The sequence below is a fragment of the Scleropages formosus genome, unplaced genomic scaffold, assembly GCF_900964775.1.
Source record: "Scleropages formosus unplaced genomic scaffold, fSclFor1.1, whole genome shotgun sequence".
In the NCBI taxonomy this organism is placed as follows: Eukaryota; Metazoa; Chordata; class Actinopteri; order Osteoglossiformes; family Osteoglossidae; genus Scleropages; species Scleropages formosus.
The window spans coordinates 47,650-115,834 of NW_021641057.1; the positions used below are offsets into that span (position 1 = coordinate 47,650).

At 45.4% G+C, this 68,185-nt stretch overlaps 2 protein-coding genes across 2 annotated transcripts; one reads left to right on the forward strand and one right to left on the reverse strand.

The window, feature by feature from the left end:
* Positions 1–16,730: 16,730 nt before the first annotated feature.
* On the forward strand, positions 16,731–31,479 carry LOC108934212 (arachidonate 15-lipoxygenase B). The gene is made up of 16 exons (XM_018751772.2): positions 16,731–17,023; positions 17,436–17,498; positions 19,292–19,446; positions 22,478–22,700; positions 22,875–22,956; positions 24,072–24,161; positions 24,993–25,108; positions 25,306–25,478; positions 25,681–25,824; positions 25,910–26,113; positions 26,615–26,701; positions 26,907–27,076; positions 28,343–28,464; positions 29,851–29,951; positions 30,208–30,378; positions 30,728–31,479. The coding sequence occupies exons 3-16, from the start codon at positions 19,297–19,299 to the stop codon at positions 30,905–30,907; spliced, it is 2,013 nt and encodes a 670-aa protein (XP_018607288.1). The 5' UTR covers positions 16,731–17,023; positions 17,436–17,498; positions 19,292–19,296; the 3' UTR covers positions 30,908–31,479.
* A 4,448-nt stretch (positions 31,480–35,927) lies between these two features.
* On the reverse strand, positions 35,928–50,035 carry st6gal1 (ST6 beta-galactosamide alpha-2,6-sialyltranferase 1). Its single transcript, XM_018751622.1, has 8 exons — positions 49,801–50,035; positions 49,457–49,564; positions 42,527–43,123; positions 42,104–42,368; positions 41,167–41,264; positions 39,512–39,613; positions 39,026–39,200; positions 35,928–36,551 (listed from the first exon to the last, which is right to left on the reverse strand). The coding sequence occupies exons 2-8, from the start codon at positions 49,466–49,468 to the stop codon at positions 36,292–36,294; spliced, it is 1,509 nt and encodes a 502-aa protein (XP_018607138.1). The 5' UTR covers positions 49,469–49,564; positions 49,801–50,035; the 3' UTR covers positions 35,928–36,291.
* Between the last annotated feature and the right edge of the window lie 18,150 nt (positions 50,036–68,185).

The window sequence follows — 68,185 nt, forward strand, 5'->3', positions numbered from 1 at the left end:
TTAAACTTTCTTCATTTAAATAGACAAGGGGAATTATCTTCAGTAGTTAAAAAAACATTGTGTCTTTGCTGATTTAGGTTAGGTTCTCTAAAAGTCCCAGACAAAGGTAAAATACAGTAAATTCAGAAACTATTCAGACCCCTTCACTTTCACATTTTTTTTTACGTTGCAGCGTTATTCTAAAATCAATAAAATTCATTTTCCGCCCCAATGTGTATTCAATACCCCATAAATAAATAAACAAACAAAAATTACTAAAATCCTATTTTCGCTTAGTCATTATTTGGTATTGAGTGTAGATTTATAGAGGAAAAAAATTAAAAAATTTTAGCAAAAGGCTGCAACATAAAAAATGTGAAAAAAGTAAGGGGGTCTGAATACATTGAATGAACTGTATATCAATCCTTTGACTTAACATTTTTATTAACTTCCAACTAAAACTAATTTGAAATGACTGAAAATGAAAAATGCATTGTCTCTATAAACTCATATTCATAATGATGATTGATTTACCCCGCAAACATTTACGTTTCTCCATCTTGTTTCTGAGTGTTGATACTCAGAAACACCAAGCATGAGTTGAAAACACAGTGTAAGGCAGCCAAATAAAGGCAGTCCCACACTCCGATACTGTTTGGTGTGTTTTACTCCCAATTAGCTAGGCACCAAAACACAGGTCCCTTAATCTCTGCAACACATATAAATTGTAGAAAATTGTTTAGTATTGACAAGAGAAAGAACAATTGTTCACACGTTTTTAGTTTAAGCAGATTGCGCTTGTCTATTAACGTGACTTAGTTGAGATCAGACCACATTTTAGGAGTAATAATTAATGCAGAAATCCAGGTAACTCCAAAGGGTTTCTTGTAACTGTATACCTGAACCCTTTGGAGTAAGACACCAGTGCTACCCTTTGTGCCACTGTGTGCCCAACTGTGACACAGTTGACTGCAATTTTAATCACTTAGAACAAGTGCAGAAAGAATATTAATAGAGTCTGAAACTATATTGACTAAGGCTACACTGCACTACAGAGCCAGGATTGTACAAATTACTTTGCACAGATGTATTACTCTGTGACCTTGTATTTTTAGGGAGAATTTATGCTGGACCTCAATCTTAATCCTACAGGATGCCCTTATTGGAGAACCCCATCTGTGTTATGGCCAAAAATGAGGGGGCAATACAAGAGGAAAACATCAAGTTTTGGTTGGAGACATCCAGTTTGTCATGCAGATACTGCTGCTGGTATTTGCCCCATACAGCTGGGGCGGAAATAAGTAGGGAGAAATACAGCAGAAAACTCTAAATCTGGCTTTTTAAACACTTTTACAAAACTATTCTCACACTGCTTTACAGAGGTTTCTCACTTGAAAAAATATATTAGCTAATACATGAAAACCTAAGTTTTTTTTTTTTTTTTTAATTGACACTAATTGGAAGCATTTTAAAAAAAATTCCTCCAAGGTGGCATACAAACAGAAATACACCATATGGCTACACTAGCTTTCCATAATCTTAAACCTAGTCCGACACAGTGGATTGAATTTGACCACTAAAAACAAAATGGGTGCAAAACTGGAAAAGAAGAAACAGATAATAGATACAGTATGAAACTCTGAAACAAAAGAAATGTATTTTAGAAGCAGTTGGCTCATGCATGCACTTATGACAATGTGTTTACCCAAGTTCCCACATCCCAGATTATTGTGGTTTTCCTGCTTCAGAGGGGAAGATATAAATGAATAGTGGAAGTGCCATTGAATTCAGATTGACTCACTACAACAACCTGTACTGTTTTTGCAGTAAGGGAAGGTATACACACACACACACACACACACACACACACTTTCTGAACCGCTTGTCCCATACAGGGTCACGGGGAACCGGAGCCTACCCAGCAACACAGGGCGTAAGGCCAGAGGGGGAGGGGACACACCCAGGACGGGATGCCAGTCCGCCGCAAGGCACCCCAAGTGGGACTCAAACCCCAAACCCACCAGAGAGCAGGACCCGGTCCAACCCACTGCGCCACCACGCCCCCTATAAGGGAAGGTACATTTACATTTATTCATTTAGCAGACGCTTTTCTCCAAAGCGACATACATCTCACAGAAAATAAAATTTGTTCATTACATTATGAGAGAGACATAGTTGCAAACGAGTGATTCTTAAGTAAACCTAGTTTGTTTCTTTCCACTGTATGCACCGATGTTCATCGCAAGAGTAGGTACAGAAGTGTTTCCATTGCTTTCTTCCACACATCTTTGGACCATGTGAGGAAACCAACAAGAACACAGAGAATCTGCAAATTCCATATAGACCAAGATAGATTCAAACTTACATCTGAATTCATAGCCCAGTCACTCTGAAGCACCAGCATTATCTGGTGTACAACATACACACTTTGAAATTGCTTGTCCCCAGTAGGGCTGTGGTGAGCCAGAGCCTAACCCAGCAACACAGGGCGCAAGGCTGGAGGGGGAGAGGACACACCCAGGATGAGACACCAGTCCGTCACAAGGCACCCCAAGCAGGCTTGAATCCCAGACCTGCCAGAGAGCAAGACCCGGCCAAACCCGCTGCACCCCCTCGTGCCACATATAGATGAGTAAAATGTGAAAAAAATTATGCATGTTTTTTAAAAAGGAGAATAATTTTACATTTACCGTTATCATTTAGCCAATGTTTTTCTCCAAAGCAATGTGCAACTCACTAAATCAAAGTATATTTCACAACAGACAAAAAGTTATAGATGCAGACAGTTGATTTTGTAGCACAGTTTGTCCACTGCTATCATTTCTGTTGGTTCACATTCCGCAAGTAGTTGCCTATAGAATACAAATGTAAATTAATAAATGTAGAACTGACAGATGATGTGATACAAGTTTATGAAGCAGATAGGAGATCAGGAGAGCAGTGAATCTGAGAGATCTGTTTTGTGACCATCCTTGAATGTTGAAAGGGATTGAATACTTCTGAGGGAGAGAGGGAGCTGGAAGACCACACAGGATGGTACTGAGTAGTGTTGCTTTTGGCCTTGAAGGATCCAGATTTGAATGCCACCTACTGCTATAACACGCTTGACCCGCGTATTTACCCTGTAATGCTCCAGTAAACATTGCTGAGCTGTATACAATAAATAGGTAAACCTTTGTAAGTAGCTTAACACTGCAAGTCACTCTGAAGAAAACATCAGACAAACAATCAAAAGTAAGTAAACGGGAGCTCTGCTAGCGTAGACGGGATATCACTTTGGCCTGGATCAGGACCTGTGTAGAGTACTTACTTACTTACTTATGCCTATTACCCCTCTTGGGGAATAGGCCGTCAACAAGGGCTCTCCAGGCACCTTTGTGATGTCTGAGATGTCTTGAGTCCTTGTTCGCGTTTCTGTAGCGGTGGTGGGATGGGGTCGCTAGCCCCATGCCCAACCCTCCTCCTTTATCCGGGCTTGGAACCGGCAGGGGACCCCTAAGGAATCCCTAGGCGAGGTTTGTGTAGAGTATTGTGAGACAAAAGTGGATCCTGCAGATTTCATACAGAAGGTATATGCAGGATTGAGTTACATGATAGGTGAAGCAGAGACATGAGTCGATTGTTACTCTCAGGTTCTTGACCAATGAGGTGTGTGAAATGAGCAACTTATCCAGGTTGGTACAGGTTTTCCCATACAGCTGGATGGACCTGCTGTGAGATTAAGTCATAGATGGTGATCAGTCATCTAAGCAGAGATGTCAGAGACAAGCTGCAATACAAAGATACATCTGAACCTGCTGAATAAAAAGTGAATAATCAATGGGGAAGGCAGCTTTAGCTAAGTGGAGAGCTACCAATACTGCATAGAGGGTAATATTGGTTGAATAATCTTGGATCCAGAGTGAAAAGTGTTAAGGAAATCATTATGTATAAGGAGTACAGGTTGTACTTTGAATGTTCAAAAGGTGTGAGAGAAAAGGGAGAAGAAAAGCTGGCCTGCAGTTTTGGACTGAATTGGGTCCACAGGTGATAAATTGGAGAATTTTGCAGTGGACAGGAAGGAGGTTGGAATGGTAGAGGAGAAGGAGGGCAATTTTAAGTTACAGCAGAACATGACAGAGGGTGCAGAGAAGGAAGGTTGGGAAAGAGAGGTGATGGAAGACTGAAAGAAGATAAGGAAAAAAATGATGTGAAAGGGCTATAGCAGACAAACCACTAAGCAGTGCAGTTGGAGCAGTAGTAGAGACAGCATAGAATTCAAATGAGGAAAAACAAGGATAGGTGAGGACAAGGAGAACAAAATATTCCAACTGGACAGAGATAAGCAGCATTGTTCTCCTTGCCCAAAGGCTGAGGGTTGTGGGAGAAGGAATGTTTGGTGGCGAGACCTACAGCTGTGGTTGTATTTTCAGACATGATGCATATTTTGGTGAGGACCAGAAGGATTAGAAAGAGATAGGATACACAGGCCAGGATGAATTCAGTCTTCCTTACAGCAGACTAGCACTTAAAGAGGCTCTTAGAGAAACTGAAGCAGGATGGAGGAGCTGAAAGAAAAGAATATCCCATGTGACTGTTATCACAGTAATGTCTGAGTCTGCCATGATGGTGATGTTACTTATTCCAGTTACCATAAACTACTTCAGTGTCAAACACTTTTGGTACATGTTACGACATAAAGTGAAATTTATTCAGATAGCAGTGTTTTAAAATATATTTTGCCTTGGGTCATTTGCACAAAATCTCTTTTTCTAGGGTTTTCATGGAATCATATAAATACAAATACGCAGACATGATTGAAACTCTTCTGGGTTTTTTGCAGGTAAGAGGAAGGAATCTTATGCTCTCTGTAAGGCCCTCAGTAATGCTACACTTTAGCATCTGGAACTGTAAAAAAGTGTTTGCCCAATTTACAATTTTCTCTTTTGGTGACTGACATTAAACTTCAGATCTGATGTGATAGTACATGAATGGAGCCTGAGAGAGACAAAAATTACACAGTAATGTTTTTATTTCATTTTCTAGGTGTGGAAGATACTAAAACGTGCAATCATGAGTGTGAAAAAGTAATTACCCCCTAACTATAATAAACCTAATTAAGAATTACTGTCAGCTGTTTGAATACAATCAGGCCTGATTTGGACCAGCCCTGTCCAATATAATTCTCAAATAACTACACTCTTACCAGCAAAAGTGATATTGGCAAAACAGAAATTCATAAAGGCATGTTGTGACACACTCAAAGCAAAGCTCTAAAAATACAGAACATTTTTACAAAGGGGGCAAATACTTTTCACAGCATTGTACATGACTATAAACACAGTCTCACTGGTCATTCTTTTATCAATTTTGCACCTTCTGCACTTCCCATCTGTTGCCTTACACGTCTACTTTATTTTTCTTTCTCTCCCAGATACGCAAAACCATACAATTCTGTACATACTCACCCTGTCATACTACTGTTCAAGACTGAAGAATAGCACATTGCACACAACTTTACATTCGTTCATTGGCAGTACAATTCAAAGTAAACAAAAGTGCATTGCATCAACAGATACGGAGCCTGAGATGCAGACACAGGATTCAAAAAGTACAGACAATTAGTCCAACACTACAGTTTCTGCTGGTATACATTACATGAATAGTTGTATAAATAATTGATATGGAGCAAGTTTTTAAGAGGTAAGTTACTGAAGGCTACACAATGCATACCAACTAGTCATGGACAACTGACACTGCCCCAGGTGACCGCTTTATCACTCACTCTACCTATGTGAAGATGCTTAGAAATATTAATGAGCTCTACTGCTTAGTAGTGATTTTCATGCTTGCTGATACTTATCTTATCTGTATGTATATTTGACTGACAGACCTGGAGATCAGAGACCTACTTAGCAATTAACAGACCTCAAGTTAAGGATCTTGGCAAGAATTCTTTAAGCGAGAACAAGGTGAGGCAGTGTTCTTGGCCCTGTGCAAGAAAAGTGTCTGTTCTTTACATCAGGGGCTAAATCAGGGTGAAGGCTTATAAAAATTTACTCTGTTTAAATCACATAAATTTAAGAATTCTGTGGAGTTTATCAATTTTCTGTCTTCAGTCATACCCTGAGATACACCCATTTGAGTTATAAGAATTGTACTTTACAAAGAGTTTCATTTAAAACCCTGTAGCAGGCAGCAGCCTGTCAAAGCCCACTCCCATTCCTTGCTGGGACAGCATCTGGGAAACAAACCAGGGAACTGTCACTGCTAAGCAGCATAGCTAAGAGTTGAGTTGGCTTTTAATTAGTATCATAGATTTCAGACCCTTGGGTTATGGTTTTTAATTGTTTTAAATTATAGTATCCATCATGGTGTGTGTCTGTGTGATATACACACAGTTTTTTTTAATCAAAAATGACCTGCTATTGTACAAATAATTAAAATAATGAAGTCTTTATTTTAATTATTTACTTACTATTCAGGATAGAATGAAACATCTGTGGAAACCCTTGGCCTGTTTTAGACTATAAGGATGGGGATAATTTGCAACCCATGTGACTTGTTTCAAACATCTAGATGTATAAATAGGATGCAAGTGTACAGTTAAGGTATAAATGTCTGAATAATAAGTGTAAGGGAACAAAAGCAGACATATTTAAGAATGACACAGTAGTCTTGCACAAAAGAAGTGATTATGCATTACTAAATTGCACCATTAAAAACCAGCTGCATGACTGTTAACATTGTGTGTGGATTGGCAAGCTATGAAGTATCCTATTTAGGAAGATAAATAGTGAATATGGAAAAATCATAAAAAATTCTTGTTAACAACAGGCAAGGCACTTCTGCAGTACTCATGAATATGTCTGATTGTCAGCAAAACAAAAGGTAAAATGTGCTAATAAACATGTAAAGCAGACTTGAAAAGATGTCATAACTAGTTTCCCTCTATAAGCTTTAGAAACAATTTTAAAGTAAAAACATCTTTGAGTGGTCACGTGATGCTTTTTCATTTGAAATTACTGAGCTGAATTCAAGACTGCTCCCCTCAAGATGGCAGAGCGGTGTTCACATATACATCACAGATACACCCATTGGTCTAGTGACAAATGGTATTGGCTACATCAATCCGACATTAGGCACCTAGAAATATTTGGGTGGACTCCTGACTCACCCTGTAGTATAATTTGAATTATTTCAAAACAGACAAGTGTCTGAAAGACTGTATTGACATTATTAAGAAAATGCAGAACAAACAGGTGACACATTGTCCACATTGAATGGATATAGCTTTTGGAACATCGACTACAGACAGTCACTGGCTTACGAACGTCCGACTTACGTACAAGCCGTAGTTACATGGGGGAGAGACAGCACCAGTCTGCTGCTGAGTTTTTGTCCAAACCCCCTTATTCCTTCCTCTTGCACCCTGCAGAACTGTCATATAGTTAACATTTACGTTTATTTATTTAGCAGACTCTTTTGTGTCACATTTAATTAACAAAGTTTTTAAAGACATAAACCAAATCCATTTCCCAGTTGAGTTCAGTTGAGTGGGGGACCCACAGTAGTTGCAACCTTCTATAACACAGTTCTTGGTGAGTACAAACTTTTTGTGCTCAGCACCGGTGCTTATTCATTGTTCTTTAGGTGACATGATACATGATTAGACTTACATTTCTTAATTCTATCACACAGCACAAATCAGTACTTATGGCTTACAGAACATGTGGATTGTCTTTGGATCTAAGCCAAAGGCTATTTAATTTGGCCTAACTTGTCACTGTTTAAGCAGAAGTGAACATTTTCTTTGTGGATGTCACTTCTGTAGGAAACAGTCATCAACGCAAGCTAGTTCAGAACCACTTGATTACCCCGTTCTGGGCCAAAAAAATTTTCATTTGAGTAGGCACTTTTACTGCAGGATGTGATTTGTCACACAAATTATTTGTAGATGATGTATGGATGAGTGACCCATTGTAAGCAGTGTATCTAGCAGTGTAAGTCACCTTGGTGAATAAGGTGTGTGGGCTCATAACACTACATAGAGTTCATTGGAAGTCGCTTTGGAGAAAAGCATCTGCTAAGTTAATAAATGTAAATGTAAATGTAGATAAAACTTCCATCCATTCATTCATCCTTTATCTTTATCCTCTTATCCAACGCATGGTAACAGTGTTCTGCAGTCTTGGAAGTCTTGGGAGACTTCAAGGCATGAGGTAGGGATGGGATGCCAGTCCCTCAAATAGCAATCACACATGCTAATTCACTCATATATTAAGGGCAATTTGGACTCCACCTGAAACACATCTTTGGACTGCAAAAGGACACCAGAGCCTCTGCAGGAAACCCACATGAACACAGGTACAACTTCTGAACTCCACAAATGCAGACCCTGATTCAAACCCAGGTCTGAGCGCAGAAGCTGTGACTCACCAGTCCATTATTCTGTTTTTTTACCCCTAGAGATGTTCAAATGAGCAAGCAAATTCTTTACAGGATGTCACTTTTACGCAAATTGGAGTTGCAGTATTCAAAAGTCTATTTAGGATGCAATTGGCATGAGGTAGGGTACACCTTGAACTGGACACCAGATCATCACAGGATATTCACACACATGCACCACAGACAGTTCATGCCAGTTCACCTGAAACACATGGTTTCAGACTGTAGGAGGAAATCCATACATTATGGGGAAAACATGTGAACTCTGCAGACTTTCAACCATATTTGAACCTACAGCCTATGAGACTAGGTTCAGATGTTAAGAACATTAAATTGTGACTTTATACATCAAAGTCAAAGTGGCTTTACTGTCATTTCAACCATATACAGCTGGTACAGTATACAGTGAAACAAAATGATGTTCTTCCAGGACAATCGTGCCCAATAAGTATTTAAAAGCTGTATCTTGGCAAAGTATACAATGTAATGGGGTTTCATGTCATAGAAGAGTTCCAGGCTATTGCAAAGGAACTAGGGCTCAAAAGAGCGTATGAACACATTGTCTTGAACCTCTCTCTCTTTCTTTGAGAAACGTTTAACATAGAAGCTTTTACAATTTATTGGGTCAAGGACTACATTTCCTAACTTACAGTACATCAAAAGTACAGTAAAAAGGTGCTGTCCTCCTGTATTATGAGCATTCTTTCTAAAGTATCCCAGTTGTCTTGAGATACACTTACCCATTTTCCACTCTAGACCTAGACAAACTGTAAGGTGGGAAATACTGTATCTTGTGCAGATCCCAAGAAGGTGGAAACCCTCAAACATAAATCCCTTATGCACATGTTTACACAGAGTCTGACATATCTGTGCTGAAAGAATGAGGCTTTTTCAGATAAGTTCCACAGACAAAATAAGCAGCCCTTGATTTAAATTCCTATTAAGCATTCACTGATTGAAGATTTGTGTGTGTGTGTGTGTGTGTGTGATTGGAGATTTCTATACTCTATACTGAGGTCCTTCTATAGTAAATGTGCATAATAATTTCAACTAAATCTGTTCTGCCTGCTGTTTGTCTGAAGGAAAATAAGCTCTCAACATCCTAAGGAACTTGTATACTATTGATCAGCGTCTGTTTGAAAAATTGGGTTGGAGCTTAAACTGAGGACTGACTGAGCTAAGATACACTGGTTAAAAATACACCATGGTAAATAAAGTAAAAGAGTAGAGGCAGAACTCCACTATTAAGTTATAAAAGCACAGCAAAATCCATGAAAATGAAAAGAGAAATGGAAAGAATTTCAAGCCTTTCAAATGCTTATATGAACCCCTCTGTCCTCTAGAGTTGCCAGAAAAGTAGCCTGTGTCCAAGCTGTAAAACAGGTGAATTGCCCACTTATATAGATATCTGGGCTGGAAAAACAAAACTGCAGAACATGTTGCACTGCGCTAAAACTTTAGATGTAGCTCAGAATTCACCATCTTCAAATCAAAGTAGAGTCACAAATGGAAACCTTTAAAGGCAATTTAACGTTTCTTCATTTCAGCTCTCATGATATCTTCCCTTTTCAGAAAAACGCATAAACTGAGCCAGTATAGTTCTCAACGGAAGATTCGGGTCTGGTGCATCAAGACATCAGTAGGTGAAATATATCTGAGCTGGAGGAAAATCAGCAGGCACACCCACCCAAGAGAGCAATTTTATCTGCAGAAATTGGTTTGTAATTAATTTCGGTGGCATTTTTCCTTCAGAAAGCAATTGTTTTTCTCCTCATAAAAAAATGTCATTTTGATCCCATCATAAGAGGAATTAGCCTAAGGGGATGATTTCGGGAAACGAATTAGACCCCGTAAAAAAGAAATGAGTGTTCAGCGGAATGGGCCCTGGCCTGGAAGAGACGCGCTCACTTCTAGTGGGTTCAAAAAAACGCTAAGAGCTGATTTCACGGGTGATTCGACTCTACAGGTGGTTCCAACTGTCGAGTTCCTGTCCAAATGGTGTTTCCTTTGTTATCTATTACCAGCAGAAGGATTGCAAGGTAACAGAAAAAAAATAGCGCCGACAGCTTGCGAAATGTAAAAACCCAAAAGTAGAGCCATAGCGCCCTTGTAGTCGTTCACTTTTACATTACTGACAAGGCGTCAGTTCCTCAGAAGTGTGACTCACCGCTTGACAGCGCGCTGGACAAACGCCACCGAGCCCGTAGCGCAGCGCAATGAATGTCTGCTCGTTTAACATGTTATTTTTTTCGGCACATGAGTCATAGAAATTAATCCAAATTAGATGTTCTGAAATATGCGGCGTCCTTGATGGCAGTCTAATGTGATTAATGATCGTGGACTGTCTTACACCTTCCCCCCCCCCCATTCAACCAAAACGGCTGTACTGTAAATGCGATTGTCTGAAAAAGCAAATGAAAAAACGCGTCGTACAATTATTATTTTAACCGCGGCAGATTCTTAAAACGTTTACGAGTAGCGTGAACTTTGCATAAATGACTTCTATGTATGTGACGATATAATAGCCCTTTTTAATTAGGTTTTGTTAGCACGGTGGCGTGGCGAGCCTCGCTAATTACGTTTGCCTGATTTTCCGCGCCGGTATGAATGAATTTATGGGAAGAAGTGCCCTGTGAATCGGGGTCACTTGGTGGTCTGGCGTTTGTGATCCGAAGCGTTGCTTTTCGAATCTCCTCTTCTGCTGTACTATCTTTCCTCACCCTGGATGCCGGTGGGGGTGGGGTGGAGCTGCCCCCATTGTTCAAGGAAAAGCCTTACGACCCCTCCTCCGTCCCCCACGCAATTTGTTTATAACGCCACTCCATCCTATTACAGTACTAATATTTTTGACTACCCCCAAAAACCTCACAAGCTGTTGCGCCACTGAGCTCAAATACTTCAGTAAGAATACCGCGCTGTATAATGGAGAATAATTGCAAGGCTGGTTATCTAATATTGTAAATCGCGTCGAACAAAGGCGTACGACGCAAGAAGGTGATTAGTTACAACAAATCGCTCCGAACCTTCCCCTTCTGAGTAATTTTAAGCGAAATTATTAAAGTCACGGCTCCACCTAGCGACGAAAGCAGGGAAAACGTACTCTATATAATATAACCAGGATTTTGGTGAGTGAATAGTCGCGTTTCACGTCATCAACCAGTCTGTCCCACGCAGTCACTACTGACTGACAGACGCTTGTCCTAGTCGTGGCGTCGTGACAGTCCGGAGAACATCCTGGAAGCACGGAGCGCTAGGTGGTGTAGTGTACAGCCTGCAAGGGACGCCAGATGACGATCTGCGCGTGCTCAATCAATACATATTACTTCCATGAAAGACAACGGCCGAGTGCAGCGACACAGAAAACCCACAGATGGTACTGATGATAAAGGAAACTGACAGAACGGCAGAAGGAGATGTGGGCTTGACTGAATTAAATAGAAGAAACCTTTGGGACCCTTCCTTGAAGACTATCAGCGATCATGTGGTCCTCGGAGAAAAGGGAAAGTTGACGCCACCGCACTGGGGCCAGTGCCAAAAAAACTGATATTCATATTGTGCTGACATGATGTAATTATTCATATGTTACGTTTCTATCAGAGTTTATTCATAACTTGCCATTAAAGCAGAGACGAGCAGAACATATGATATTAGTTCGACACAATGAGTATGAGCTTCTCGGTCCAGTTCGTTGTCCGTACCGCGCACGCACACTGAAATTTTATATTTATTTTAGCCTGTTTATTTTCAAAGCAGTCCTGCGCTTCACGGATCTCCTGAAGCCCGTCCATGGACGCCCAAGGGATCCACGAACCCTAGATTGAGAACTGCTGCTTTTGTCTAGTTGCCACATTCAAAGTCAGTATGTGATCCGTTTCACACGATGTAGGAATGGTTGAATAGCCCATGACTGAAAACTGATTCTGCAGTTTGTAGTCGTTTATATAGCAAAAACGTGTAAAATGTACAAACTAGGTAGTTTAATCACATCCTTTTTTTTAACAGCCTGTTTAAGTAGTGGTTCTGTTAATAAAACAAAGAAAAATAAATTCTGAAATACAAAATTAAAAATAAGCACTATAATGTTCTTATTCGTGTATTTTTCATGCGTGTTTATGCAATAATAGTCCACACATTGACAAACCACCGTAAAATTAATACCCTATAGATGCCGTTTGTATGAAATATTATCGAGAAACATGCGCATATTAATTTAGACCGGCTTTACTCTTTCTGAAGGAATGGCAGAACCATCATTCACAGTGCGGACCCTGCCTTATATAAGCGACATAAGCGACTGCTTAGTGCCCCGTGGCCGCCAGGGGGCCCCCTAACAGCTGCCTTGCCGATGAGCTCGTCTCGTCGCTTTGGTGAATGTCATCCAGTCATGTCACAAAAATGAGTGTAGAGCGGAAAAGAGGAAGAAAATGAAAGAAGAAGAAAAAGAAAAGAAGCTACAAGCAAAAGATAGTATCTGCAGGGTTTTATCTGCAATGCTATTTAATTTGTTTTGGTTTAGGCTTTTTGCTGCCGCTTCACTGTTTGCACTGACTTCTCCGCCAATACATTTGAGGGACTTGAGGTAGCAGGTACATTGCTAAAGACTTTAAACTTCTCTTTAGCAACCTGTAGTTCATTATTACTAAACACCTCATTTGGTATGCCACGTCTTGAGAAAATGAACTTCATGCATGTTACCACAATCTCTGCAGTGTCAGTACAGAGCTTGCATACTTCAGGGTAGAGAGAAGTTGTCTGATACTGTGAGATAATCTGTTTCATTACATGTGAAAAAATTAACTCCTACCTTCTGATATGGTCTATTTACTGCACAGTGTGGTTTCAGTGGTTCTGCTGGGTTACCTGATTGGTATTTTTGTGGCACAGTTTGACACTTCCCTTTCAAGGTATGTTGGCACCTCCATATGCTGTCACTTTCACATTGGCTAGATGCAGTTTTGGTCTGGGTTGCAAACTCTTAAAGTCTGGTTCACAAATAATATTCACTTCTGCACCTAATTAAACTTATGGGCTTCTCATTCACTTTCAGCATTAGAGTCTATTCCTTTTTTCTGTTCCGATTTTCCTGATTCTGCATCCACATAGAATTCTTTGTCTTCATTTTTGTTTCTTGCATCTACTTTTCCTAGTGGTTGGCTTTTGGCTCTTGCAGCACTTTTGCATAATGATTACTTTTGTTGTATTTGTTTGCAAGTCTTTCCATAAGATGGACATTTTCTTTGAGGATGTTGCATTAGACATGTGGGTGGCACAGTGGCACAGCAAGTAGCTAGGTGGTGCGAGAGAACGTGGGCTCAATCCCTTACTCAATCTGTGGAGTTTGCATGTTATCCCCGTGTCTGTGTGGGTTTCCTCTGGTTTCCTCCCAAAGTCCAAAGACAGGCTGTTCAGGTTCCCCCATAGTGTGTGAGTGTCACAGAGAGTGTGTGTTTCACTGATGTATGGATGAGTGACCCATTGTAAGTAGTGTATTAGCAGTGTAAGTCACCACAGTGAATAGTGATAGTTCGGACTGCTGGAAGAATCATCAACACACCCCGCCCCCCCCCAGCTCTCCAAGAACTGTACTTGTCCAGAGTCAGTAAAAGGGCTAGCAAAATCATTCTAGACCCCTTACATCCAGGCCACTTCCTCTTCGAACCTCTGTCATCTGGGCAACGCTACAGAGCACTGAGCACTAGGATAGCCAGGCACAAGAAAAGTTTCTTTCCTCAGGCCATCTGCCTCATGAACAGCTAAATGCCCCCTAGGGAGTAAACCAGTGCAATACACAACACTATTTATATTTATAATTATATCTATTTATCACATCATATCTCTTACTCACATTCCCTTGCATTTGTATAGAACATACCTGTACATACATTTTTATATATTGTGTACTTTATATTTTTTATATATTTTTTATCCTTTATTCACATATTCTATCTTCTCATCTGTGTCTTGTCACTGTCATTCTGTCTGTGCTGTGGAAGTTTCTGTCACCAAGACAAATTCCTTGTGTGAACATACTTGGCAATAAAGCTCATTCTGATTCTGAATAAGGTGTGTGGGCTAATAACACTACATACTATCCACTGGAAGTTGCTTTGGAGAAAAGTGTCTGCTAAGTGAATAAATGTACACATGGACAACACAACTGCTTTTTGATCACGTTCTGTATCATTTTTTTATTGTTAATTACGTTATTGCATTTTTTACCATATTCTTTGCCAGGGGGGCGTGGTAGTACAGTGGGTTTGGCCTGTGCCCGCTCTCTTGAGGGTCTGGGGTTCAAGTCCTGCTGGGGAGCCTTGTAGCGGACTGGCGTCCCGTTCTGGCAGTGTCCCCGTTCCCCGTGCTACTGGGCTCGGTTCCGGTTCGCCGCGACCCCGCTCGGAACAAGCAGCTTCAGACATTGTGTGTGTTCTTTTCCTTAACGCACGTTTCCCGTTTTTAATGTCCACGCCGGTGCACGTACCAGCATCACCAGTTCTTTAGCTTGTGTTTTTACTGTCTCTGCAGTTCCACACAGCGTTATATGGATTCTCCAAGTCAAGAGCTTGCTCACGTAACTAACAGTCCTGCTCCCAGCGCATAGTCTGGAGTTGCACACAGGATTCGGTGTTTTACGGGCGACTCCATCAGCGCTCCGAATTCGCAAGTTTTGCATGATCTGTTGCGCAACTCCGTCACACTCTGGTCAATCGTTTCACCGCTTTTCTGGGAGCATGGAAAGAATGTGTCTCTCATTCGTCACATTACTCTTTGCGTCGCAGAGCGCTTCAAATTTTCTCAGTTTGTGTTATTTTACTTTATCTCCAGTGTCTTCAAACTGGAAATTGTTGTACACATCGAGCGCTACTTCGTCCGCCACGTGACATGTAGCAACATCATGGACGCTTATCGTCGTTTCTGTGCTTCCATCGATGCGAGATATACAGTTCAAATATGTGTTTAAATCTTATCTAGTTTTCAGCTACGTTGTCCGTAAGCTGGAGTTTGGTGGAGGCTGTATTCTTCTGTTTTCATGTTTCAGCTAACTTCTCATTTGCGTATACTGTGTGTAGGTAGGGTACTGGCGTTTTGTTTTGCGGGGTTACAGTCTCTTCATTCAAAATCCGATTCTTTCTTTGCATTTCTCTTCCAGTCCACCACTTCTGACACTACTATGTCGTGTTATTCTGTTCCTGGGTCAATTATCACAAGGACTGTAGAGGAATGTAAGTTTTAATAAACAATGCAAGAACATGCTAATCATACATTTCATCGATAGATGGAGAGATTTAGTGTAGACATTCTCAAGTTATTGTCAGTTTGTATGATGCTGCCATTTACACCCACGTACGTTACACAGTAGAACATTTTAAAAAGCAGATAAAACGTCTCGTGCTTTCTGCTATCCCACCGGAACTGCAGACATTGCTAATTGAACAATATGCATTGATCAGACATCAAAAATCACTTAGTATCACAGGGTGCGGTGGGACAGCGAGTAGCGAGGTGCGAGAGAACGTGGGTTCGATCCCCGCTCAGTCTGTGTGGAGTTTGTATGTTCTCCCTGTGTCTACGTGGGTTTCCCCTGGGTGCTCCGGTTTTCTCTCACAGTCCAAAGACATGCTGTTCGGGTCCCCCCATAGTGTGTCAGTGACAGAGAGAGAGAGTGTGTTCCACCCATGGATGAGTGATCCTTGTAAGTAGTATATCTAGCAATGTAGTCACCTTGGTGAATAAGGTATGTAAGATAGTAACACTACGTAGTATCCATTGTAAGTCGCTTTGGACAAAAGCGTCTTCTAAATGTAAACGTCTAACTTTGTTTTAGGTATCTTATTATCATGCTTTTATTTCTTTTTGCTCTAGTGAATTATTGTGTGCGGTAAAATAAGGGTTCCGGAGCCGCAGAAGAGCACAAACACCCTTGTCAAGCCTTGTCTCCTTCCTTAATTTACACCTTGCGACAAAATAGCTTCGGCAGGGAGCTCAACTCGAGAAACTCGGGCACGTGCAGGACCCGCCCACCCCCCGCGGAGCTCTCGAGGTTGCGACATCCACATTACGTTGGGTAGCAGAATGCTTCTTGCAAAGCGAGGTACAGTAAAAAGGGTGCAGTCATTTCGCTTGCAGACAATACAGGGTAGCTGCATAGAATTGGCGACAAGCCCCTGGCCCGCTCCATGTCATGTTGAGCTAACGAGTAACCAAGCAATTAAGTACGTAACGCAAGTAGGGGTGCAACTGTAATGCCCAACAGACTGAGCTCATTAATTTGTTTTGCATTTATTTAATTAATTTCATTAACATTACTGTAGACACATTAGAAGCTTCAGTGACTTGCAGTCGGAAATCCGGATCATCAGAGATAAGAACTCAGTTCCCTTCGTACACGAGGGAACTGAACGTCACGTACTGCGAGATCTGCTACTTCGTTGCAGGATCTGCGCTTATGGTGATCTAGCTGTTAGTTGTACGCGGTCCAAGCAGGAAAAAGCAGACCCACTCCCACGCATGCATGCTATGAGATTATAAAACCTACCAATTGGCAGAACGGCTTGGAATCTCTTTGGGGACACAGAAGGGCCGTTTTCCACCAGCTATCTGGATTAAGTTTCAGCACTAGGTAAGCAGTGGTATTCTCAATGCCAACCAATGCCAAATGCAATGGTGAAACAGCAACACAACAGGGAGTTTTTCTTTTAACATTAAGTGTTACTATATGTTTTTTTTTTTCCCCCTACTGCATCTAATCCTTTTTAGGTGAAAGAAAAGACGAGATAAGGTTTTCTATTTTTTTTGCACGAGTTTCCCATGTTGCTTTATACTGAAATAGTTATTTCTGTGCAATATGATGAACACTGGCCTTTTTTTATTTGGTCTTTTTTTTATATGCTCCCCGCTGCCAAGTTGTATAGTTCCCTTGGGTGGCTGGAGATTTTACAGTTAAAACGGCAGTTAGGAGTTATCAGGTGTTACTCATGGAGTGGAGCTGCCGAACTCATTCATTTAATGTGTCATGTTCTTTATGTGTTTAGGAGACTGTGTTTTACTCAACGAATTGATCTGGACTGAAATACTTTTTGAACTGTGACACACAGGTATGTAACCAAAGTCGAAACATTTTCAAAATAGACTTTAACTGAGTGACAAACATATTGTTGGTCCTGTTTACAGTAACACCAGGGGGGGTTGATTAATTTCCAATTCAAATGTGGTTATACAGGTCTTATCTCTCTCAAGATACCAGATGCAAATATGTATACATAGTACAGCACAGGATTTCACACTAGAAAGCCTCATGTGTGTCAATATAGCATTATATGAAAGCAAAATGTCAGGACTCCGAGATGATCAAACTTGGGGTCTGTTTCAGTGTGCAATGTAATTTCAAGGGCATTTTCCATGAAAACACTTTTAATTGTAATGTGTTAATGTTCACAAATAGTCATTTCCATGATTTTTACACTTACACACACACACACACACACACACACACACACCTTCTGAAACCGCTTGTCCCAGGGAGCTGGAGCCTAACCCAGCAACACAGGGTGTAAGGCTGGAGGGGGAGGGGACATCCCCAGGACGGGACACCAGTCCATCGCAAGGCACCCCAAGCGGGACTCGAACCCCAGACCCACCAGAGAGCAGGACCCAGTCCAACCCACTGCATCACCATGCCCCCCCTGCTGGACAACAGACATTTAAATTCAAAATACATGCCTTGGTGACATTGCATCATACAACACTTCTCTGCCCCCAGGAGATGTGGCTTCTCATTTGCATGGCAGTTGCAAAGAAAACTTACCTTTTAAAACTTGAAGTGAGAGAACACAGAGTTCTCCGGAAAGGCAATATGAATATCCATTTTATTTATTTTATTTATTTCATTAATCACAAATGATGCCTTACCAGTAACTCAGCAGAAAGGGATTATGAGTGATTACAATACTTTCAAAAATTGTCTAGTTAGGTAGTCTTCTAATAACATTTTTATCACATTTATGTATTTTGCTGCCTTGCTTCAGGGTACTTAGTGCTAGTCCTAGTGCCATGTGATCCCTTGTTGACATTTTTTACTTGTGTAAATAACAATGTAGGTATTAAAATAGCATAGCTTTAATGGCCAAATATGTTTGCACATGAAAGGAATTTAGCTTTAAATGTGTTAAAAAAAAAAAAAAAAGCAGTTCTCATATTCTGGACTTAGTTTTACATATTTAAAAGTTAAGGCAGAAATTTTCCATGTTGTGTGTGGGTGTGTACTAGCAATCGATGGACTGTGACATTTAACCTTTATTACTGTGTCATAAACTGTGTGACCTATATTCTCCCTCTTCATTGCATCACGCTTCATATCTGCAATGCACAAGCACCATAATCTGGATACAGGTGAACCTGTAGTGGCTCAGGAACAGATGACCTTTTTTTTCCATTTTAATTAATAGTATTGAAGAGTTCTTTTTCTATAAGTTTGCTTTACGAGTAGATCTTCAGGAATGAATTACACTCATTAAAGAAGGGAAGGTTATGTCATCATTGAAGTTAAAACCAATTTTAAAATAAGCAGCTACATTAATATAGTGCAATGTGATCTAATTTAGCACCAAACAAACGTTTACAAAATCATATCACCGGGACATGTACTGTTTTGTCATTTAGAGATTTCATTTGTTAAAGTCTTGTGTCAGATCCTTTCATCAGATTATACAGTATAACTTACTGCCAAGATCTTCATTTGTGTGAGGTACTTGTTTTACATTGTCATTTATACCAGGCACACAAAAGTCAAATGCTTCTTTGTATGCTCTATTGTTAAACTTTGAACAAAAGTAAATTTTTTCTGCTCCATTTTGCTGCACTTAGAAATTTTATATTTTTTATTAATTAGAGCACATGGAGGACGAGTACCAGGTGACCGTGAGGACATCACTAGCACCTAGTGCAGGCACCTACAATACAGTCTTGGTCACTCTGATTGGGACCCAAAATGAGAGCCCAACCATCTCTGTGGGTGACATTACACAGGTGCTCACCCCTGGCTCAGTGAGTACCCTGACAGTAATCGTTCTTTGACTGAAAGTGTGTTGCTGTTTTTCTGCTCTCTTTAAACAGTCTGTCACTATCTTCAATGCAGAGTCAAAAGGTCTCTTTAGTTTTGATAAGGGCATAATTAGTTCAATGGTAGGCCTTAGTGTTAACTGGAATAAAACATCACTCTTCACATCTCCTTCTAGGGAGGACCAGGATTATACCCCATTTTCCTATATTTTCAAAAATCTTGTTGTTTTTGGAGATATTTATCCAACAGCTGTGTAGGGGTTATAGTGAAAAATAATGGTAAAAGGTGGTAAACTTATGATTAGACAGTCAGAGACATTACTTGAGCATTCTTTGGAGAGAGGAATGTTTTCCTGGCAAAGGAGCTGCCGGTAGCTATAGTATCTCAAATAGGTCCTGTGAAAGCTTATCAAAGTCCTGGTCTGAACTCAGAAGTTTGGTTCTGGTGGTGTCGAAGGAACAGTTAAGACCACATCCTCACCTAAAAAATATGCTTCTGCATCAGACTGCTTGTCTAGAGCTTTCCCATTATCAACGTTTTCAGATGAGTGAGCAAATATAAGTATACTTCTTTTGCAGTAAATACTGTATTTCCATCTAATCAGAACTTAATGAAAGAGATGATTGACTAGAACTGAAACTATACATTTATTTGAGCAAGTACATGCTTATTACATACGTAGGCAGTTATTTATTTTTCAAGTCAGCATATGAAATTTGACTCTTTAATTGTATTTCAGAATATACTGTTGTGTTTTCAAATTTGTCCAGTGATGAATTTCAAGAAAACATAGAAAGAGAAATAACTGTTTAATCTATATTTGCAAACTGGCCAATATGGAAATTGTATAGTGCCTACGACAAGTGCTAATGTAATCTGAAGGTCCTTTGTTCAAATTCTTGCTCCTCTTTGTTACCCTTGAACAAAGTACCGTAAGTCATTCTAAAAAGAGCAGGCTGTATAAATCTTTAAATTGTTGCAATGTTGCTTGTCTAACATAGTTAATAATGAATCATACCTATATTACAAATCATATTAAAATTTGTTTAAATTTTTTTTTTTTTCCCCATGTTCCCATCGAGTCTTAAAGAAAACTTAAAAATTCTTGATATAGTCCCAGTAAAAGTGCATCCACCATTATTATAGATTCAGGATGACACAAAATGGGGTACTGTAGCGCTACCCATTGTATATGCAAACTTGTGGCCTGTACTCGTTTGGTACTTGTGTCTGAGATATGCAAACATGAAACAGAAAAACATATTCCAGGTATGCCCTACATTCTTCTGTAAAAGGTCAGCATTTACATTTATTAAGATGACGGTTTTCTCCGAAGCAACTTACATTAAGGCACTTACAATTATTTACTCATTTATACAGCTGAGTAATTTTACTGGAGCAGTCTCAGGGTAATTAGTGCGGAGGAAAAATTGAATTGTGTGTGTTTTGACTATGGAGAAGTACTGCATGAGGAGTCTGTGTCTACAAAAAATTATGCTGAGCAATATAACTGTAGTGCAGGATGTTACTCAGGGTGCGGTAAAACCAAGACGTATAACTGCCTGCAAGACAAGGGCCAGAAGAGTGGTGGCTTAGCAGAACAGGGTTAGGAGATGAGAGCATTCCTTAGAAAAAGAGAGCTTCCATTGCCAGAACTGCCTGTGTTAAATTTAACCAATGGGAAATAGGTAAACAATATTATGGTCAAAGGAACGTATACCATGAACTGGTCATGCACTGAACATGCATGAATTTTGCTATATATTGTAAGAGTTTTTGTTGTTTGAGGAGATACCCTTATCTCCCTGGGGCCCTCCCTTCGGCTGAAGTAAAGGATACCATTAGCAAAAACCTTTCTCCTGTTTTTTGTTAAGTCTTTTATTAAGTTAGTTTGTGCAAATTTCTTCCACAGTAACTTGCTCAAAGGTACTATAGCTGAAGGTGGGGATTGAATCTGTGACCTCTGGAGCCAAAAGCAGCAACTCTGACCACTACACTACCAGCTGCCCAACCTTAGCCCTCATGTCAGATGGTAGTGCAGAAACATGAGCACAATGAATGAGTATATACCAGAAAACTCTCAGAGGAGCAGCATAATTTCTTCATAGTTTCTCATAAAATTAACTCATTCATTTAAGTATTTTGTCACCAAATATTCTTGCATTATCTTTTAAACACAGCGAAAATATAATTCAAAACCAGGTCCAGAATAGGACTGCTCTGGACACCTTTAAATCCAGGTTTAACTCACACAAGTTGAAATGTTTATTCTATCCCCTTCATTTTAAGTGTGGCTAGGGTATGTTATTTGTTTCTCCTCACAAGTTAGGCAGTGCTTATCTCTACTTATGTATGTCGCATTCCCCTGAACATAGGAAATGTCTACTTAAACCAATTTTTAAATGCGCTTACACTATTTATAGTGTTTTCTTGCCATGTGAAAATATGACACAACTCTGGTACTTCTGTTTTCACAAACTTATTTTTTCACTACTGATGGTACTCAAAAATCCTTTGATTGTGAATGCTGTTGTTTTTTTATTATTTAAGCATAACTTACAAACTTAATGTGTTTAAACTGTAAAGTAGTGGTAGACTATATTCAAGAATGGTGGTTATACTGTTTCTTATTTTATGGTTTGTCTTTTCATTAGTGTTAGTTGATGACTATTAACATGAAATTAATTGTGAGATCACTTATAAGTAATAAAGCAAAGCTACTTCATAAACACTCACTGGCCACTTTATTAGGAACACATGTACACCTGCTCATTCATGCAGTTGTCCAGTCAGTCATGATCTGCTGTGCTTTTAGTTACTATTAAGTTGGCTGTTTCTTTTAAACTTTAATCCTTTTGACCTATAATCTTTATCACTTCAAAATGCAGGTGTTCAGGCTCCACCTCCTGTTTCAACATATTAATTAAATATTTTAATACTGTATATAGGTTTTGTATTACTGTGACCACCAGCCAAAGCCTGATGGATAAATGTCCCCATATGATTCCTGCACAGGAGCGTACCTTTAGGTTGCGAGCCGAAGTATCCCTTGGTCACGTGGTGCTGGTACGTCTACGTTTGGAAGTGCGGCCTGGTTTCCCTGACCTGGACTGGCACTGCCAATGGGTGGATGTGGCACACCTGGGGCACCCTGGCACTAAACAGTCAGCAGAGCGCTTCCGCTGTGACAAATGGCTGCGGACAGCAGATGGAGATGTTGAGCTGCGAAATGGAGAAAGTATGAGCACTGCCATTGTCCTGGGTCTTGACTCTAGGGATGTGCAAAGTGACCAGCTGAGTAATGTGGACATGAGCAATGAAATAAGAAATTACTCTGATATTCTTTAGTCAATATATGCAACAGAAGTTAACTTTTTACATCACCTTTCTTGTCTTCCCACCTCTTTTACAGTTTGTATCATAAACACAGAGAGTTTGGACATATTGAAAAATCACAGAGCTCAGCAGTTACAGAACAGGCAGCAGCTTTACAGGTACAACTATTTGGCTTTTCTTTGACTTTTTTTGATTTAGTACAGTATGTTCTACTTTAATTTTTGTGGCTCTTCAATTTATGAAAACAGTTGGGACTAGAAGTCTGTTCATAATTCAATTTATATGTAAAGTCAAAAAGTTTAATAATGTACACTCAGGTTCTGTAAAAACCTCAAACTATAAAAAATGAAACTATAATAAATCAAAACACTCACATTTCATTACCTTTTGTTATCTTCAAACAACAAAGCTTCTCCTTGCTTGATCCAAGACCACCTCAACCCCGATAAGGGCAAGCTGTTAACGTGAGAGAAAATGGAAAAAAGTAATTTGTCTCTAAAAACATGCATTTTTTTGCCAATTGCTTACTGATTCATCTCATAAATGTGCAGTGTTTTTCATCTTATCAATCACAGGCACTTGCAAACATTAGAGATGAGTTTGTAAGCACTGTGGAAGTAAGTTAAAGTACTGCTAACTAACTGTTGAGCACAGAAATGCAGGTTGGATTTGCTCCTGAACAGACAAAATTTTAGAAAAGACGTGAATAAAATGAAAGTTAAAAATAAATAATATGGGAAATGTTTCTACCTTAGAAGATTTGTAGCTCTAATGTTTATAACACATGAAGCCAGTGTTATATTTACATGTTTAATTATGATAACTGACCACACAGTTAGACTTAGTCCAAGACAAACAGTATCAGGTACTATTACAGATTTAGTTTGAAATCCCACAACAGGGTTAGTTTTCTAATCTTCACCAAGTTATCCTTAATTTATTCCATTAAAGAATTTAAACAGGCATCATAGATAATGTACATGTTTACAGTTTGCATTGTCTGTACCAAACAAAAGGATTTTTTAATGATCTGATTATATATATATTAAATGTAATTTAGCACTGTAAACTGGTCTTATTTCTTTGTTTCTCACATTTTTCTGTGGTAGTTGGAGTAAATGTCACAATCACTGTTTCTCTATAATTTGGTATCAAAAAACTTTTTTAAACCATGTAAAGCATACAAGAGTGTTTTTGCATGTAATGGTTTGGACATGCTCTGGTAGCTGGGTGAGAAACCTGAATGATGTGTGTATGTGGTTCCCTCCTGCAGGTGGTGCACATTTGCTAAAGGTATCCCTAGTTGTGTCGATATGATCAGCCTGAAGCACCTTGGCCCCAACCTGAGCTACACGCGCCAGAGGTGTGTGGGTCAAAAATACTTGGGTAGTATATGTGATATGGGGCAAATCACATTTTTATGCAATTTGACAGAGATCATACCCCAGTACCCATTGTCTGCACCCATGTTAGGGATGCACTTACTTGTAGCAGGTATCCATGAAACTGAGTTCAGCACCATAGCAGGGGAAAGTTCCATATGACTGAACTGGACAAACAGGTACAGCTGTTTCGTAAATGGTACATGATATTGCTTTGTTTTTATCTAGCAGTGTTGACATGCATCTTTTGTGCACTTGTCAGCACGATTCTTTAGTATTTTGAAACAGCGATGAGCAGGGAAAGGCTGAAGGGTTTTTTTTTATCATGAAATAGCGTGAGAAATGCTACTGTGAATCTACACGACATCCTTTACGAAGATTTTAGAAATGCAGAATGAACAAAACAAGACAGGTTTAAACAAAAGTTTGGAAACTTAATTTCTGTGATTTATGCAGAATATTTCTTTTAACTTCTATTGATATAAATTTGGTTGGTTATGAACAAGCCTCAATAATTCCACTTTGGAAATTTTACTGTGAGAAATTTTTTGAACATTGCAAAAACCTGGATTCCTGCATCAGTTGCTCCTCAATGGTCTGTGATCTTTGTTCAAGTCATAATAATAGATAAAGACAATCTGATGAAACATCATCTCTTTTTTAAGCAAAAATGTAAAAATACACATTGGGAACTAAAGGTGTGTTCCTGTAGTCTCCAACATATATTGTGCAATTAAAATCGTAAATGTTTAATTTTGTATTGACAAACTGCATTTTCTGATGCCCTTATTTGCCTCCCCATGTTCTCTCAGCCCAGGTGTCAACTTGCACTATCTGAGGGGTTTTGCAGATCGTGCTGTGTCCTGGTCAAGCCTGGAGGAGCTGGAGGTGCTTTTTGCCCACAACATCCAAGAAAATGCTGTTGCCAGTAAGTCTTGTTCAAACCTTCTGCCTGGCTCTGTGTCTCCATAACCTTTCCTCACATCTCACCTCTCAGAGGTTATGAAGTTCATCTCCTAGTTGAGCTATACCCTTTTTCTTCTCTTTTTAATCCTGTCAGCACTCTCTTCCTCTGTCCCTCCATTGCTCCTGTGAGACACCTCCCTCATCTTTGCCCCTTCTCAGAATTTGTCCAGACTCACTGGAAGGAGGACTCCTTTTTTGGTTACCAGTGTCTCAATGGCTGCAATCCTCTTATGCTGCGTCGGGTTCAACGTGTCCCTCCCAACATGGCTGTCACTGCTGACATGCTCCAGCCCTTTCTCTCTGAAGGATCCTCACTCGAGCAAGAAATGGAGGTCTGCCACTTTCCGTTTTTGTATGGGTAATCAAGATTATTTAATGAGATACTCAGGCTTTTCTATCTGTAAAACAGTACATGTTTCTGCTTTCACTGTGACCCTACACATAAAGGTTTTTCATTTCTCTGTCATAGTCTTATGAACTACAGAATTACATTGACCTTGCAATCCTGTTCATGTACAAACTTATCCGCTACAGAAGGGAACTATTTTCCTGCTTGATTACGAGGTGCTCGAAGGTGTCCTATCTAACATCATTAATGGAAAGCAACAGTACCTGACTGCCCCTCTCTGTCTACTGCATTGTGACCATCAAGGGCTGCTAAAGCCAATTGCCATTCAGGTACATGGAATATTAAAAAGCTTTCTTACTTAATGAGGCCTGATTAAACAAAAATTCAAACATTCAATGTCATAACTGTCTCCAGCTTCAACAGACTCCAGGTCCTCAAAATCCAGTGTTTTTACCCTCTGACCCTGAGCCTGATTGGCTGCTGGCAAAGATTTGGGTTCGATGCGCTGATTTTCAGTGCCATCAGCTAATTTCTCACTTTCTACGCACCCACCTGCTGGGGGAAGTTTGCTGTATTGCTACTCTCAGGCAGTTGCCAGAAATACATCCTCTGTACCAGGTAAGTGCTGGTCCTGCTGTTAGTAATTTACAAATATCACTTAATCAGACATCAACTTGGGCAGTTTTGCAGATGGCAGTTATCTTCAAGACCCAAACACCTTACCATTTACAGAATGTTTAAATGTCTCAGTCAAGGACCAAAGCTGTGCCTCTCTTATAACATGAATGTTAGGTTTTCTGTTAAATCCAAAGTGATACAGCCAGATATTCACATCTGCGCAGTATGATCCCATTTCCCTGCATAAATTAGGATGGTGTCAGGATGTTGGTGATGTTAGATTGAATAAAATTAAAATAGTGATAAATAAAACATTCACAATGCCAGCCAGTCACCAGCTCACAGTTTGAAGAATTTGTAATAAAGTCACACATGCAGTGTATTTTGTGGAATGTTTATACTGATTTGAGTTGTTTGTGAAGGCTTTAGGTAACTCTTCAGCCCTGTTGTTGTTTGGATTTTTGTTTTTCACCAATGATATGTTGATGGTTGATGATATAGGTGTTGATGCCACATGTCCAGACAACACTGCAAATTAACATTCAAGCCAGAACATCACTTCTGGCTCCAGGCGGTGTCTTTGACAAGGTAATCTTCTCACGATGTGTGTATTTTTCACACCAGAATGTATGCACTGATAGTAATTTTTGTGCATGTGCATTAGTCTTTCATAGGCACCCACAGCTTTCTCTGTGCTACAGCGGAGAGTATTGTTCTACCTTCTGACTGGCTCCATGTTGCATAACCCCTCTTCAAAGCCTTTTTTGTGTGTGCATGTGTGTTTGTTTACCAGTCTGTTGGGTGTGGCCTGGAAGGGATAACAGTGCTACTGCAGCGGGCCACAGAGAGACTGCATTACCGCTCTCTGTGTGTGCCAGATGACCTAGAAGACAGAGGTGTTGCTGCACTGCCAAACAACCACTATGCACAGGATGCATTGAAACTGTGGGCTGCCCTGCACAGGTACATGGGGAAGGGATGGCAAGCAGATACGGAGAAGGGCACAGGTTGTGAAGCTACTTCTTCTGTGTTGACTTCTTTTCATAAAAAAACTTCCATGGAAAAAACGTTCTACATTGGTACAGTTCTAAGATGATTAAACCATGATGAAAAAAAATCTGTTAGTGATAGCACTGTAACAATAATTGCCTGCTGGATAATTTGTCTTGATGGGCTGTCGTGTAAGATGTGACCTAAGTGCTAGTTTTTATAGACAGGTTGAAGAAACAATGAGACAATAGTTTGACATCTTTGATATTAATGCAAAATGTGGGCAGTGAGTAATACAGGCATTAGCCCTGCAACATGCCATGTTTGGTCATCTAGTAATACAGTAGTTCATTCACTGAACTGTTGACCCAAAATATTTTTTTGTCATATCCTGAGAGTGCTATCACATTCCTGAGCAAGAAAAGCTTTAGTAAACAGAAGTAGATTAAAGACAAGTTCAGTATTGAAGGGCAAGTAATGTTGCTCTGCGTGGTAGTCTTTTAAACAACAAAAAACACAGAATGAAAAAAATTAAATGTAATTTTTTTTCTTTATGAGATACAGCTATTTGAGCTGTTTTTAGTATTAGTATTCTGAAACTGTCAGGGGGCGCGGTGGCGCAGCGGGTTTGGCCGAGTCCTGCTTGCTGGTGGGTCTGGGGTCGAGTCCTGCTTAGGGTGCCTTGCAATGGATTGGCGTCCTGTCCTGGGTGTGTCCCCTCCCCCTCCATCCTTACACCCTGTGTTGCTGAGTTGGGCTCCGGTTTGCCGCGACCCTGCTTGAGACAAGCGGCTTCAGACTATGTTTATGTGAGAAAATGTCACTTTTAATACTGAACAAATTTAGTTAAGCACCACTGATTCACTCTGGGATTACATTTCACGATGAAGAACCTTTCATTTGCATGACTGAGTAAAGCCATCTGCAAAACTTCTGAAATGATACAGTAGTATTTGGGTCTATCAGGGATGAGCAGGATAATTAGTATCTGTATCTATCTGTCTATATGATGACTGATTGAAACAATGGTACCCTTTTTATAGAATGCAATGAAACATTAGGAACATGTTTGTTCTGTGTGGTTTTCTATTTTAAAGAGCACATTGCAATTTGTATACAGTATCATATATACAGCAATCACGAAAAACAATTATATGGTTGAGATTGTTTTTGAAAATCCGAAACTTTATTCACAGCACACTGCTGGCAGGATGTAATATTTCATATTTGTTACTGCAGGTTTGTGTCACACTGGATAGATTTGTATTATACCAGTGACTCTAAGGTTCATCAGGACAAGGAGCTCCAGAACTGGATCCAGGATATCTTCTCAGAGGGCTTCCTGGGGCTCACTCATACAGGTTTGGGGTTTGAAATTGAATCCTATGCCTTTGTTTATATTAATTTTTGGTGCAGTGTTCTGTGAATCAGTGGGTTACTCTCTGTAAAAAGTTGGACTTTGAGTCCTTTCAGGGTTGAGAATGAGTGTGTTGTCAAGTCAAATCCTAGTAACCGCTCACATGGTTTTCTTACTAAGGCATAGTGTGGAAGTGTTTTGTTATTGCCTTCTTCATCTTTGGATTGTGAACACTGAGAGAATGTTCAAACTCCACACAGCCTGAGCTGGAGTTAAACCTATCTCAAAGCAAGCAGCTCAGGAACTGTAAGGCACCAGCATTACCTGCTAGTGCTGGAGTGGCTATGGGAAGGGGCAAGACTTTTCTCAGTGAGCCAGTAAGGTTTTCACTGAGCAAACTGAACATTTCTGGGGCTGCTACCACCACCCAACCTGTCAGTTTTCACACTTGACCACTATTCCAGATATATACACATACACTCCAAGTTGTTTGCAGCCAAAATGAATCATCAGCCTCGAACGATCAGCTAATGATTCTGTGGTGAGAGTACAAAATCAGTTTTTTATATTTTGAAAAAATAAAGCACTGCAGGTATCAGCCATGTGGGTGAGAGCCTACAACATGTACTCTGTCTTTTTGTAACTTTGAATCGTATCAAACAGTTTGGAACTTTGAGGCGTTTCAGCATTACACATGTTCACTGTAATATGCATTTAAAAACATATCCTGAGGATGACAGCAGCATGAAGAGAATAGAAGGGCAGCTGTGAGAAAGCCAAGACTGAAAAGAAAAAACACCAGATGAAGATGTTTTAGAGTGCTCAGGAATAACCATACGTTCTGAGTACTTCTCTGTCTAGGGTATGCCTCTTGCCCTTTGCTTCCTGGACACACTGTGGATGTCTGCAACCCTACACTGGGAATCAGTTACTCAGTGAAAAAGAATGAATGAAAATAACATTTAAAAACAAGTTGGAGAAAGTTTTATTAGAATTGTCATAAAATATGACTACATTACATTAATTCATTTAGCACGTGCTTTTCTCCAAAGTGATGTACATCTAAAAAAAAATCCAGTGAGTACATTAATAAACAATATTGTCATTGTAAGCATAAAATACTTTTTAATCTTTGTTAATTTTAGATTACGTTTTTGTCCAGGAACCAATGTTTTTTCAGTAAGAATAGTAATTTGACCCCCTCATAACGGAAGTTTGCCTAAAAGTGCGATTTTTCAGAACAAATCAACCCCATCATGTGAAGAAAGGATGTATAAGAATAAAAGACAATCTCCTCCTTGTGCCGGTTTGTGGTCTCCTGTTTTGATCAATCACAGTCCAGAAATAAGTACAATGAACTGTAACTATTGACAATCTGTTGTCTTGTCAGGCCTTCCGCAGAACTTCAAGACTAAAACAGAACTCAGCAAATTTATTACTGTGGTGATATTTGCCTGCACAGCATTGCATGCTGCCGTCAACTTCTCGCAGGTATGTAAACATACCCTTTAATCATTTTACATTTTGACTGTAGTTCAGTGTTTCATTCTTACAAGAAACATTTTTAAAGCATTTACAAAATTAGCAGTAAGCAAGTATTTGTTTATAGCTCCCCAGAGCATGTCTTGTCATTCTGGTGGTTTTGGGTTCAGATAAATAGAAAAGGCTTTGATATATATACTTGCTGAGCTAAACCAAACCCAACTCTTTTTTTTTTCCCTCATGCTCCAACGCCCATGCTGTCAAGTTGGATTTCAACTTGTGGATGCCCAACTGCCCGGCAACAATGTGTTGTCCACCACCCCAGGCCAAAGGGTTGGTGACTATGCAGGACCTCCTCTCCATCTTACCAGATGTCAATGCCACCTGCAGTGTCATTACCACACTTTCTCTTTTGTCCCAACCTGGCAAGAACTTTGTAAGTTTGAGATTTTTTTTTCTGGACAAGACAGCTTTCCCAAGAAAGCTGGGTGGGGGAACTGTTATTGCCATGGGGAAAGTATGACTCATCTGCAGAATTCCCATAATAGTTAAAGTTTTGTAATTTCCAGTTTTCTGCTTTTGACATCTTTTTCAATTGTTTCACCTCCTGAATGTTCTTTAGTCTTAACAGCCCTTGTACAAACAACCTCAGTTGCCATGGGGGCTGCAAGCTCTGCAGAGTTCTACTTCAGGATAAAGATTCATTTCAACAATCATTTTGAGTCTGAAAACTTTACTATGAAAATTCTCTAAGGTGTATCCCCTTCTCTGCTCCTTTACCTCAGATCCCTTTATGTCAGTACCGTGAAGAATGGTTTAGGAGCGGTGCCCCCCGGGAACTTGTGGAGGCTCTTCAAAAGGAGTTGAAATCCATTTCCATGTACATTGCAGAGAGGAACAGGTTCCTGGAGCTGCCATATCCCTACCTTGACCCTGAAAACATTGAAAACAGTGTGGCCATCTGAAACAGATTAATTTTCCTGACATGTCATAACAAAAATGTAACCACTTCATTACAATATCAATCACCCTGTTTCTTGCTTTAGTAAGCAAACACCAACTGTAAACTACTAGATCTCTGTGTGGTCTTACATATTTTTCAATAGCCAATTTAACATTTCTAACATACATGTGGCTGACACAAAATGTCAAGCCACTTCTGTACTGATCGCATTTATTGCTAGTATCCTTTGTTTCATTCTAACATTTTCACTCAATTCATACTCATTTGCTAGTGTATTACTATTCTTACTTCATAGGTATCATTGTCAAGACTGTTTATGTGAATTTCCATGTTTAGAGAAAAACCTGTATATGCTAAAGGTTATCTCCTATTATATGGACCTACTTTGTTCCTGAAAATAGACTGTATAGCAAGCTTCTGTAAACCAGGAGGTTCTTTCCCATTATTTTAAATGTGGAAAAAAATGCATTCCTGGATTTTAGACATGTCCAAAAATTTCCACCTACACCCTCCACACACTTAAAGAGAATTAAAAAGGAAATTAACAAAGACTAAATTAGCGCAGATTTTTTTAAACTAATGTCTAACAGTCATTGTTTACATTTGCATGCAAAAGACATATGCAGTACATTTACATTTATTAATTTTGCAGATGCTTTTCTCCAAAACAATGTACATCTTAGAGAAGTGCATTACATCAACAGAAGGAGAGATTTGGATGCAGACACATGGTTCTAGAGTACAGTCAGTTTGTTACAAACTAGAGCATAAACCACTACATGTCACACGAGTAGCTGCATGTAGGCTTTTCCATTTCTAACAAATTATTGAAAACCAGTAAAGAAACACATTTATCAAGGGCTTACGAGATCAGGGGAGAAGTGAATGAGAAAAAAGGTGTTTCGCACAATGCAAAATTTAGAAGGTATGATACATTGCTGAAAATTAAACATTGACATGGATCTGAAATTGATTTATTTATGAAGTACATTTTTATAGATTAAAATTGTTACTCCTCTTTGAGTTTTTGGATGCTGAACCAAGTTGATTTTTAAGATTCTGTGAAGAGTGTTTCCTGTAACAAAAAAAATGTCTGCTTTTAATGTATTTAGATTAAGGTTTTTGTTCTATTTGCTAGTGAATTAATGCCAGATGTTCCAGGTGACAAATGTGTCCACTGCATGCAAAATTTGTTAGTGAATAATAATATTAAGTCACAATAAACAATAACAGCAGCAGTAACAAGTATTGGATGTAACTGGAACTGCTCATTGTTGAGTACAGCATATACTTATACTTGTAAATACAGGTGATTGTAAGTGCAATATCACTTCTTTCTTTCCCTCATGATTCCTTTGCAAGAGATATAACAGGGCTGTTTGGTCCTGCCTTATTTGTATTGACTGAAGATGTCAGATGGATTGTCAAAGACTTAAAAGATTCAGTCAGAGAGTTGCATCTTTATTGTGGAATAGCTGTCTGTTAACATTTAGTCTACCCACCATACTTTCTATGTATTTCCCTTTCTTTATTAGTTCCATTCAGAATAAAATTTGTCCCTTTCATCTCTTTTCCTTTACTGTTCAGTTGACAGCATCCAAATTTCAGAGGTAAGACAACAATATATGTAATATACAATATACACATACAATATAAATAGTATTATTACTGCATATGATATACATTACAAAGAAAACTTTACTGGATATATAATTCGCACTGTAGCACTAGAGGCAATAAAACACTAGACACCTAGAGACAGTACTAGAGATAGTCCAGAGGTGCGGGGGGATTCAGTTATTGCGTAACATGTTATTTTGGTTCACAGTGACACAGCTTTTTGTACTAAGTGGCATGTGCCATGTTTTAATGACTTATGCGGTCTTTTCTTTTGCATATGTAATGTGCAGATAATTTGGGGGTCCATGCCGTTAAGATTCTCACAGCCTGAGGAAGAAGTTGTTGCACAGACTGGAGGAGGCAGTATGGATGCTTTGGTATTTCTTGCTGGATGGCAAGGGAACAAAGACTGTGGGAGAGCTGGGCATAGTCAGATGTGATGCTGAGGGCTTTGCGGGCACACCGTATATGGTAGATGTCCTGTATGAAGGGGAAAGGGACACTGATGATCCTTCCTGCAATATTCACTGCGTTGTAGGGACTTGCAGTTAGAAACCTTGCAGTTCCCGTACCAGCCACTGATGCAGTTGGTCAGTACGCTCTCAATGGTTCCTCAGTAGAATGTAGTGAGGATGGATGGGAAGATGTTTGCCATCTTCAGTCGCCACAGGAAGTGGAGGTGCTGCTGGGCTTTTTGGTGAGAGCTGACGTGTGAGGACAAGGTGAGGTCCTCAACAATGTGCACTCCCAAGAGCTTCAAGCTGCTCACTCTCTCCGCAGTGGTGTTGTTGATGGTTAAGTGGGAGTGGGCAACATGAGCCTTCATGAAGTCAACAATGATCTCTTTTGTTTTTCCTATGTTTAGAGAACCGTTATTGATTTTGCACCAGTTTGCCAGGTGATTCACTTCCTCTCTCTATGCCGTTTCATCATTATTGCTAAGACCCACCACTGAACCACAACATGAACATAGTATAAAATATATAACCTACATAAAATACAAAGGTTGTCTAAAGTGTGATAAGAATAAACTAGCAAGTTGCAAAACTGATCAATCACGTGAGCAACAGAAATAGGTAGCTGTGAAGAAGTTGTGTTGTACGTATAAACACTTAAGTACCATAACTTCCACAGCATTTTAAAATTAAGACCAAGATGATGTTTAGTAGAACATTGACAAGAGAACTCACCAAATAATTTTTTGGGGGATTTGAAAAGTTACTGGGTCACAGCTCTCCCATCTATGCTGATGGGCATAATGAAGTTTCTCCTTTATAAATATTGAAAGACCCATGTAGAACCCAGAAGGATGGCTGCAGTTGGGATAAATTGCTGCAGTAGTGCAAGTTACTATCTCAGACTATTCAGATGGAACAGAACCTTGTGTGTATCTGGAAAATATACATATCCGTGGTGGCCACCTGTAAAAGCAAGTCATTGTTTTTATTACTCTGCCTAAATTAATCCTGTCACTTCCAAACACATGAAATGCATAAGTATAATTTATACAGCTCTTGTGTTTTGCTGGTTTATTTCCTGCCTATGAAGTAAAGGAGTTCTTCAAAGTGTATCAATATTTATATTTGGTATTCGTAGTACTCGGTCAGATGTATTTGTCTGCTGCATCAAGACCACAAAGGCGGCGTTACAGGCAAAGCAAATTATTCTAAGGATACATTTACAACTGAATCCTAAGGTAATGGTTGATGCCAGCACAGACAATGAAAGAAGAGAGGAAAAATATGTCAGGATGAATTCTAATTCTTCGTGATTCTATCTAAGAGTATAAAAGGGGACAGTTTGTAACATGAATACCCCAGTGAGCCTGATCTGAACTGCTCATCATGATCTGATGCTGGGGGTGCATCACCTTGTCATTTACAGTTCACGTGAATTGACATTTTGACAAATGTTTCCTCATACGCCTAGAACATTTGTAACAATCAGACATGGAGTAAAGAAACTGAAAGTCAGAAGAGCATCCTGTACTTAGACTATTTAGATACAAAAGCAATAATAAATTCCCATTGTGTGATTTTTATTGTACACTATGCTATGAAAGACTATATAAACCTGATTGAATATATCTTTAGTGTAAGTACTTCAGTAGTGTTCTGACCCTCATTTGTGCATTTCCTTATATGACGCTCATGCCAAAGCCTGTGCCTTTCTGTCTCAATGAATTCCATGACACACTGATCACAGAAGTACCTCTAGGCTTGCTGAAACATTCAGTAACACAAAAGGCAAAAATATGTGACACCTTTGGCTTAGCATAGGTTACCAGGCAAGTACAACCTCTCTCAATGCACATGTGTTTCAGGAACAGTCCAAACTGAGGAGATGGAAGGAAAGCAGAAATGTAGCATTGGAGGGACTGGGGCAATAAAATGCCACAGTCCAACCAAAATCTATCAGGGCTTAGTACTTCTGCCAAAAGGTTAGTTGCTCAACACCTCACGCCAAAGTAAAACCACAATGTTAGCATTTGTTCCAGATAAAGGATTCCAAACATGTCTTGAGAACAATGCAATAGTTGCACTCCTTCTCAGACGTGACTGCTTTGCTTTGTAAATTTTCAAACTGGTTAAGGAACGGAGTGACAAAGCACATTTTTAAGAGTCAGACAAGCACAGATCACAACTGAGTATAACAAAGAAAGCATTATAATCTGACACATTAATTAAAGAATAAAATGCAACCATATCTGTACTTCAGGGGACAGTGTTATGCAATGTTCATCTTTCTGTATGAATAATACAAACTGTAGCCCATTCTCCATATTTAATACATGAAAGCTGGAAAATGAATATTTATATACAGTACTTAGACTGTAAATTCTATTCCATTAAATTTTCCACAGGCAATAAAAACAAAAGTATTGTTACTGCAGGGGAAAAAATCTGTTTCCACTTATCGAGTCGAGGGATGTAAAAACTAGAACTAGGCAAGACCCTCTCTACTGAGACTGATGAAAAGAACCTGTGTCACTAGGAAAAAAAAGCTTGACAGCTGATCTAAAAATTTCAGTTATAGACAGACAGATACTTTATTGATCCCACAGGGGAAATTTTAGCCCATATTTGTACTTTATGGGCGGGTTACACTGACTATAAATATTAACATATCTTCAGATGTTTTGGCAAGATGTCAATATATATCATAATGTCGTACACTTTTCCCAAATATGCTTTGGTAACCTCACCAAGACCTTGTTTTTAATGGGTCAGATGTCAGTTGATTGCTGAGAAAAGCAAAAATTATTGAATATGTCAATATATGCCAATATTCTTACACTTTAAAACCCATGTATGTCAAAAACCCATATATGCAATGAACATATTGCCCATTCCGAGTATGAAAATGTTTAGCCCAAGAGAGTCAGCACATCAAAACTCAGGTAAATTAAATTATGCATTATTACAATTGTTTTTTCAGTCAACATGCAATGTGTGCAAACTGAAACCTTACATTACACACCTTAACTCCACATATCAGAACAGATTGTTATCAAAAAAGGTGGTAATGGCATCCAGAAATTTACCTTAACAGCGAGTTGAAGGGTTAAAGCCTGTTCTCCACAACACAGAGAGTGAAAACAGATTAGATGGGGTGACAGCTAATACAACAGTTGGAACAGTGGGGGGTTATTTTGGACAGACCCCGAGTGATATAGTTCTGGTGGCAGGAAAAAGTACGAATGCAGTCAGTGCCTACTCGGTGAATTAAACCGACTTTGTGTGCCAGTTTGAGACGGTATGTTAGTTAGTGAGTTGCACTAAGAGTACAATTTAATGTGCTGAACCCAGGCAGAGTGACCCTGCCATGGGTGTAAATGTCCATATCTGGTCCCAGGTTCATCCTCTTCACCAGGTTCTTCTCATAGAGGAGTGGATGGTAGGCACCAAGTGTGCATGCTGCATCGTAGAAGCGCTGATAGTAGTGGCACAGCTCTGTCTTGCGGCGTGAAGGTAGGAACTCATACAAGTGCACCACCTCGCACAGTGACATCATCAGTACTGTTCCTGTTCGAGTGAGTGGGGAGAAAGATTGAGAGTGCTAGGAAACAGATGAGAAAATTCAATATAATTAAATTTCTTAATAATAAAGTCTAATGTTTATAATACACAGAAGTTGAATAAATACTATCTGTATTTAATTGGGAAGAAGTTTGCACTCTATCTGGTACAGAGGTATACAAAGTTGGTGAGGTTAACCCTGTCCACTACACGACAGAGGGAAAAGCTAGGTAGGACATTACAAAATTCGTATTCTGTAACAGGTATCCCTCCGTTTACGAAACTAAAAGAAACCAAACCAATTTTTCCCCAAGTACCACTAATACACTGTGAAACATCTATATAACATTACAGCCCTCCTGTCTGTGCTGTTGGCACTTAGAACAAGAGAGTTAAACAGCAGCACTCACAGAGCACACATATGCCCCAAAAGTACTAAATAACAGAGCCAGAAGAAAAAACACAGGGGTCACCAATTGCCCCCCTCCCCAAAACGGTTGCTTATTCAACTATGCATACACACAGGGGCAGCACTGCATTATAGATGCTCCTCGACTTACAATAGTTTGACTTACGATTTTTGACTTTACAATGGTGAGATAGCGATACACATTCAGTAGAAACTGGACTTTGAATCTAAATTTTTTCCAGGCAACCGATATTCGGTACGGTACTCTCTCATAATGCTGGGCAGCGGCAGCAATCCTCATCTCCCAGTCTGCCACACGGTCGCTAGTGTATACAACTAATACTCTACAGTGTTCTGTGTTGCCAGCGCTTTTTGGATACCTCCTCATATCTACGTTGAGTTTTGTGCATCCATCATGTCTACGAAATGCGCATCTGTGTCTCCAGCTACTGGTGAGAAGAAGAAGAGGAAGGCAATTACTCTTAAAGAGAAACTCAACAGGCGGCAAGCCCATAATGGCCTTTGCATGTATGCTAGGCTATGATGTTCGGTAGGTTAAGTGTATTAAATGCATTTTCGAATTACGATATTTTCGACTTATGATGGGTTTATTGGAACACTGACTGAGTGCAGAGAACACTCAAAATGTGCATATATATCAGAAAAAAAAACCATCACTGTCACGTCCCACGGGGTTACTGCCCCTCCTGGTCAGAGGCGGCGCCACTCAGTGCCACTAGGGAACACCCACATATCAGCTCACAGTCTCATAGGACCCGGAGATATAAAAGGAGCAAGCGGAGCAGAACCGATTGCGGATTCTTAATCAGCGGTTCGATTGTGCTCTCTTGGCGATTAGTAGTCTCTTGTTCCCTCAGTCGGTTTCCTAGGTGTTCATGTTCCAGTCCCGAGTGCCCATCCTGTCAGTTCCTGCCTCTTGTTCTCCAGTCCTGGTCCAGCGTTCCAGTCCGGTATTTCGTCACGTCTCGGGGTTCCAGTCATACTCACAGAGTAACATTTCGCTGTCCACCTTAGTTTAAACACCGTGTGTGTTTCCTGGTCTCGTGTTTCCTGTTTCACTTCCACCGAGTGTCTTACAGCCTGCACAATGCACTTTTAATATCACTCTGCACGAGAAGTCATTCTACGTTTCGTCCGTGTTCGGACGTAATAGCAATGCGCGTCCATGTCGGACTCCCGTCCGGACGCTACAATCACCTAAACTTGCTAATAATAATAATAATAATAATAATAATAATAATAATAATAATAATAAGCCTGCTAACAGTTCTGCTGTCTACCCAATCACTAAATTAAAGAGCAGCTGGTACTATTTGCTTTGTCCACCTCACAGAAACTTTCAGCAACTGCTGACATCACCTTCACACTTAAAATGTGCTAGCATAGTAACCCTACTTTTGATCCAAAGGCCACCAATTCAGATCTCATCTACTGCTATAGATGAGCAAGGCACTTTCTCTAAATTGCTCCAGTGAAATTATCCAGGCGTATAAACTGGTAAGAAGCTATTTGGTAGCTTAACATCGCAAGTCACTTTGAATAAGCGTCAACTAAATGAATAAATTACACTTCCCACAATGCAACTCTCGCTTTCCTCACACACCAACAGACGGAGAGCTCTGGATGCAGACATGGGCATCATTTCATGATTACCAAACACTTAGTGAGGTAATTAATTGGTTTGTTTTTAGGCAGCAAGTTCCAGAAATAAGAACTTGGATATATTAGAAGCGCAGTAATGTACAAAGTGAAAATAGAACTGACCAAATAATTATTTTTGGGATCTGGGAAGTTACTGGGTCACAATGAGAAGCTGTATATATCAGAAGTGCAGTAATGTACTGCTGTTGTTGTCAATGAATAATGCCAACAACAGCAGTACATTACTACACTTCTCATATATATTTCGTTAACTTATTTTTTTTGTTATGTAATTTGAAAATTGGGTATGAAAAGCCAAGAGTGGTCATACTGGAATTTTGGCTAGAGTTCTTAAATCGAGGGATGCCTGTAGTCAAAAATTAAGGAAACACATAAATCTTATACATACCAAGCAAACCAGAGGAGGGTGGGTTTCTCTGGATAGGCTCAGCCATGTTGTCCTGAATTCGGTTCCACAGCTGCCACTCAACTTGTGGGTGGAGAACGTAGAACGGTTGCTGGGGATGTAAGCGGCGGTACTTCTGGTATTGCTGGAATATGGGATAGTCTGTTCGGTTGTACCACTAACATTAGGGTAGCGAGAGAAAGAGAAAGAAAGAAATGCTCAAATAGCCTCTGGCTCCTAACATTCAAATGATTCAAATGGCCTGATCCACTAATAATGGAAACAACTAGACAATCCCCTGTACAGCCCTGTTGCTGAACCCAGATGATACCCAAATTCAAAAATACAAGTGCACAGATTCATCTGCTGAAAATTCCATTCCCTTCTTCTGTAAAAAAAAAAAAAAAAAAAAAAAAAAAGTGACACCTTGTCTACATGTCATATATCTCTGTTTCATGTTCACAGCCTCCCCACTTCCAGCTCACTAACCTCGGCAAGGTCAGCTGAGTAGGGTGCAGGGTCCCAGGCTACCAGGGTTCCAGCGCTATACAAAGAGCTGGAGAGAAAGCGGTGGTCATCAGAAGCCATCACCTGTAAAGTACATTCACACCAGGTGTTACTACAACACCAATGTTTTTAAACATTAGACATCCAACTATTTTGTCCAATTAGGAAACAAATGTCCCACAAGTTCAATCTTATTTGACATCATTATACTTTGTGTTCAATTTCTGTTATTAGAACAACTTCACACTTCTAGCAAATGCTCCTTTTACAAGAATTTGTATTTGTAAGCAAATGTAATTTGAGCTATAATACTGGCATAACAGCTCACACTCGCAAAGAACACCTGATGAGAACTGTAACATAAATTCAAAGTACGGTCCTTGGTCACACTGAACACCATACAAGTTGAGCAGCCCTCCCCATGCAGGGCACGGGTGTTTCTGCATGTCTTTGTTGTCCCACATATTTCACAGAAATCTTGTGTCTCTTTTTGCTTGATTATCGTGAAGGATTATGGAAAAGTTTTAGAGAAAGTGCAAAAAAAGCATAAAGGCAAAGAAAAGCATAAACATTTTAAAACTTGAAGTACAGACTGGAATGGATCTTATGGTACAGCCCACATGTCGTGAGGCACTTGTGTTAAACTGCACCAAAATCCTGCCCAAAAAAACTGAATAAAACAACAAAAGAACGAGAAATAACTGTAAAATAGAAAGAGAAAACAACAGTAAATTAAGGTAACAAGCTAAATAATGAAAAGGAACGGGGAAAGGGAGCTAAATATATGAGCATGCTAAAGTGATATTATAAATGATGTTGAACTTGTGGGTCTTAAGCCTGCACACAAAGGCGTCCAGAGTAGTTTTGATATTCCGCATTTATTTCTGAACGGGATTTTCTCAGTGTCTAAAAGCTTAGGCAAGGATTTAGCACGTTTAGTGAAAAGTCGAAGAACTTCTTATGGCACAGAGTTGTGGCTCGGGAATTCATTATTATTTTTTCCCAAATGTAATGGTAACAGTGGGGTGCGGTGGCGCAATGGGTTGGACCACAGTCCTGCTCTCGGGTGGGTCTGGGGTTCAAGTCCCGCTTGGGGTGCCTTGCGACGGACTGGCGTCCTGTCCTGGGTGTGTCCCCTCCCCCTCTGGCCTTACGCCCTGTGTTGCCAGGTAGGCTCCGGTTCCCCGTGACCCCGTAGGGGACAAGCGGTTCAGAAAATGTGTGTGTGTGTGTGTGTAATGGTAACAAAGAGTTCTTTTCACATGAATTTGCAAGAAGATCTTGTGGAACAAATTACTTTCATTATTTGAAGGAAGCAATATTGACATGAAAAAGGAGCAGTTTTCAACACAGCTAAAATATCAATTATATAACAAGTTAGCTTGACCTGGGTTGTTACTAGCTTTTTTCCCTGCCTGATTAAAAAACTAGATAAATATTTACTTGATTTAGATAAAGAATTCAAACCTTATGTTTGTTTCCCCACACACAGGAGCCAGCTCCCCATGGCACATTTTCAAGAACATAGCAAGAATCACCAGGAACCCCAGCGAAACTGGGGTAGCTCAGCTGAATGTGAATAGGGGCCGCAGGCTGGACTGGACTACACAAACAGCCGTGGTCACAAACACTGGTACCTGGGAATTTATGAGCCGGACTGTTGTTTTGGTGCCCACGTCCTTTTCATATCCCCCCGTAGGGGCCGCGTTGAATCTTAGCACAGCATCGTGAGAATCTGCCAGGGCAATTACACAGTTAAAACCATCATCTTCATTGTTATGGCTGTTTTTTTTCTCATGAATAGCATTGTGAAGCATTAAAAAACTAGCAGATGGCATGAAATCTGTGGGTGGTAAGGAAGGCAGAGATTGTGTGAGATTATGACTGCTCTGTTGTCGTCAACTACATGCTGTGTGATTTAGCATTCTAAACATACACAGAAGTGACAGCCTGCGCCAGAAATTCAGCCTTTGTCAAGAAAACTGCCTACTACTCTCTACTCAGCATCCTCAGTACACTCAACTCATGATGCCAGATGCAAGGTGACAACTGGGAAAACACTTTCATACAGTCTCACACGTGTGTGCTTGCCACATGGTTTCTTTACACATTTCTCTTATGTGTTAAACATAGTGTCACAAATTCAAAAAGCAGGAAAGCTGGCCAAGATGTAGCTCCAGCAGCTTTCAGCAGCAAGAGAATTCACTGTCGTAACAATTTTGTGAATTGCTACCAACCTCTCTGTGATCTCAACAGAGGAAACAAAACCATCGGACTGCCTTATAACAAAGTGAAAATCAGAACAAACGCGGAATATAGTGAACAGTTAACATAACGCAAAATTTAGGAAATCTACAATACATTCACGTTACATTTTTCTCTAATGAATGGCCACTGTAGCAGGACAGAGGCCAACAGCTGCATTTAAGTAAAAAAACCCATACATCAGGAAATTAAAGGAACATTTAGAAATGAGGAGTGTTATATGGAGAGATGCAAAGGAGGGGGGTGTGTGGGGATGGTGGCCATATACTCAGCATTAGGCCAATATATGGTCATTTTCAGATCCCCTACCAATCTCCCTCCCCAGTCCGGAGTTTCTAAGGGAGCCTGCTGACGAGACCACCGCGCAGCTCTTGAAGGGCCCCAGATCAGAGGTCAGAGGTCGAGGAGGAAGCTGTGAGCTCCAGGGTAGCCCTGAGAAGGGCTTTAAATCAGAGGTGAGTGTAGTAACCACGACCCTCTCCTTTAGTTGGCAGAGGAGTTCAGGTCCGCTCAGCTTGTGACCTGACCCGGAACCGCTGGTCCCCTGGAACTGCACCCCATATTTATTCATGGCCTGAGAGAAGGAAGGAGGGAGGTACCACCAGCATAAGGTGGAAGTCATTTTGGTGACCCAGTCATGTTACACTGTTAGATAAATGTAGCTGTGCAGACTGTGCAAAATCAATCCTTTCTGTTTTACCCCCATGCCTCTAATTGCATTCTGCTCCTCACCTGGTAGTTCTGCACCACTTTCCTCAGCCTCTTTCCAAGCATGGCAGTGGACATGTCCTCATTCCACACCTCCCCTAGTTTGCCATGGGGTCCAAAGAGATCTGCATCCCCCATACCCCCATCCCCACTGCCTCTCCTTCTCTTGCTCCAGGAGGTGCCCTCCAGCAGCCACCTTAATGGTCGAGGCAAAAGCCAGGAGAGAAGCCCCCTGGCCCCCAATTCCCTGCGTCGTGCCTTAATCTCATCTGGTCCAACTGGTGTGCCATTGGCAGAGGGCAGCTGAGACAGTATGGGGATGGGATGGCGAGGATCTCCAGGGATGATGCCAGGCAGATTTTGAGGATTCACATAGATGGGCTTGGTGTTGGCACCGCTGTTCGCCCGTAGTGCTTTTGCCAGAGCATGAGCCCTAGGCTGAGCCCGAGTGCGTGCCTGCACACCGAAGATGGCATCTGTAACTGGAACACTGTTCTCTGCGCAGAAAGCATAGAGGAGGCCCATTGCCACGCAAAAGAGCGCCATGCAGAAGGCCCCCCGCCGTGCCCTTCGACGCAGGCGCCACAACAGGCTGACGCGGTCCATTGCTGCCCCGGGGATCTGTGGAAACAAAAGTGCATATTATGCTGCTATGGTAGATGCTCCCTGTCACCTTGCACTCATGCTGTATCGTAAGTGTGATTGCTGGTTTAGTGTGGCAGTGAGAGAAGCAACTATCCCAGAGTGAACTGTGCTGTCAACAAAGTGATTATAGCAGGTATCCAGTCCGCTTACCCAGCCAGAGAGCGTATTGTGATATGTGCTAAAAGAACTATGGTGGGAGGTAAAGTGGGCATTTCTCCAGATGGCCACATAAAATGTTTTATCCAGAAATAAAAAAGCTTTCACCTGTAAAATTTTTCATATGCAATTATGATCTGCTAACTGAAGTCATCCGGAGAAGATGCTAATCTGAAGAAGCTAAAGCTTAAACAATTCAAACTCTGCTAAGGTTTTGCTTTTCCTGCCCAATTAAGGCATCTCCATGAAGGAAAGATCTACTCGTCATCCACCACTGCTTTCCTAGTTGGTCTGAAGCACTGAGACTGAGAATGAAATTTCTTTTTTTTCTGCTCTTACATAGTTTTATGTTTCTTTCTTGGTTCATGTGTTTCACATGTTTTTTTTAATGTTTATTATTTCATCCGTTTTTATTCCACTAAGGATGGGTCCTGGGGCTGAGGTGTGGTCAGGGATTTCTAGTTATGAGTTATGTTACCTTGTACTTTAGTGATTAGCACCGCAGCCCTTGGATCCAAAGGTTGCAGGTTTAAATCTCACCTCCTGCTGTAGTGTCTTTGACCAAAGTAAATGAATAAATATAGGCTTTAGGGTTAGGAGGTGTCAATAGCTAGATGGAAAAGCGACATATTCATCAAATTACTCACATAATTAGAATAAACATTTATTTAAGAACGGAAGAGGCACAAGCCTGAGGAGGGGGGAACCCTGGATGAGTCACCAACCCATCACAGGTTGCTACACATGTGCATACACTCACTTACTCACACACTGCAGGCAATTAAGCATCACCAATCCACAGCTGCATGTCTTTGAACTGTGGGAGGAAAGCAGAGCATCCGGAGAAAACCAACGTAGACATGGGGAGAACATGCAACCTCTACACAGATCAAGAAGATCAAGCCCACGTTCTCTCGGATCACCCAGGTGCTGTGAGGTGGCACTGTTACTCAACAGCAAACACCAGAATAGAAATTGCTAATACTTGATCACAACAATTCAACAAAACAACTCAAAAAAGGTGTAACACACCCTGACTGGTACTTCCAAATAACCACACATACTGATCAGTATGAGAGCAAGAATTCAACATGTTTCAGCCTGTGCAAGATACTTTACTTAGTATTCATTTCTCTTTTTTTTTTTCCTGTGAAGGTTAAACAATAAGATTAAATGCGTTACTCACTGAAGTCACAATAGAGGTAAGTAAGCCCTAGTGAACATGCTAAAAGCACGCACAGTTATTTTTTAGTAGTCCTTCAGTCATCTCCCACTCTCTTACATCAAAACAAAATGTAATTTCATGTTTACCTCATTATAAATCTGTCCATATAAATGACAAACCAAAAAATGACCTCACAAAGGTCCCTGTTTCTGACAATCCTGCTCCCAAATTTCAATTAAAAAAAATGCCTATTTGTAGTTGAAACAGGGACAGAGCTTGTCCCACTGGAAAGGGCCCTGAAAGTGATGTGAGCTACCAAAAATACCACTAAAAAGAAAGGGAAAGCTCACCACATTTAAGCAAGGCTGTAGGCAAAACACAAATGAAATTAGTACTAGAGCATCTTTGGACTGCTGGGCATAGCACCAAACCCTTAGTAAAAAGGAGGGGGGATCCAAGAGTATGTCTCTGCAGCGACTGGTTGCTTTATCATTGCTCCATGTTGTCTTGACAATGAAATCCATTTCAATTAACTTTAAGAGGGAGGGTAATGGAAGCGATATAAGAAGCTTTGATGGGAGTGAGTTTACACAGAATGTGTTCACGGAAAGAACAATCAAGGCCACAAAATGTCAAAATGAAGAAAACTGAATTTTTAACTTTGAAACAATATTTTATTCCACATATATAATATATATACAGTATATATTTGCCATGCATAAAACTGGACACCATAAACCCATGGTATTTAGCAGCAGGATATTACACACACACATACATTTTCAGAACCGCTTGTCCCATACGGGGTCACGGGGAACCGGAGCCTACCCGGCAACACAGGGCGTAAGGCCGGAGGGGGAGGGGACACACCCAGGACGGGACGCCAGTCCGTCGCAAGGTACCCCAAGCAGGACTCGAACCCCAGACCCACCGGACAGCAGGACTGCGGCCCAACCCACTGCGCCACCGCACCCCCACACACACATTTTCAGAACCGCTTGTCCCGTACGGGGTCACGGGGAACCGGAGCCTACCCGGCAACACAGGGCGCAAGGCCGGAGGGGAAGGGGACACACCCAGGACGGGACGCCAGTCCATCACAAGGCACCCCAAGCGGGACTCGAACCCCAGACCCACCGGAGAGCAGGACTGCGGTCCAACCCACTGCGCCACCGCACCCCCAGTCAGGATATTACAGTTTGGTGTATTTTATTCAGTAACTGTGGTATTGGAAATGATTTTAAAACTTGTTATGCAATTTGTATTACGATCATTTTCCCTTTTTTCTATGTGTGAATGAGAAATGGAATTTTTCAAAACCTGCCCTTTGGTATTCACATGCAATTTCTTTGGAAATATAATAGAAAATAGACCTTTTTATGAAACTGAAGATTAAAAAATTACATAATGGTTATCTTATGTAAAAGTTAAGGTGAAATTTTAATTCAATGTCGATACAAAAATGCACCGTCCACAGAAGAAATTTTTTTCACCAAAAAGCCCATGTTTATATGTATTCTTTAAACTGCTAAATTTGCAAAGTTTTAATCCAAGCTAACTGGAAAAAAAAAATTCTGACAAAAATTAAACCAAATATTGTGCTTTGAACATTCAGTATTCAAGGCTGGATTGTGATGACTCCTCCATTGGTCATCTCAAAGATGAGATGGACACTTTCTCTCATAATGGCACCTTCACACACTGTTTATTTCTCTCGAAGTATACATGATAATCGTAAGAATATTCATTCGGCACAGAAACCTGGGATTCTGCCCTCCAATGACATCTACTTACGTTACCAAAACAGACAAACGTCAAAAAGTATGACTCTTGTTCATCTTTTGTCTTCATCTTTTTTCAGGTCCTTCATTAAGGCTGCTCTTTCTTTTTCTGGGGTCATAGAAAAAGATGGAAGTCTTGTGCATTTGCAATCTTCGCTAACAATGTTCTGAAAGCATACAAATTCTGTCTAATTCACGTTGTCTTCCTTTAAATTTCCGCTTCTTCGGTTTAACAGTGAGCTCTGGCATGCTCTTGGCTTCCACCATTTCGGACAAGTGAAAACAAAACAGAAGTAAACAATTGGTCTATTGATGTCACATGACATTGATCAAATGAAAAAACTCGACCCTTCGTCATTTTTCGTCAGGGAGAATTGCATTACGACCGCTCTTTCAAATTAGGCTTTTTTCTTTGCTTCAAAATGCAGGACTATGATTTTTTCCATTAGGAGAGCATTTTTGGAAGAAACTGGGACAAATGATCTATAGGGTAAGGGGGATAACTACATTTTTTTAAAATTGTGACTACAATTGTTCTTCCCGTGGACTCTTCATTTCTTATTAGTCGATAAATTTAAGCTAGCAAATTTTTCATTTGTATATGCAGACTTACATTTTCCACAGTATTTTAGGCAGGTTTGAAATTTCAAATCTTCACAGCTACGAGACCGTATTTTCAGTCAAAAATGAGACACGCTGTGGGTGTTTAACGTCAAAAACTTTTTCATGTTTACCCGACACTATTTACCATTATTTATCACTTCAGCGCTTACACTTCCTCTCGCTTCTACCCATCTCATACTGTCCTACATCACAAAATGCACAGGAGGAACAGTGCTGTCCTACATTTGCAAGACAAGACACACCAGAGACATAACCTACTGTAGTTGTTTATAATTAATTAGCATTACAAGTGTTTTGTCATTTTGCTGAAAGTCAGATCAGCAGCTGAGCTGAGAAAACAAACGGATGGCTGAACAGTTTCTATGAGGTAAGGTGGGATTGGACAACTACCAGAAAAAAAAAAAAAAACATACTTTACCTATATTGTTTCAGTAAACTATCCAACTCTGTGAGTAGTCAAAGCAGTATAAGGAACTACGACCCTGAAAACTGCAATAAATGTATTTAGTACACTCTGATGAAGAACAGAGCTAACGTGTCAGTATCAGAAAGCCTTTGTTTTCCAGCAAAGGTAAATGGGAAGCGAATGAAAACTTCTCTCCAAAGAAAACGTGATGAAGCAACCTCTTTAGAGTCTTAGCACAGTGGGTTGAACAACCAAAGGTTAAGTGAGTAACTGTTTAGAAGGAACAACAAGAGCCTTTGAGCATCAATTGTGCCAGGCACACCGGCTGAGAGTGAGGCCTCAGAGGCAACTGCCATAAAAACAGTGTTCACTATAGAATCATAAAACTGAACAAATGGTACACTGAGTCAGGTCACAAAAGATAGGTTTAAGCAGACATATGGTTCATAGGGTGGAAAGAAACAAACTAACTGCACTTAAGAATCACGAATCTGCATCTATGTCTCTCCTTCTGCTAATGTAATGCACAAATTGTATTTTCTATGAGATGTACATCACTTTGGAGAAAAGCATCTGCTAAATTAATAAATGTACATGTAAGCGGATGAGACTGTGAATTCTAAGCTTTTATGTTGGGCCAGCGTGAGCGTCTATGACTAAAAACATCAGATTCAAAAAACTAATGCCTAGAAAGACCAAAGTTATCATCCAGTCAGCTGGGTTGAGAAGGCCGTCTTATTTGCTCCGCAGATCCTACTAAGTTTGCACCAGTTACTCTGCCTCCTGACCCTGCCTTGTATATTTTGTCCGGTAATTTCAAGAAGTTTTGAAGGGGCAGCACTGTGGCACGGTGGCACAGAGAGTAGCGCTGCTGTCTCACAGCATCTGGGTGGTATGAGAGAATGTGGGTTTGATCCACACTTGGTCTGTGTGGAGTTTGCATGTTCTCCCCTGTGTCTGTGTGGGGTTCCTCTGGGTGCTCTGGTTTCCTCCCACAGTCCAAAGACATGCTGTTCAGGTTTCCCCATAGTATGTGAGTGACAGAGAGTGTGTGTGTTTCACTGATATATGGATGAGTGACCCATTGTAAGTAGTGTATCTAGCAGTGTAAGTCACCTTGGTGAATAAGGTGTGTGGGCTGATAATGCTACATAGTATCTATTGTATGTTGCTTTGGAGAAAAGCATCTGCTAAGTGAATAAATGTAAGTTCTGTTCCTGCCTTGCCTAACTTTCACATTAACAGTCAGGACTCAGATTTTTTCTAGGAAGATTTGTAACTCTGGTCCACTGTTAGCATTGGCATTAATGTTTTTGTGCATGACCTTTCTGCTTTCAGGCCTCTTGCTGACCCCACACACCAAAAGTGTGCAGGTTCCCAGTCTAGGCTCCATGTGGTGGAATTAACTCTCGCTCTCCCTCAAAATTGCTGACTCTCTTCCAACACTCAGGAAAGGGTGTCCAAACACATTGCTTTCATACCCACTCCTCTCTGGACTTCCTAACTGCTCCATAATCTTGCATCACATCATCTGCACCCATCACCTCTGTATGTCCTATGAATTCTATCTTTAGCTACTTCTTGTGTAATGTGAACGGATAAAAAAAAATTATGGTATGTACTGGACAAAAGAGCGCCTCTGCTGCTCGTCTGTTATGGAAATAAACTCTTGTTTACAGCGACAAACACTTAGAGAAGTGCCTCGTAACGAATAGTTTTATGGTTATAGTTTGTGCGTAGAGGCTAGAACACTCATCTCAAGGTAACACCTTTTTGAGGGTGGAGTGGTACTACGCCGGGTAACTCATATTTCTTTATAACTGATAAATGGAAGCATTGCATTTAATTAGCTGTTCTGTGTGGATTACAGAAACGATATATTGCAGAACACACACAGAAGTACGCAGTACGGGCAGACAACCGAGTTTAGGGATCGAGTGCTAATATTATATGATCCTCCCGGCCCCGGCCCCGGTAAGTATTAACTGGAAATGGTTTACTCAGTAAATTACTGCCCACATGATGACTCAACCGCTGCTATAAAATTTTAAACAAGTCACCAGGCAGGGTAGCAGACTGATGGCCCCGTTTCCCTTAGCAGCACGTGCGACAGGGTTCCACCCGCGCGGGTTCCAAGCCAAGGATGTGCGTTTCCTGTGCGGGAAAAAGGCACTCACCCTGTATCCCATGTTCACGGTCGTTCTCCCCGCCACCCGTCCACTTAGGTTTCAGCCGCCTTCGGGCCACTCATCTCGTATTAGCGGACACGGCGTATCTGGCACACGCTGAAAGAACGACACGACTAAATCCAATAGGATTTCTTAAAACGTAAGCAACACAAATAATAAGCACGCCATATTACGCGTCAAATAAATATTTTTTGGGAAATTAAAATGACTCGTTCACCGTGTCGTGTGCGTCGGTCCTCCGAAGATAGCAAAAGGGGCAAATTTATTTTTAGACAGACACGTGACGCGACACATTGAGCGAGCGTTACGCTCAATAACAATAATAGGCTTACCGGACAACACCGCCGCAGTCGTTGTTCTCCGTTATCTGCAGTAATGAGCTGGAAATGTGTCCACGCAGCTCTAGGCTTCGCTATGCCGGCTACAACATAGGGGATATCGGGCTCCCAGAGCGCATGCACAGTATCTGTGCCTCGGCGACTGTGCAGCCGCACACTGTGGTGCCCGGGGCGCTGCGGCAAAGCCGACAGATATCCGCATGAGCGTTAACGCTGCTGCACCAGCTGCGCAGTGGAGCCCACATAGAGAGAGCGGAGGGAGAGCGAGCGAGCGAGAGAGAGAGAGCATAGATATAAACACACCGACGATCCCTAAGCAGCAGCCGTACAATTTATGACTGAAATTTGCTATAAACATTCTTAAGGTTTATTTCTATTCTCTTATCCTTACCACTGAGCGTCGATTGAATTAATATTGTGCAAGAACAGAAATAACATTTTAGGAGATGCATAAGTAATTACAGCTGCATTTGATAATAAACTGAGCTGCACTGACTGCCGGGTACAGGCTGAAGGGAAATAGACCCAGTTAATGGGTTCGCGAACCATTTTACTGGCATTGTGCAGTTCGGCTAAATAAAGGCTTCCACAGTTAATGCCAGTGTGTAACGCGTTTTAAAATGAATGTGGGCTATTACATACACATAATACAGCACTTTACGTCCGCATTGCAGTGGAGTCAGTATAACAGCTTGGTTAGACGCCCTGTTATTTGTGCAAATTGTCTCTTATTAGCGCTGTACACATTCTAAAAATGTACTTATGCGGGTATATGCACGGATCGGAAATTAAATGACAAAGTTCAGTTATTAAATTATAAAGAGCGTTTATCCTAGTAAACTGAGTTCCCCAAGAACACAATGAATAACTGCAAAATTAAGAGATTTAGACTACTTAGTCAAGACAATTTGTTGTTTTATTACCGGATGCAGTGATTATTTTAACTGCATTTATTTACGTTTTTGATGTTGAGTCTGCACAGTACTGTGTGTGTGTATATATATGTAATGTAAAACTCATAATAAAATTAATTTTTTTTTAATTTTTAATTGTACAGTTCTTGTTTTCTTATATGTTGGTGTTTTATATTATATTTTATATTGTGATAGTATGGCAGTGCTCCAGTGATTGTAAAAGGTTAGATTTTTCCCTGTTTCACATGGACTGCAGATGCAGTATATTATTTGTACCAACCACCTGGACAGTGTTCACTACAAGAAACACTGGATAATGTGCCATCAGCAAAGTCCTATGTAGTGTTCTTGTGAGGTCCTGTTCAAGTGTTCAACAAAGACCTCTCAAAACCTGCTTACAAGGACTTACACACACACATACACACACACACACACACACACACACACACACACACACACGCATTGTCTGAAACCGCTTGTCTCATGCAGGGAGCCAGAGCCTAACCTAGCAACACAGGGCGTAAGGCTGGAGGAGGAGAGGACACACCTAGGACGGGACGCCAGTACAACATACGGCACCCCAAGCGGGACTTGAACCCCAGACCCACCAGAGAGCAGGACCCGGTCAAACCCACTGCACCACTGCACCTCCTACAAGGACTTACATCACACCCAAAATTATGTTCCAGGAAAAAATATGTAAATACGGAAGCATAATTTTCTCTTTAAGGTTGGCAGTTGTTTTTTCATTTGCGATTGAACCAATAGAAAGCAAGTAAACAACCTTGTAGCCAATGAAATGTATACCATGAACAAGTGACATGTTGAACATGCGTGAAGTTTGTTATGAATTGTAGGAGTTTTGATGTTCGGTGAGACTCCCTGATCTCTGTTGCTAGTGAGTGACTCTCCCTTTGGCTGAAGTAAAGGATACCATTAGTGAACCTTTCTCCTGTCTTTTAGTGAATTGGATGGTGTGTAAAATTTCTTCCACAGCAGGGATCAGTGCTACTGACCCCCCCCCCCCCCCCACTGTTCTATGTTGTTATGTTCTCTGTCAAGTGTATTGTTGTACCATGGCCCAGGGAAAATATATCTCCATCTTTCCTGTGCCTCTATAAAATGTGAAATAACAGTGAATTTTGAACCTGCCATGTTTGTATGTAGCAGTGTATACTTCCATTTACATCTTCATATTTGTTAAAGTGTGAGAGGGTGCAGTGGCGTGGCGGGTTTGACCTGTGCCCGCTCTCTGACAAGACTGGGGCTCGAGTCCTGCTTGGGGTGCCTTGCAACGGACTGGCGTCCCATCCTGGGTGTGTCCCCTACCCCTCCAGCCTTGCGCCATGTGTTGCTGGGTTAGGCTCCGGTTTGCCGCGACCCCGCTCGGGACAAGTGGTTTCAGACAGTGTGTGTGTGTGTGTGTGTGTGTTCTTTAATTTGACATTTGTAGTGGCTTAAATTAATGCACCGATTGGCACGTTTAGCTTCAGGAGAATGATGCACCAAGTTAAAGGGTATATTACGAACTGTGAAATATGGAGGTTGTTGTTTCCAGGATTTTTGTTTTCAGTGGCCCTGGGACCCTTGTTAAGATCAACTGCATAAAGAACACCACAATGGGTCAACATATATCCTCAGCTCTCGCTAATGTATAACAAGGTCATGTACCACAAAAAACCGCTACAATAGCTCACAAATAGCTTATGAAAATATGTACTCTTTTTTAATACAATGGAATTTTTTTCGTTTGCCATTTTACTTCCACATCAGGTATTTTATTCATTGCCTACTGTGTCTTTCATTATGGAAAGAGCATGCATACTAAATATCTTTAGATCATAAACATTTGCGAAAATGTATACCTTTCTCACTGCTTATACATCCAGGATAGATTCATGACTGCTGCAAGTTGGAACAAGTGGTTATTAATAATGAATGACAATAAAATTTCAAAATCATTAAAAGAAAAAGTAGGTATGATATTTTTTGTTATAAATATTATAAAATATGTTGCTGCTATTACTGACATACAAAAATACCTTTTATTACTTTTAATAATGTTTGTTTTGTTTTAATTTCATTTCATTTTGTTCAAGAACAAATTTTTCCACAATAAATAATGGCAATTTGCCCATTCACAATTTGTGTAACAGGGTGATTTCACTAAACAAATTCTCATTTTTATGAGAGGAGTGGGTGTACTTTCTGAAAGCCAGGTTGCCAGTGGATGGAAGCTGCAACTTTTGCAAGGTAGACTTTCCAGACTTTCAGGTCTGACACTGACCCGAATAATACTCAGAATCAAAAAAACTGTTTACAGAGGACAAAATCATTGTTTTGCTAAGGCCATCAGAGGCACCAGACTTAAACTGTACAAACATGTTTCAGAGTTCTGCCTTCATTCCCACTGCCAGTAAACTAGAGTGTCAGTAAAGCCAGGATAAAACCCAACAGAATGAGTAAATGATCATTTCATTGCACATAGGGACTTCTACACAGTTTATGTCTAATTAAATCATTAGGTGATTTAAATGAGCAGGTCACCAGTGATACTCAAACACTTTCTATTCTTTGCCAAGTCTTATTAGTACACACACACACACATTTTCAGAACCGCTTGTCCCATACAGGGTCACAGGGAACCAGAGCCTACCTGGTAACACAAGGCATAAGGCCGGAGGAGGAGGGGACACACCCAGGATGGGGCGCCAGTCCGTCGCAAGGCACCCCAAGCGGGACGCGAACCCCAGACCCACCGGAAAGCAGGACTGTGGTCCAACCCACTGCGCCACCGCACCCCTTCTCCTCTTATTAGTACTTTTAATATAAATCAAACATGTAACTATTACATCATTAAAATCATACAAACAGGTTTGATAACAGGAAAACCCTTTCTCGAGCATAAAACAAGACTTAATAATGTGATAAAATGAACAAGGGTACTGGGAAAAGGAGGGGAGAGACAAGGAATGGGGAGAAAAGAACGAGGAGCAAATGAAGGAACCAGGCCGTGGAGTGAGTTGAGTCTTCCTAAGGGTGAGGTTCTGCAATCAGGTGTTTCCAGGCTGCTGCTTTTATACCCGTCGTCCTTAATCTCCTGCAGGTGCGATTGTTGGAGACACATCAAGGGGCGTGCCATCACTTCCCAAGATCGAACCCGATCCCTAGCTCCAGCCTTAACCCGACCTCCAGCCCTAACCCTAGCTCCCAGCTGAAATCCGGCTGTTGCGCATGCCACAGCGCCGGCTCCGCAATAAGTCGAAACCCTTAGCCGGGCTCCAGCACTTACCATTCTCTAACCCTAACCTTCGCTCAGGCCTCAACCCTACCTCCATCCATAGCCCAGGCTCCAGCCTTAACCCGACCTCCAGCCCTAACCCTAGCTCCCAGCTGAAATCCGGCTGCTGCGCAAGCCACAGCGCCGGCCCTGCAATAAGCCGAAACCCTTAGCCGGGCTCCAGCACTTGCCCTAGCCCGAACCCTAACCCTAGCTCAGGCCTGAACCCTACCTCCAGCCATAGCCCAGGCTCCAGCCTTAACCAGACATCCAGCCCTAACCCTAGCTCCCAGCTGAAATCCGACTGCTGCGCTAGCCACAGTGCCGGCCCCGCAATAAGCCGAAACCCTTAGCCGGGCTCCAGCACTTACCATTCTCTAACCCTAACCCTAGCTCAGGCCTTAACCCTACCTCCAGCCATAGCCCAGGCTCCAGCCTTAACCCGACCTCCAGCCCTAACCCCAGCTCCCAGCTGAAATCCGGCTGCTGCGCAGGCCACAGCGCCGGCCCCGCAATAAGTCGAAACCCTTAGCCGGGCTCCAGCACTTGCCCCAGCCCGAACACTATCCCTAGCTCAGGCCTAACACTAGCTCCAGCCATAGCCCAGGCTCCAGCCTTAACCCGACCTCCAGCCCTAACCCTAGCTCCCAGCTGAAATCCGGCTGTTGCGCACACCACAGCGCCGGCCCCGCAATAAGCCGAAACCCTTAGCCGGGCTCGAGCGCTTGTCCCAGCCCGAACCCTAACCCTAGCTCAGGCCTTAACCCTACCTCCAGCCATAGGCCAGGCTCCAGCCTTAACCCGACCTCCAGCCCTAACCCTAGCTCACAGCTGAAATCCGGCTGCTGCGCAAGCCACAGCGCCGGCCCCGGAATAAGCCGAAACCCTTAGCCGGGCTCCAGCACTTACCATTCCCTAACCCTAACCCTAGCTCAGGCCTTAACCCTACCTCCAGCCATAGCCCAGGCTCCAGCCATAACCAGACATCCAGCCCAAACCCTAGCTCCCAGCTGAATTCCGGCTGTTGCGCATGCCACAGCGCCGGCCCCGCAATAAGCCGAAACCCTTAGCCGGGCTCCGGCACTTCCCATTCTCTAACCCTAACCCTAGCTCCGGCCGTAACCCTACCTCAATCCAGAGCCCCGGCTCCAGCCTTAACCCGACCTCCAGTCCTAACCCTAGCTCACAGCTGAAATCCGGCTGCTGCGCAAGCCACAGTGCCGGCCCCGCAATAAGCCGAAACCCTTAGCCGGGCTCCAGCACTTGCCCTAGCCCGAACCCTAACCCTAGCTCCAGCAAAAACCCTTCCTCCAGCCATAGGCCAGGCTCGGGCCCCGACCCTATCTCCAGCCCTAACCCTAGGTCCCAGCTGAAATCCGGATGTTGCGCATGCCACAGCGCCGGCCCCGCAATAAGCCGAAACCCTTAGCCGGGCTCCAGCACTTGTCGTTCTCTAACCCTAACCCTAGCTGAGGCCTTAACCCTACCTCCAGCCAGAGCCCCGGCTCCAGCCTTAACCCGACCTCCAGCCCTAACCCTAGCTCCCAGCTGAAATCCGGCTGCTGTGCAAGCCACAGCGCCTGCCCCGCAAAAAGCTGAAACCCTGAGCCGGGCTCCAGCACTTGCCCTAGCCCGAACCCTAACCCTAGCTCCGGCCAAAACCCTAGCTCCAGCCATAGGTCAGGCTCGGGCCCCGACCCTATCTCCAGCCCTAACCCGAGCTCCCAGCTGAACTCTGGCTGCTGTGCAAGCCACAGCGCCGGCCCCGCAAAAAGCTGAAACCCTAAGCCGGGCTCCAGCACTTGCCCTAGCCCGAACCCTAACCCTAGCCCCAGCAAAAACCCATCCTCCAGCCATAGGCCAGGTGACCCTATCTCCAGCCCTAACCCTAGGTCCCAGCTGAACTCTGGCTGCTGTGCAAGCCACAGCGCCGGCCCCGCAATAAGCTGAAACCCTTAGCCGGGCTCCAGCACTTGCCCTAGCCCGAACCCTAACCCTAGCTCCGGCCAAAACCCTACCTCCAGCCATAGGTCAGGCTCCGGCCCCGACCCTATCTCCAGCCGTAACCCGAGCTCCCAGCTGAACTCTGGCTGCTGTGCAAGCCACAGCGCCGGCCCCGCAAAAAGCTGAAACCCTTAGCCGGGCTCCAGCACTTGCCCTAGCCCGAACCCTAACCCTAGCTCCGGCCAAAACCCTACCTCCAGCCATAGGCCAGGCTCCGGCCCCGACCCTATCTCCAGCCCTAACCCTAGCTCCCAGCTGAACTCTGGCTGCTGTGCAAGCCACAGCGCCGGCCCCGCAAAAAGCTGAAACCCTTAGCCGGGCTCCAGCACTTGCCCTAGCCCGAACCCTAACCCTAGCTCCGGCCAAAACCCTAGCTCCAGCCATAGGCCAGGCTCCGGCCCCAATCCTATCTCCAGCCCTAACCCTAGGTCCCAGCTGAACTCTGGCTGCTGTGCAAGCCACAGCGCCGGCCCCGCAAGAAGCTGAAACCCTTAGCCGGGCTCCAGCACTTGCCCTAGCCCGAACCCTAACCCTAGCTCCGGCCTAAACCCTACCTCCAGCCATAGGCCAGGCTCCGGCCCCGACCCTATCTCCAGCCCTAACCCTAGCTCCCAGCTGAACTCTGGCTGCTGTGCAAGCCACAGCGCCGGCCCCGCAATAAGCTGAAACCCTTAGCCGGGCTCCAGCACTTGCCCTAGCCCGAACCCTAACCCTAGCTCTGGCCAAAACCCTACCTCCAGCCATAGGCCAGGCTCCGGCCCCGACCCTATCTCCAGCCTAACCCTAGCTCCCAGCTGAACTCTGGCTGCTGTGCAAGCCACAGCGCCGGCCCCGCAAAAAGCTGAAACCCTTAGCCGGGCTCCAGCACTTGCCCTAGCCCGAACCCTAACCCTAGCTCCGGCCAAAACCCTACCTCCAGCCATAGGCCAGGCTCCGGCCCCGACCCTATCTCCAGCCCTAACCCTAGGTCCCAGCTGAACTCTGGCTGCTGTGCAAGCCACAGCGCCGGCCCCGCAAAAAGCTGAAACCCTTAGCCGGGCTCCAGCACTTGCCCTAGCCCGAACCCTAACCCTAGCTCCAGGCCAAAACCCTACCTCCAGCCATAGGCCAGGCTCCGGCCCCGACCCTATCTCCAGCCCTAACCCTAGGTCCCAGCTGAACTCTGGCTGCTGTGCAAGCCACAGCGCCGGCCCCGCAAAAAGCTGAAACCCTTAGCCGGGCTCCAGCACTTGCCCTAGCCCGAACCCTAACCCTAGCTCCGGCCAAAACCCTACCTCCAGCCATAGGCCAGGCTCCGGCCCCGACCCTATCTCCAGCCCTAACCCTAGCTCCCAGCTGAACTCTGGCTGCTGTGCAAGCCACAGCGCCGGCCCCGCAAATAGCTGAAACCCTTAGCCGGGCTCCAGCACTTGCCCTAGCCCGAACCCTAACCCTAGCTCCGGCCAAAACCCTACCTCCAGCCATAGGCCAGGCTCCGGCCCCGACCCTATCTCCAGCCCTAACCCTAGCTCCCAGCTGAACTCTGGCTGCTGTGCAAGCCACAGCGCCGGCCCCGCAAAAAGCTGAAACCCTTAGCCGGGCTCCAGCACTTGCCCTAGCCCGAACCCTAACCCTAGCTCCGGCCAAAACCCTACCTCCAGCCATAGGCCAGGCTCCGGCCCCGACCCTATCTCCAGCCCTAACCCTAGGTCCCAGCTGAACTCTGGCTGCTGTGCAAGCCACAGCGCCGGCCCCGCAATAAGCTGAAACCCTTAGCCGGGCTCCAGCACTTGCCCTAGCCCGAACCCTAACCCTAGCTCCGGCCAAAACCCTACCTCCAGCCATAGGCCAGGCTCCGGCCCCGACCCTATCTCCAGCCCTAACCCTAGCTCCCAGCTGAACTCTGGCTGCTGTGCAAGCCACAGCGCCGGCCCCGCAAAAAGCTGAAACCCTTAGCCGGGCTCCAGCACTTGCCCTAGCCCGAACCCTAACCCTAGCTCCGGCCAAAACCCTACCTCCAGCCATAGGCCAGGCTCCGGCCCCGACCCTATCTCCAGCCCTAACCCTAGGTCCCAGCTGAACTCTGGCTGCTGTGCAAGCCACAGCGCCGGCCCCGCAATAAGCTGAAACCCTTAGCCGGGCTCCAGCACTTGCCCTAGCCCGAACCCTAACCCTAGCTCCGGCCAAAACCCTACCTCCAGCCATAGGCCAGGCTCGGGCCCCGACCCTATCTCCAGCCCTAACCCTAGTCCCAGCTGAACTCTGGCTGCTGTGCAAGCCACAGCGCCGGCCCCGCAAAAAGCTGAAACCCTTAGCCGGGCTCCAGCACTTGCCCTAGCCCGAACCCTAACCCTAGCTCCGGCCAAAACCCTACCTCCAGCCATAGGCCAGGCTCCGGCCCCGACCCTATCTCCAGCCCTAACCCTAGGTCCCAGCTGAACTCTGGCTGCTGTGCAAGCCACAGCGCCGGCCCCGCAATAAGCTGAAACCCTTAGCCGGGCTCCAGCACTTGCCCTAGCCCGAACCCTAACCCTAGCTCCGGCCAAAACCCTACCTCCAGCCATAGGCCAGGCTCCGGCCCCGACCCTATCTCCAGCCCTAACCCTAGCTCCCAGCTGAACTCTGGCTGCTGTGCAAGCCACAGCGCCGGCCCCGCAAAAAGCTGAAACCCTTAGCCGGGCTCCAGCACTTGCCCTAGCCCGAACCCTAACCCTAGCTCCGGCCAAAACCCTACCTCCAGCCATAGGCCAGGCTCGGCCCCGACCCTATCTCCAGCCCTAACCCTAGCTCCCAGCTGAACTCTGGCTGCTGTGCAAGCCACAGCGCCGGCCCCGCAAAAAGCTGAAACCCTTAGCCGGGCTCCAGCACTTGCCCTAGCCCGAACCCTAACCCTAGCTCCGGCCAAAACCCTACCTCCAGCCATAGGCCAGGCTCCGGCCCCGACCCTATCTCCAGCCCTAACCCTAGGTCCCAGCTGAACTCTGGCTGCTGTGCAAGCCACAGCGCCGGCCCCGCAATAAGCTGAAACCCTTAGCCGGGCTCCAGCACTTGCCCTAGCCCGAACCCTAACCCTAGCTCCGGCCAAAACCCTACCTCCAGCCATAGGCCAGGCTCCGGCCCCGACCCTATCTCCAGCCCTAACCCTAGGCTCCCAGCTGAACTCTGGCTGCTGTGCAAGCCACAGCGCCGGCCCCGCAATAAGCTGAAACCCTTAGCCGGGCTCCAGCACTTGCCCTAGCCCGAACCCTAACCCTAGCTCCGGCCAAAACCCTACCTCCAGCCATAGGCCAGGCTCGGCCCCGACCCTATCTCCAGCCCTAACCCTAGGTCCCAGCTGAACTCTGGCTGCTGTGCAAGCCACAGCGCCGGCCCCGCAAAAAGCTGAAACCCTTAGCCGGGCTCCAGCACTTGCCCTAGCCCGAACCCTAACCCTAGCTCCGGCCAAAACCCTACCTCCAGCCATAGGCCAGGCTCCGGCCCCGACCCTATCTCCAGCCCTAACCCTAGCTCCCAGCTGAACTCTGGCTGCTGTGCAAGCCACAGCGCCGGCCCCGCAATAAGCTGAAACCCTTAGCCGGGCTCCAGCACTTGCCCTAGCCCGAACCCTAACCCTAGCTCCGGCCAAAACCCTACCTCCAGCCATAGGCCAGGCTCCGGCCCCGACCCTATCTCCAGCCCTAACCCTAGGTCCCAGCTGAACTCTGGCTGCTGTGCAAGCCACAGCGCCGGCCCCGCAATAAGCTGAAACCCTTAGCCGGGCTCCAGCACTTGCCCTAGCCCGAACCCTAACCCTAGCTCCGGCCAAAACCCTACCTCCAGCCATAGGCCAGGCTCCGGCCCCGACCCTATCTCCAGCCCTAACCCTAGCTCCCAGCTGAACTCTGGCTGCTGTGCAAGCCACAGCGCCGGCCCCGCAATAAGCTGAAACCCTTAGCCGGGCTCCAGCACTTGCCCTAGCCCGAACCCTAACCCTAGCTCCGGCCAAAACCCTACCTCCAGCCATAGGCCAGGCTCCGGCCCCGACCCTATCTCCAGCCCTAACCCTAGCTCCCAGCTGAACTCTGGCTGCTGTGCAAGCCACAGCGCCGGCCCCGCAATAAGCTGAAACCCTTAGCCGGGCTCCAGCACTTGCCCTAGCCCGAACCCTAACCCTAGCTCCGGCCAAAACCCTACCTCCAGCCATAGGCCAGGCTCCGGCCCCGACCCTATCTCCAGCCCTAACCCTAGCTCCCAGCTGAACTCTGGCTGCTGTGCAAGCCACAGCGCCGGCCCCGCAAAAAGCTGAAACCCTTAGCCGGGCTCCAGCACTTGCCCTAGCCCGAACCCTAACCCTAGCTCCGGCCAAAACCCTACCTCCAGCCATAGGCCAGGCTCCGGCCCCGACCCTATCTCCAGCCCTAACCCTAGCTCCCAGCTGAACTCTGGCTGCTGTGCAAGCCACAGCGCCGGCCCCGCAATAAAGCTGAAACCCTTAGCCGGGCTCCAGCACTTGCCCTAGCCCGAACCCTAACCCTAGCTCCGGCCAAAACCCTACCTCCAGCCATAGGCCAGGCTCCGGCCCCGACCCTATCTCCAGCCCTAACCCTAGCTCCCAGCTGAACTCTGGCTGCTGTGCAAGCCACAGCGCCGGCCCCGCAAAAAGCTGAAACCCTTAGCCGGGCTCCAGCACTTGCCCTAGCCCGAACCCTAACCCTAGCTCCGGCCAAAACCCTACCTCCAGCCATAGGCCAGGCTCCGGCCCCGACCCTATCTCCAGCCCTAACCCTAGCTCCCAGCTGAACTCTGGCTGCTGTGCAAGCCACAGCGCCGGCCCCGCAAAAAGCTGAAACCCTTAGCCGGGCTCCAGCACTTGCCCTAGCCCGAACCCTAACCCTAGCTCCGGCCAAAACCCTACCTCCAGCCATAGGCCAGGCTCCGGCCCCGACCCTATCTCCAGCCCTAACCCTAGCTCCCAGCTGAACTCTGGCTGCTGTGCAAGCCACAGCGCCGGCCCCGCAATAAGCTGAAACCCTTAGCCGGGCTCCAGCACTTGCCCTAGCCCGAACCCTAACCCTAGCTCCGGCCAAAACCCTACCTCCAGCCATAGGCCAGGCTCCGGCCCCGACCCTATCTCCAGCCCTAACCCTAGCTCCCAGCTGAACTCTGGCTGCTGTGCAAGCCACAGCGCCGGCCCCGCAAAAAGCTGAAACCCTTAGCCGGGCTCCAGCACTTGCCCTAGCCCGAACCCTAACCCTAGCTCCGGCCAAAACCCTACCTCCAGCCATAGGCCAGGCTCCGGCCCCGACCCTATCTCCAGCCCTAACCCTAGGTCCCAGCTGAACTCTGGCTGCTGTGCAAGCCACAGCGCCGGCCCCGCAATAAGCTGAAACCCTTAGCCGGGCTCCAGCACTTGCCCTAGCCCGAACCCTAACCCTAGCTCCGGCCAAAACCCTACCTCCAGCCATAGGCCAGGCTCCGGCCCCGACCCTATCTCCAGCCCTAACCCTAGGCCCCAGCTGAACTCTGGCTGCTGTGCAAGCCACAGCGCCGGCCCCGCAAAAGCTGAAACCCTTAGCCGGGCTCCAGCACTTGCCCTAGCCCGAACCCTAACCCTAGCTCCGGCCAAAACCCTACCTCCAGCCATAGGCCAGGCTCCGGCCCCGACCCTATCTCCAGCCCTAACCCTAGCTCCCAGCTGAACTCTGGCTGCTGTGCAAGCCACAGCGCCGGCCCCGCAAAAAGCTGAAACCCTTAGCCGGGCTCCAGCACTTGCCCTAGCCCGAACCCTAACCCTAGCTCCGGCCAAAACCCTACCTCCAGCCATAGGCCAGGCTCCGGCCCCGACCCTATCTCCAGCCCTAACCCTAGGTCCCAGCTGAACTCTGGCTGCTGTGCAAGCCACAGCGCCGGCCCCGCAATAAGCTGAAACCCTTAGCCGGGCTCCAGCACTTGCCCTAGCCCGAACCCTAACCCTAGCTCCGGCCAAAACCCTACCTCCAGCCATAGGCCAGGCTCCGGCCCCGACCCTATCTCCAGCCCTAACCCTAGGTCCCAGCTGAACTCTGGCTGCTGTGCAAGCCACAGCGCCGGCCCCGCAAAAAGCTGAAACCCTTAGCCGGGCTCCAGCACTTGCCCTAGCCCGAACCCTAACCCTAGCTCCGGCCAAAACCCTACCTCCAGCCATAGGCCAGGCTCCGGCCCCGACCCTATCTCCAGCCCTAACCCTAGCTCCCAGCTGAACTCTGGCTGCTGTGCAAGCCACAGCGCCGGCCCCGCAAAAAGCTGAAACCCTTAGCCGGGCTCCAGCACTTGCCCTAGCCCGAACCCTAACCCTAGCTCCGGCCAAAACCCTACCTCCAGCCATAGGCCAGGCTCGGGCCCCGACCCTATCTCCAGCCCTAACCCTAGCTCCCAGCTGAACTCTGGCTGCTGTGCAAGCCACAGCGCCGGCCCCGCAATAAGCTGAAACCCTTAGCCGGGCTCCAGCACTTGCCCTAGCCCGAACCCTAACCCTAGCTCCGGCCAAAACCCTACCTCCAGCCATAGGCCAGGCTCCGGCCCCGACCCTATCTCCAGCCCTAACCCTAGCTCCCAGCTGAACTCTGGCTGCTGTGCAAGCCACAGCGCCGGCCCCGCAAAAAGCTGAAACCCTTAGCCGGGCTCCAGCACTTGCCCTAGCCCGAACCCTAACCCTAGCTCCGGCCAAAACCCTACCTCCAGCCATAGGCCAGGCTCCGGCCCCGACCCTATCTCCAGCCCTAACCCTAGGCTCCCAGCTGAACTCTGGCTGCTGTGCAAGCCACAGCGCCGGCCCCGCAAAAAGCTGAAACCCTTAGCCGGGCTCCAGCACTTGCCCTAGCCCGAACCCTAACCCTAGCTCCGGCCAAAACCCTACCTCCAGCCATAGGCCAGGCTCGGGCCCCGACCCTATCTCCAGCCCTAACCCTAGCTCCCAGCTGAACTCTGGCTGCTGTGCAAGCCACAGCGCCGGCCCCGCAAAAAGCTGAAACCCTTAGCCGGGCTCCAGCACTTGCCCTAGCCCGAACCCTAACCCTAGCTCCGGCCAAAACCCTACCTCCAGCCATAGGCCAGGCTCCGGCCCCGACCCTATCTCCAGCCCTAACCCTAGCTCCCAGCTGAACTCTGGCTGCTGTGCAAGCCACAGCGCCGGCCCCGCAAAAAGCTGAAACCCTTAGCCGGGCTCCAGCACTTGCCCTAGCCCGAACCCTAACCCTAGCTCCGGCCAAAACCCTACCTCCAGCCATAGGCCAGGCTCCGGCCCCGACCCTATCTCCAGCCCTAACCCTAGCTCCCAGCTGAACTCTGGCTGCTGTGCAAGCCACAGCGCCGGCCCCGCAAAAAGCTGAAACCCTTAGCCGGGCTCCAGCACTTGCCCTAGCCCGAACCCTAACCCTAGCTCCGGCCAAAACCCTACCTCCAGCCATAGGCCAGGCTCCGGCCCCGACCCTATCTCCAGCCCTAACCCTAGCTCCCAGCTGAACTCTGGCTGCTGTGCAAGCCACAGCGCCGGCCCCGCAAAAAGCTGAAACCCTTAGCCGGGCTCCAGCACTTGCCCTAGCCCGAACCCTAACCCTAGCTCCGGCCAAAACCCTACCTCCAGCCATAGGCCAGGCTCCGGCCCCGACCCTATCTCCAGCCCTAACCCTAGCTCCCAGCTGAACTCTGGCTGCTGTGCAAGCCACAGCGCCGGCCCCGCAAAAAGCTGAAACCCTTAGCCGGGCTCCAGCACTTGCCCTAGCCCGAACCCTAACCCTAGCTCCGGCCAAAACCCTACCTCCAGCCATAGGCCAGGCTCCGGCCCCGACCCTATCTCCAGCCCTAACCCTAGGTCCCAGCTGAACTCTGGCTGCTGTGCAAGCCACAGCGCCGGCCCCGCAAAAAGCTGAAACCCTTAGCCGGGCTCCAGCACTTGCCCTAGCCCGAACCCTAACCCTAGCTCCGGCCAAAACCCTACCTCCAGCCATAGGCCAGGCTCCGGCCCCGACCCTATCTCCAGCCCTAACCCTAGGTCCCAGCTGAACTCTGGCTGCTGTGCAAGCCACAGCGCCGGCCCCGCAAAAAGCTGAAACCCTTAGCCGGGCTCCAGCACTTGCCCTAGCCCGAACCCTAACCCTAGCTCCGGCCAAAACCCTACCTCCAGCCATAGGCCAGGCTCGGGCCCCGACCCTATCTCCAGCCCTAACCCTAGGTCCCAGCTGAACTCTGGCTGCTGTGCAAGCCACAGCGCCGGCCCCGCAATAAGCTGAAACCCTTAGCCGGGCTCCAGCACTTGCCCTAGCCCGAACCCTAACCCTAGCTCCGGCCAAAACCCTACCTCCAGCCATAGGCCAGGCTCCGGCCCCGACCCTATCTCCAGCCCTAACCCTAGCTCCCAGCTGAACTCTGGCTGCTGTGCAAGCCACAGCGCCGGCCCCGCAATAAGCTGAAACCCTTAGCCGGGCTCCAGCACTTGCCCTAGCCCGAACCCTAACCCTAGCTCCGGCCAAAACCCTACCTCCAGCCATAGGCCAGGCTCGGCCCCGACCCTATCTCCAGCCCTAACCCTAGCTCCCAGCTGAACTCTGGCTGCTGTGCAAGCCACAGCGCCGGCCCCGCAAAAAGCTGAAACCCTTAGCCGGGCTCCAGCACTTGCCCTAGCCCGAACCCTAACCCTAGCTCCGGCCAAAACCCTACCTCCAGCCATAGGCCAGGCTCCGGCCCCGACCCTATCTCCAGCCCTAACCCTAGCTCCCAGCTGAACTCTGGCTGCTGTGCAAGCCACAGCGCCGGCCCCGCAAAAAGCTGAAACCCTTAGCCGGGCTCCAGCACTTGCCCTAGCCCGAACCCTAACCCTAGCTCCGGCCAAAACCCTACCTCCAGCCATAGGCCAGGCTCCGGCCCCGACCCTATCTCCAGCCCTAACCCTAGCTCCCAGCTGAACTCTGGCTGCTGTGCAAGCCACAGCGCCGGCCCCGCAATAAGCTGAAACCCTTAGCCGGGCTCCAGCACTTGCCCTAGCCCGAACCCTAACCCTAGCTCCGGCCAAAACCCTACCTCCAGCCATAGGCCAGGCTCCGGCCCCGACCCTATCTCCAGCCCTAACCCTAGCTCCCAGCTGAACTCTGGCTGCTGTGCAAGCCACAGCGCCGGCCCCGCAATAAGCTGAAACCCTTAGCCGGGCTCCAGCACTTGCCCTAGCCCGAACCCTAACCCTAGCTCCGGCCAAAACCCTACCTCCAGCCATAGGCCAGGCTCGGCCCCGACCCTATCTCCAGCCCTAACCCTAGCTCCCAGCTGAACTCTGGCTGCTGTGCAAGCCACAGCGCCGGCCCCGCAATAAGCTGAAACCCTTAGCCGGGCTCCAGCACTTGCCCTAGCCCGAACCCTAACCCTAGCTCCGGCCAAAACCCTACCTCCAGCCATAGGCCAGGCTCGGCCCCGACCCTATCTCCAGCCCTAACCCTAGCTCCCAGCTGAACTCTGGCTGCTGTGCAAGCCACAGCGCCGGCCCCGCAATAAGCTGAAACCCTTAGCCGGGCTCCAGCACTTGCCCTAGCCCGAACCCTAACCCTAGCTCCGGCCAAAACCCTACCTCCAGCCATAGGCCAGGCTCCGGCCCCGACCCTATCTCCAGCCCTAACCCTAGCTCCCAGCTGAACTCTGGCTGCTGTGCAAGCCACAGCGCCGGCCCCGCAATAAGCTGAAACCCTTAGCCGGGCTCCAGCACTTGCCCTAGCCCGAACCCTAACCCTAGCTCCGGCCAAAACCCTACCTCCAGCCATAGGCCAGGCTCGGCCCCGACCCTATCTCCAGCCCTAACCCTAGCTCCCAGCTGAACTCTGGCTGCTGTGCAAGCCACAGCGCCGGCCCCGCAAAAAGCTGAAACCCTTAGCCGGGCTCCAGCACTTGCCCTAGCCCGAACCCTAACCCTAGCTCCGGCCAAAACCCTACCTCCAGCCATAGGCCAGGCTCCGGCCCCGACCCTATCTCCAGCCCTAACCCTAGCTCCCAGCTGAACTCTGGCTGCTGTGCAAGCCACAGCGCCGGCCCCGCAATAAGCTGAAACCCTTAGCCGGGCTCCAGCACTTGCCCTAGCCCGAACCCTAACCCTAGCTCCGGCCAAAACCCTACCTCCAGCCATAGGCCAGGCTCCGGCCCCGACCCTATCTCCAGCCCTAACCCTAGGTCCCAGCTGAACTCTGGCTGCTGTGCAAGCCACAGCGCCGGCCCCGCAATAAGCTGAAACCCTTAGCCGGGCTCCAGCACTTGCCCTAGCCCGAACCCTAACCCTAGCTCCGGCCAAAACCCTACCTCCAGCCATAGGCCAGGCTCCGGCCCCGACCCTATCTCCAGCCCTAACCCTAGCTCCCAGCTGAACTCTGGCTGCTGTGCAAGCCACAGCGCCGGCCCCGCAAAAAGCTGAAACCCTTAGCCGGGCTCCAGCACTTGCCCTAGCCCGAACCCTAACCCTAGCTCCGGCCAAAACCCTACCTCCAGCCATAGGCCAGGCTCCGGCCCCGACCCTATCTCCAGCCCTAACCCTAGGTCCCAGCTGAACTCTGGCTGCTGTGCAAGCCACAGCGCCGGCCCCGCAATAAGCTGAAACCCTTAGCCGGGCTCCAGCACTTGCCCTAGCCCGAACCCTAACCCTAGCTCCGGCCAAAACCCTACCTCCAGCCATAGGCCAGGCTCCGGCCCCGACCCTATCTCCAGCCCTAACCCTAGCTCCCAGCTGAACTCTGGCTGCTGTGCAAGCCACAGCGCCGGCCCCGCAAAAAGCTGAAACCCTTAGCCGGGCTCCAGCACTTGCCCTAGCCCGAACCCTAACCCTAGCTCCGGCCAAAACCCTACCTCCAGCCATAGGCCAGGCTCCGGCCCCGACCCTATCTCCAGCCCTAACCCTAGCTCCCAGCTGAACTCTGGCTGCTGTGCAAGCCACAGCGCCGGCCCCGCAAAAGCTGAAACCCTTAGCCGGGCTCCAGCACTTGCCCTAGCCCGAACCCTAACCCTAGCTCCGGCCAAAACCCTACCTCCAGCCATAGGCCAGGCTCGGGCCCCGACCCTATCTCCAGCCCTAACCCTAGGCTCCCAGCTGAACTCTGGCTGCTGTGCAAGCCACAGCGCCGGCCCGCAATAAGCTGAAACCCTTAGCCGGGCTCCAGCACTTGCCCTAGCCCGAACCCTAACCCTAGCTCCGGCCAAAACCCTACCTCCAGCCATAGGCCAGGCTCGGGCCCCGACCCTATCTCCAGCCCTAACCCTAGGCTCCCAGCTGAACTCTGGCTGCTGTGCAAGCCACAGCGCCGGCCCCGCAATAAGCTGAAACCCTTAGCCGGGCTCCAGCACTTGCCCTAGCCCGAACCCTAACCCTAGCTCCGGCCAAAACCCTACCTCCAGCCATAGGCCAGGCTCCGGCCCCGACCCTATCTCCAGCCCTAACCCTAGGCTCCCAGCTGAACTCTGGCTGCTGTGCAAGCCACAGCGCCGGCCCGCAAAAAGCTGAAACCCTTAGCCGGGCTCCAGCACTTGCCCTAGCCCGAACCCTAACCCTAGCTCCGGCCAAACCCTACCTCCAGCCATAGGCCAGGCTCCGGCCCCGACCCTATCTCCAGCCCTAACCCTAGCTCCCAGCTGAACTCTGGCTGCTGTGCAAGCCACAGCGCCGGCCCCGCAATAAGCTGAAACCCTTAGCCGGGCTCCAGCACTTGCCCTAGCCCGAACCCTAACCCTAGCTCCGGCCAAAACCCTAGCTCCAGCCATAGGCCAGGCTCCGGCCCCAATCCTATCTCCAGCCCTAACCCTAGCTCCCAGCTGAACTCTGGCTGCTGTGCAAGCCACAGCGCCAGCCCCGCAAAAAGCTGAAACCCTTAGCCGGGCTCCAGCACTTGCCCTAGCCCGAACCCTAACCCTAGCTCCGGCCAAAACCCTACCTCCAGCCATAGGCCAGGCTACCCTATCTCCAGCCCTAACCCTAGGTCCCAGCTGAACTCTGGCTGCTGTGCAAGCCACAGCGCAGGCCCCGCAAAAAGCTGAAACCCTTAGCCGGGCTCCAGCACTTGCCCTAGCCCGAACCCTAACCCTAGCTCCGGCCAAAACCCTAGCTCCAGCCATAGGCCAGGCTCCGGCCCCGACCCTATCTCCAGGCCTAACCCTAGGTCCCAGCTGAACTCTGGCTGCTGTGCAAGCCACAGCGCCGGCCCCGCAAAAACCTGAAACCCTTAGC

Excerpts from the sequence above, each read along its gene's own strand:
- st6gal1 (XM_018751622.1), bottom strand. Across the intron at positions 42,369-42,526 it reads AAGTGGTGCAGAACTACCAG|GCCATGAATAAATATGGGGT; the intron begins GTGAGGAGCAGA and ends TCCTTCTCTCAG. Across the intron at positions 36,552-39,025 it reads ACCCTCCTCTGGTTTGCTTG|GAACAGTACTGATGATGTCA; the intron begins GTATGTATAAGA and ends TCACTCGAACAG.
- LOC108934212 (XM_018751772.2), top strand. The coding sequence starts at position 19,297 with ATGGAGGACGAGTACCAGGTGACCGTGAGGACATCACTAGCACCTAGT. Across the intron at positions 28,465-29,850 it reads CCTGGGGCTCACTCATACAG|GCCTTCCGCAGAACTTCAAG; the intron begins GTTTGGGGTTTG and ends TTGTCTTGTCAG. Across the intron at positions 30,379-30,727 it reads CCCAACCTGGCAAGAACTTT|ATCCCTTTATGTCAGTACCG; the intron begins GTAAGTTTGAGA and ends CCTTTACCTCAG.